We start from the raw sequence: 72,089 nt of genomic DNA, 5'->3' as shown, positions 1-72,089 counted from the left end.
CCCCAGGTACCTTCAGCCTGGGTCCTGGGTGCCGGAGGGAAGCCGGTGCTGGCAGCTGGGGGAAGGAAGGCCTACTCTTGCACGAATTTTCGTGCATCGGGCCTAGAGTTGGTTAATAAAATTATATAGGTTTCAGGGGCACAATTCTACAATACATCATCTGTATATTTTATTGTGTGCTCACCACCCCAAGTCAATTCATTCTCGCCTCATCTGTATTTTGCTTGGATAGAGAGGCTTCTGAGACCTACTGATTTTTCTCAGACTCCATCCAGAAAGCAATGCATTGTCAGGGCCCCTACTGGTCTACAAGAAACATTGTGTGAATTATAAATATTTAATCCCTCCTTTTTAGAAAGCTTGTTGTATACTATTAAGAATATCAGATTGGGACAGGTGTATGTCATAAAAATCAATTAAACTGAAAAAAAATTACTAACTCTCTCTTTTTCTAAATAAAGCCCTTGAAATCAAACATTTCAGCTGAAGTTGTAATATTTTAGTCGTGAGTTGACTCCTGGTTTTTTATTCAACTTTATGATCTTACATAGAATAGTACCTAGTCTGGAGGTATTATAAAGATCAAATCAAATCAAATGTCATATATAACAGTGCCTTGTAAATCATAAAACACTACATGAATATATTCTATTATGGCTATTATTACTTTTTCATTTTCTTACTTACCTTTAAGTTAGAAGGCTAGGAATACGAAATACCCTAGTTATAATATATTAAATGAGCATACTATGCCCCTATAGTAACTTTGACTGATTTCCTTAAAAATTGTGACTTGTTTACATGAGACCATATAGATTTCCCCACCCTTACTCCACACTCTAGCACATTTTCATTCCCCCTACTCTTTAGCTGTCATCCACAGAATTAAGACCATTGCTTGTTCATGTAAACTGTATCCGACGAGCCCCAGGAACTTTATGTGGTGTGAATGCAGGAGAGCAACACGAAGGAAAAGGCCCTATCGGTCCCTTTCAATCACTGTCTTGGCTTGTTTCAATGTAAAATCCATAGAATTTTCATTTTTGCCGAGTCAGCTCATTTGCTTTTGCTTTTTCCCTCCAGTCATATTCTGATGGCTGCGTTTGCTGAACAAATTTTGCTTTAGCTTCATAAAAAAAAGAAGTATCAGGTAAATAGAATTTGGCACCATCTGCCTGGAACTCTGTCATGATGCATCGGTGCCTTTTTCTAGATGATAAAACCTGGGAAATGCTAAGTGCACATTGAAAGCCATATCGCAGTGATTTAAAGCACAGGTGTCGAAGGCACCACTGGCAGGATGGACAAGGGAATGGAAAGGCTGCCTGTGAACCGCCTTAGGCTGTAGGAAATTAAAGAACTCCAGCGAGAGAAGAAGTTCCTCCAGGATTCGGGCTTTTCATATGAAATGTATGTGAAACTTCTCAGAGTACATTTAGTTCACATTATTTGTCAAATACTTTTAGGAATTGTAGAATTAATAGAAGAGAACAGATTTTTGTAATATTCGTATAAGCTTAGCAGCTCTCTTTACAAGAGAAAATGGTGCCCAAATTCAAATGCTACAGAAAGATACAGCTAATAACTTGGTATTAAGACAAGAGGAGGTTTGAGATTGTGTTTTCCAGTGTAGACTCTAGAATATAGCAGAATTCCCTTCAGATATTAACTCTATCATTTCCTTAATATGTGGTCCTCAATTAATTTAACTCTCAAGCCTCAGTTTTTGTATCAATAAAATGGGTCCATTTGTAGTAGCTATTTAGTTATTGATTGCTGTGAAACAAATCACCCCGTACTTAGTGGTTAAAAACAATTTATTACATGATACTGTGGATAGCTAGGTGGTTCTTTTGCTTCATGTGGTATCAACTTGGGTACAAGAAAGGTTAGGGTCATCTGGTGGCTAGACTGGTACCTCAGTGTTGTGCTGACTGGGGACCTTGGTTCTCCTTCACATGGCATTTAAGTTCCAAGGAGAAACATTCTACAAGTGAGTATTCCAGGAAGGAGAAAGTTTGAGTATTCCACTTAAGGCCTAGGTCCAGCATCATCAGCACAGCACTATTTCCATTTATTCTATTAACTGATTGTGAAGAGCAAATGAAATAAAATTTCTACATCTTACACAGACGTTAACTCATACTAAGCCTTTATTCAGTTGATACTAATGTTGAGATTTTTCCAATGAACAAAACTCTGGGTCCTTGGCTTTCTAAATCAAAAAACTCTGAGGCCCATACTACTTTGGGAATTTCTCTTTATGTTAGCTAAAGTTTTTAGCATTTAAAGCAGTGTGAGGTAGAGTTTCTATTACTTGCTACTGAAAGCACCCTAAATAATCTCTCTAATATATTTGGTCCTTAAACCTACCTGGAAGAAAAGTAATTGAAATTTTCAACCACATAGCTCATTGTTTCCAAGAGGTAAAACCAAATCCGTATTATAAGACACTTCTCTCTCTTTCTCTTCTTAATTTATTCAGAGAATTGATTTAAACACAGAGAAAAATCATTTGGAAAAAAATTGCAGGAAGCTTTGTTTTCTCAACCAAATATATATTGATTTCTTTGTTACAGAGGAGAAGAAACACGCCTCTATTTCCTGCAACTTGCTGGTAGATTAGTCCTTTGCTGTTTTGAGATGATCCATTATCTTCATTATTCCTCTCCTCCTTTCTTTCTTATAATGGGCAGCAACTGCTTTTGGGGCAGCTAGACTGAGGGTCAACCACACCTTTTTAGGGTACATACTGAATGGATTAAGTAAAAAGGACCTTTTTGGTTGTCGTAGGAAGGAAAAGCTCCTTCATCAATGATCAGAAGAAAGGAAGCACTGATAACCCTTTATGAGCGATTTCACAGGTTAGGTTTGTCTTTGAATCACCAGCCACAGGTAGACACAATCTGTACAGCAGAAACCAGAGAGAGGTGAGGAGAGAAACTTCGCTAAAAGTAAAGGACTTTTGCAAGGTCAGGTCTTTTTTTTTTTTTTTTCTGCATAATTCAAGATGCAACTTACTTGAAAGCTCTGATGATAAAGCCAACTCATTGTTTCAGAACTTAGGCAGAAATAGGAGATGCGTCCTTTGATGTATTCCTTTTGGACAAGCCTTCATCTCGTAGGTCACAGTGGACGAGGTTTTAGTTCTCCGGGTCTTGATTCTCTCCCTTGAAAAGGATAGAAAATTGGGCTGTAAACTTCTTCCGGGAACATGTAGATGAGAGAAAAATCTACATTCCTTTGAAGACTCTTTGGATATTCATCGTGCATGCCTGAAATGTAGTCACACTGTTTTAACAGCACTTAGACAATTGAAATTGCCTGGCAGTTCAAGGAAGAGGTGGAGGGACAGGAAGAAATGGTCTTGAATGGCAGGAGTGGAGGCTTCAGGGGATACGGGAGGGTCTGCAAGGTCCTCTGACAGTCTTACCTACCATTGCTCACCCTTCGTCCTCTCACTCAGAGAGCTTCCTACTGAGCCCACGCTGCAGGTAAGCAGTGGTCTTTCTCCCTGTCTCTTGCAGACACTACACGTATCAGGAACAAAACACACAGTATTCCAATATTGTGATATAGTAGCCCTCTTAGCTTTTCTGAGCAAGCTTCTATATTTATCTGAGTAGGCATTAGAAGATCTATATTTTGTTTTTTTTTTTTTGTAAAAAGTTATTTATTACCTCCTTCCATTCTCCAGAGGATTAATAGTTTATTTTTTCTGGTAAAAAAAAAAAAATCCAGTGGGAAAACATGCTCAAAGTCACTAATCATCCCAGAGATGCAAATCAAAATGACAATGAGGTACCATCTCAAACCTGTCAGAATGGCTATCATCAACAAATCAACAAACGACAAGTGCTGGCGAGGATGCAGAGAAAAAGGAGCCCTCGTGCACTGCTGGTGGGAATGCAGACTGGTGCAGCCACTGTGGAGAATAGTAGGGAGTTTCCTCAAAAAACTAAAAGTGGAACTCCTATTTAACCCAGTGATCCCACTTTTAGGAATATATGAAAAAAAAAAAAAAACTAGAAACACCAATCAGAAAGGATATATGCACTCCTATGTTCATAGTAGCACAATTTACAATAGCTAAGATTTGGAAATAGCCCATCAGCAGATGAGTGGATTAAAAAACTGTGGTATATCTACACAATGGAATACTATGCTGCTGTAAAAAGGAACTCCTACCATTTGCAAAGCATGGATGGTCCTGGAGAGCATTATGCTAAGAGAAATGTCAGTCAGAGAAAGATAAATATCACATGATCTCACGCATTTGTGGAATATAATGAACAACATAAACTGATGAACAAAAACAGATCCAGAGACAGAGAAGCATCAATCAGATGCTCAAACCTCAGAGGGAAGATAGGGGAGGGTGGGGGTAAGGGGGAGAGATCAACCAAAGGACTTGTATGCAAGCATATAAGCATAACCAATGGACACAGACACCATGGGGTGAGGGCATGAGTGGGGGGCGGGGCAATGGGGGGATAAGGACACATATGTAATACCTTAATCAAAGAAAGAAAGAAAGAAAAAACAGTGACCATTTGTCTTTTTCTCTTTTTTTCCTTCATTCCTTCTCTCTCTCCCTCTCCCTCTCCCTCCCTCTTTCTCTCCCTCTCTCTCCCTCTCCCTTTCCCTCTTTCTCCTTCTTTTATACTGCCTGTGTCTTGTTCTCCTTCCTATGATTGGAAGATTCCAGAGCCCACTTCTCACTATCCTACCTAATAAAAGAGTAATATGCAAATTCACCATCACTCTGCTACACTCACAAGCTATGCCCACCAGCCATGCCCACCAGCTAATCAGAGCGAGTATGCAAATAAACCCAACCAAGATGGCTACAGTCACAGAGAGCAGGAGGGAGGCTTGGGTTTCCCAGGCAATGGAGGAAGCCAAGCTTTCTGCGCCTGCCTTTGCCGGCCTAAGCCTCCACTCAAGGCGACAAAGTTTCAATTATAGAAGGTAAACAAATCCAAACAGAAATGGCGGCAGCCACAGAGCTGGAAAGAGTGAGAGGCTAGGGTTGCCCATGGCAATGGAAGAAGCAAAGCTTTCCGCACACCCTGGCCGGCCCAGGCCTCCGCTTTAGGCTACAAAGCTTCAATTATAGAAGATACATAAACCCCTAAAGAAATGGCTGCCAGCCACGGAGCGAGCAGGAGGCTTGGCTCTGCTCCAGGCTACAAAGTTTCAATTGTAGAAGATAAATAAATTCCAGATACCAGGGCCTCTGCTTGGGTTGCTGGGGGGCATGGCTGACCTGCAAACCACCACAGGCCCCTCGCCCAGGCTGCCCCATGCCCCAAGGGAACCCCCACCCTGATCCGGGACATCCTTCAGGACAAACCAGCTGCTCCCCACCCATGCACCAGGCCTCTATCCTATCTAATAAAAGAGTAATATGCAGATTGACCATCACTCCAACACACAAGATGTCTGTCCCCATGTGGTCAAAGATCCTGCTCCAATGTGGACACAAGATGGCCACTACAAGATGGCCAGCAGGGGAGGGCAGTTGGGAGGGACCAGGCCTGCAAGGGAGGGCAGTTGAGAGGCGACCAGGCCTGCAAGGGAGGGCAGTTGGGGGCGATCAACCCTGCAGGGGAGGGCAATTAGGGGTGACCAGGTCAGCAGAGGAGGGGAGTTGGTGGCAAACAGGCTGGCAGGGGAGTGGTTAGGGGGTGATCAGGCTGGCAGGCAGAAGCAGTTAGGGGCAATCAGGAAGGCAGACAGGCAAGCAGTTGGGAGCCAGCAGTCCTGGATTATGAGAGGGATGTCCAACTGCCAGTTTAGGCCCGATCCCACTGGGAACGGGTCTAAACGGGCAGTCGGACATCCCTCGAGGGGTCCCAGATTGGAGAGGGTGCAGGCTGGGCTGAGGGACCCCCCCCTCGTGCACGAATTTCATGCACCGGGCCTCTAGTAGAAACATAAAATTGGAGATCCTAGTCACAATCTTTTAGGAAGGGATCAGATATGCAACATAAGCCTAATAATCAGATGAATTTGCACCAGAAATAGTTACAAAAGAAGGTGGTAGAGGAGAATATTTTCTGTTGTTCCATCAGTATCATTTTCCTGGTGTAGTACTGTCAGCAGCAGGGGAGGGTGTTGTGTCAGCTGGGATATCCATATTTGTCTATAGTCACTGCCATGCTCACAGGACTGGTTCTTTTCAAAGCCAGCTCACTGTCGCCCCAGAAATAATACAATCATTTTAACAATAGCCTCCTATTGTTGTATCCAAAGCATTGCTTCTAATGGAGATGGTTTTAGGCCAGAGAAGAAGGGTTGGCGGTACCATGGTCAATTTGTATCATGCGTGACTATTGGAAGCTCTTAGTTTGGCTCCAAATGAGCTATCAATAACTATAGTCGAGTTTACCTAATTCTTTCTACTACTTCCTTCACTCTTTAGGTCCAATCTGCAACTCAAGTTCTGATTTTCCTTTTAAATATATAACTCCCAAATCAATCACCATATCCATCCATCTATCCTTAAAATCCTTCCATGTAGTTTTATAGTTTTGGGGAGCAATGTGGAGAATAAAGTTAAATTTCTTAGCAGGCTGTTCTAAACGGATCCTAATTATCTATCCAAACTCATTTATAACAAATCCACATCTCAGAATTTCCTCTTTAGAAACATTGTGCTTTTTATATTATGCCTCCAATATATGCAAAACACACACACACACACACACACACACACACACACACACACACACACATATGCAGACCATCCTGATACACAGTCAGTGCTTTGCTCATGCTTTTTCTTCTCCCTTGAACACCTTTCCCTCACTTCTGTGCTCAGCTCTTCCTTGTTCATGCCTATCATATATGCTTATTAAAGTCCATTGCCCACTGTGGACTTAACTAAGCACTTTTCAGTGTTTAGAATTGTGTAGAAACTCAGTATCTATTATTAAATGAATGAAGAAAGAAAGGAAAGCTGCATTTGTCCCAATTATCATTCTAAGTAGAAGCTTTCTTGGTGACAGAGATTGTGGCTTATCTTTGTAACCATGGAGCCTAATGGGTGTCCAGTAAACACTTGCTGAATTAATTCTGTTAAAATTAAAAGGAGGGATTTGTGACTTAATTACGGAATTTAGATGAGCTGAGTTCATTTCGGCTGGTCCTTCTATTTTCTCTCTGACTTGGTTTATTTCTAGTCTCTGTTGCATAATCTGGCATGAGAATCAACAGGAAGACAAGAGGGATTAACGTAATAAATGGTGAATTATTGTTCCCAATAAGACCCAAAACAACCCTTCCTAATCCCTTCTCAGCCCCCACAAGTTCACATGACAGGTGGGAGAAGTACAATAACATTGTGTTCCTGCTTCCTCACCTGTCGTGAATTTGTTTGTGCCAGTGACAGTGAGGATCAAGGACAGACCAGAGTGGAAAGTAACTCACACACGATAATAGGCAGCCTCGGAGGATGCCTGGAGGGAGGGATTGGATTTAATTGGAAGTGGTGGTGCTACAGTGGGCTGATTATGTAAACACATCAGTCTTGGGCCCTTTTAGACACCAGTTAGTTTAGCTGCTCTCTTTCCCTGAAAACCCTGCTTTCTCACTCACAGTGCTGGGTAGGAAGGAAGGGAGAAGTCTGACATTGAAGGGAGTTACTGCTTCTTTCCATATCTGGAAATATTCCTCTGGTTGCTTTACCCAGAAAGTGATTCGGCCTCCACCATCAATGATAAAGAGCTGGATAATGCTCTCCTGTCAAAATGTCACCCAAAAGTAACCAACTATGTCCAACAGCGTGAGGAGCAGTCATTGCAAAATGAGCTGCCCGAATTCCCCAATTAGAATTTAACTTGCAATAGGTGGTTAATTCCCACCTAACTCTCACGCCCTTGGCCAGGCACCTTAGTGCACAGTGACCTGAACAACACAAAGATGACTTGTAATTCCAATTCTGCTAGGCTCTAGGATCACTGCCAAGGTCTCTTATTAACTGTGTGACTTTGAAAAAGTCACTAAACCTCTCTGGCTCTTAATTGTAAATATAATGCCATACCTGCTTGAAGATACTGGGCTGGGCTTGGTTTTTGACATCTCCTGTGATGCTCAGATTATCTTATCATGAAACTGCTCCAGACAGTCTCAGTCTAGAGTAGTTGTAGGCATTTAAATGGGGACATACTGATGGTAGTCTCATGGATGATCCCACTTTCCTTTCAAATTCCCGTCCCCCCCCACCAAACCTTTGTTATATATCCATGTAAACAAACATCATGTCAGAACCACTTGCAGGCTTGATAAAAATATGGAAGGTCTTCTGAACAAGTCATTTACCAGTGTCCTCTCAGGTGGATAACAGAGAACCTTAAAGGTGCTCCAGTGACAAGTACAGGAACATTTGTAGCAACGTGATCTCAAAAGCCCACAACTGGAAACAACCCCAATGTCTATCAACATAGGAATGGACAGAGAATTAGAGGTATCTTAATACAAAATAGTAATAAAAAGGAGCACACTAATGATACAAGAAATGATGTGATCAATCTCATAGACATTAGGCTGTGTGAGAGAAATCAGACACAAGAGAGTACATACAGGCAAAACTAATGGATAGTTATCGAACAGTGGTTACTTGGGTGGGGAGTGGGAGTTGTGGATATTAACTTGTATGTTGACTTAGGCATGAGGTTCTGAAAACCTTCTGTATCTTGGTGTGGTGGTGGATACTCGAGTGTTTATGTGTGCGAAAAACATCATTAAGCTGTATACTTAAGATTAGTGCACAAAATGTATGTCATATCTTTAAAAATATGTGTATATATATTTATACATATTCATACAATTATTCAGTGATTTGGAATATATATATTTCTTTTCCCATGAAGGAAAATATAGAGGGGAGTACAGAGGTCTCTTCGGTGAACAAATCACATAGTAGTGTTACCACCAATAAGAAATGGCATTTGGATATAGATGCCTAGAGGCTAGAATATATTTATGGATATTAGGAAATTATTTCTGAGAAAGGCCAATCTCCACTAAATCACTAATCAGCTCTGACTAGTGATTCTGAAGGTGGAATATGAGTTAAATGAAATTTATTTTGACTGGATCAAGTTGTATTGACACTGCAGTAATGGTCTCCGTGCCTCATTAGTTAGCACAGGAAAGATTACAGTAAATGATCAATCATTGAAGCTCACTCAGGACCATCTTTTAAAACGTGGAATCCTGGGTGAAAAACACATTGAAGTTCACTAATTAGGAGGCAGTGGATGTCTTTCTCTCTTTGTTTTTTTCTTAATCATATAATTTGATATTTGTACTCATAAATTAAGGCCAAAGGTAAAGAAAATTACCATCAGCAATAATTTTTTTAAACTTTCTAAATGAATGTAGATCACGAACTTCCCATCCTCCTCCACTTCTGAAGAAGCACAGAGAGAAAGTGAGCGAGGCTGCTTTTTCTCAGGAGCAATGCTTTGTAGAAACACGAAGAAAAACAACAATGTCGTTTTCCCAATTAAGAGCCTTTTTCCCATTCCTCAGGTCAGTGTTAAACCCAACGCATGTCCACAAAGAAAGAAACCACAATTGCATTGAGATTATGGTGCAAGGAAATAAAACTGTTTTTAAGATAATTCTTCACTATTCTTTGATTTGGGCATAAAAACTCTTCGTCCTGCTACAGTGGTTCTCAAAGTCGTCTTTGTTTTGCTAGTGGGTTTGACATCTATTTAATACAGAGACAGGAGGATGGCCTGAGAACTGTGCAGAAAATGGGGGAGAAATGTTCCTCCAAGATCTGGCATTTGGTGACAGTGTAATTTTGCATAGTGTTTGCTTTTTAAAGCATCATTTCTAACGTTTGTCAAATGGGATAATAATGGTGACCTCAGAGGATCATTGTGAGAAGCAAGTATTTAATATTCAATAGTTGTGAGGTTTTTCTCCCCATTGGCTTAACCGTCAGTAGCCAAGAACTATGCCTTCCTTTCCTTGTGTACTTTTAGGAAACCAAAATCCCGTGGGCTTTTTCTGGAGCATATCCTTGTTACTGAAGTTATAAATATTACATACAAAAAAAGCTAACCAATTGTCCATGCAGCAAAGGGCAAAACGGTCAGTCTTCTTTGCCCAATCCCTAGGTTTTTCTAATATGGAATTTCCTAAAATACAAGCAAAATTAAGTGACTGCTTTGAAGTCAAATTCTAAGATACAATATATGTTTAGTAATTACTGTAATAGGCAGCAGAATTCAAAAGGCTTAAGTAATCTGTAAGGAAATGCTTGAAGGCTATTGGTCAGCAGGGTGCCTATTTGACATGTAGCCTTCTCCATTTTTTCGTGACAATCAGATGGCATAATTAGTATCTCTATGACATGTTTGTCTTGCTTGAATGTTTTATCATCTTGCATTGCTCTTTTATTGTGAAACTAGAACTTGTCCTACCATAAAAATGTATCTGTCTATTCATTAGTCTGTCAAAATGTCTGTAAACATTCTTTTGCTTTGGAGAAGCAAATGCCTAATTTGTGGAAAGAAAATATATTTTAAATTTTTCCCCATAATTTCTTTCTGTAAAAAAATTAATAAATGTTATTGTGTTCATAGGGTATATTAACGCTAAGTACGTTTAGTGACTTAATTTGTCTAGTGATAAAAATATTTTGTGAAAAATCACTCTATTGACTGAAAGTCATGAGATTCCTATAACTACATTTCCTCAAAATATAAATACACATCTTAATATTTTGCAAACATCATTTATTCTCACTGTTTTTAGCATCTGCTACCCTGAATTATGTAGTTAAATATAGTTCTTATTCTACCTGGGAGTTTCCAGAGATTCTTTCCTTTTTCTTCAGCTCACAAAATATTGGGTAGGAGGTTGTCCAGAGAGTTGTTGAACTGAGAGTAGATAATATTTACAACTACATGGACACTTCCCCTCATAATTCATGTTATATTGAAAGTTAAGTCTATTAAGAAAGGCCAGGAAAGAGGAAGATTTGAATCTGTTTTCAGTGTTGGCACTTTCTGCCCACCATGTTCACGTGCACTCTACTTCTCCACTCATTTATTTGCTACCTTTCGTGGGCCCCACAGGCCCCTTCTACCAGAATGTTCATCTTAGTGTCTATGATTATGAATAACAAAGGGGCTCTGCCTTCCACATTGATTTACTTTAGTTAAACTTTCATTGAGGTACAACATACATTTAGAATTTTGCGCAATTCCTAAGTGCATAGCTTAATAAATTTTCACAAAGTGAACACAAGCAAGCAACCATCACACATATCACAGATCAGAAAATAGAAAACCGGTGACACTCCAAAAGCCATCTTTATGTGCCTTCAGGTTCCTAACTTCCAAAAGGTAACCACTCTCCCGATTTCTAACTCCATACATCAGTTTTGCTTCTAAAGTTTTTATAAATAAAATCTTATGATATATCCCCTTGTCTGGTTAATTTTGTTCAAAATTTTATCTGTGAGATTTATTCATTACCCAATAACACTAATTGACTGGTCCACATTGCCATATGGCATTATGTGTCTGACTAAAGTACAATTTAATTATCGAGTCTGTTTTTGATAGGCATTTGGATTGTTTCCAGTATTATTATTATTATTATTATTATTATTATTATTATTATTGCCTTGAGGCTGTTGTAAGTAGTGCTGCTGGCAACATTTTGGTGCATGTTTTTAGTGAACATGCGCATGACTTTTTGTTGGTTGTATGTGTAAGAGTGAAAATGTTATGTCACAGTTGTAAATATGTTCAACTTTAGTAGATTCTACTTGACAGTTTTCTAAAGTGGTGGTACCAATTTACACTCATCTCAGCACTAAAAGGAAATTCCACTTGATCCACACATTTGCTACCACTTGGCATTCTCTGTCTTTTCATGTCAAGCAATCTGATGAGTGTATTTCTTGATTACCCATGATGTTGAGCACCTCTTCATATACTTAGAGGCTGTTTGTACATCCTCTTTGGAGAGGGACAGTTTAAGTCTTTTACCCATTTTTCTATTTAATGATTTGATATTTTCTTACAAATTAGGAAGAACTCTTAAAATATTCTGGCTCTAAATCTTTTGTTATATATTTGCATTGTTTGTATTTTCTTCTACTCTGAGTGGTGGTTTTTCATTCATAACATTTTTATTCTTACCTGGTTGCTTTTTCAAAAGTAAAAAGAAGATAAAAATAACTCTTTAAAAATTGCTATATTCACAGACAATTGTTATTATTTTTATGTATTTCCTTCTATTTTTTTTCTAAAAGTATATATTTAGTTATGTATATATATTATTTGGTAAATTGGATAGCTTGATTGATTTCACAAACAGTATTAGTTTGATTTTGCACATCATTTTTTATCCTGATTTTTCCAATTAATATTATTCATAAATATTTGTCTTAACTGTACTCGATTTTCTGATATAAAATCTTAATGGTTATACATTTATATCACATGGTTATACTATATTTTATTTAATCATTTCCCCATGATTAGAGATTTGGTTCAATTATTCATAAACAACTTTAAACATAAATCTTTATGATCATCCTTGAATTATTCCTTAGTAAAAATATCTAAATGTTTAATGAATTGGTCAAAGGGTATGGACAGTTTAAGGCTCTGGAGACGTATTACAAAATTATCCTCCAGAAAGGTTACAATGATAAACAATTTTATTATCATTTTATGAGAACACCCTGTCACTTGTCTTAGCTAACAATGAAAATTTATAAAAATAATTTTGCCTATCTGACAGATGAGAATTTGTATTCTTACTCACTTGAATGAAAAATTAGGCATGTATTGTCCCATAATACTCTATAACTGATACATTTTAATGTTAAGTATATCTCTTGCTCTCTATGTATATATAAGAAAATGTTTCTTCTTTCTGTGCAGAGCTGAGCAAATGCCAGCCACAGAACTTGAGGAATATTTTCAGCTTTATTTAAAGGGTCCTAGAGAGAGATTCTTCTTTATAATGGACCATGTCTCAGTGTTCCTTCTTTTCTCTATAATCTTGGAGAGAAAAATACCCTTTTATTTTCAACTATATTCTGCATGGATAAAGAAATCATTTCATAGTTACTGTGACTTCCTGTGAAAATATGGTGGATCTTACTGGCTATGTATACATTGACAAATGTAGTCATTGCCAGAGAGGCAGGGAATAGGATTGGTTCATATGAAACCCACAACAAATATGCCATAAGACTCTAGCTTTATAGATTATAGGCTCAGGGGTGGGAGGTTAATGAAATTACACAGAAACTGTAGAGTCTCTGGCACATTTTGTATTGTTCAGCATGAACCCAATTTTGAATATACTTACCAGTATTCCTGAAAAAATATGCAAGCACAATAAAAATTGCTCTTGCACTATCATAGTGACTCTTGAGTAAGGAACAGAGAGTTCTCAGGGGGTGAGAGTAACAGGGACAGGGACAGATGCCTGGATTGACCCACAAGTTCAGATCAAGCAGGCATGCAAACTGAACATATTCCAAGCAAGGAAAAACCCCTTAAGCACATGCATATAAGAAAGGAGAGCTCAAAGGCAGATGAATATACTTATGAGAGTATTAGCAATTCCAGTATAAATTTTTGGCATTGCAGATTGAAAACAAGGAGAAAATTAGAACAAAGGCAGCAATTGTCCTTACCAATGTATCACTCCCCAGATTTCAAATATGTTTGTTGAATGAAGGACTTAACTTATTACATATAATTTTTAATTAAAAAAATTTTTTCATTATAGTAGTATCCACATATTCACACATGTATATACTTGTACCTAAGTGCAGATGTGTAATTATATACTTACTAGAGGCCTGGTGCATGAAATTTGTACACGGGGGTGGGGGGGACGTAGGGTGGTGTGTCCCTCAGCCCAGCCTGCACCCTCTCCAATCTGGGACTGCTGGCTCCCAACTGCTCGCCTGCCTGCCAGCCTGATCACCCCTAACCACGACCCTGCCAGCCTGATCAACGCCTAACTGCCCTCCCCTGTCGGCCTTGTCACCCTTTGGATGATGTGCCCTTACTCCCCACTGTTCTTGAACACCAAGGTCAAAAGTCAAATGTGACGTGCCAGCATGGCCAAGGGTGAACCTGAGTCGGGGCGGTGAAGGATTGAGAAAAGACAGACAAGAGAATGAAAGCTGGGTCTCGGTAGGACGCTGTCCTCTCTGATGGAGAGCTAGCGACAGCGCCACAGACTATAAGCCATGTCTTTATTTTATAGCCAGATTCCACGAGGCAAAGTAAGGGCATGGTCAAGATGTTTACAACATTCTCGTGGGTTTCGATCCTACTCAATTACATGCACCTGAACTCTATCAAGCCCACGTCACTCAGGCACGTGGGGCCACGTGTTCGAACCATAGGTTCAATCTTACAACTATAGCTGTTGGCTATAATTGTGCTGGGAGGGCTCTGCCCTCCAAGCTGGGACTTGCACGTGGCCGTGAGAGGACTGTGCCCTCTCATTAGTCCGAAGCTTGAACCTGTCCAAACACTATAGCCACTATCCACAATCCAATGCTATTTATCATCACACCTTTACTGTTGTTGTTTTTTCTATTGCCAAGTCCACTTTGCTCATTTCCATTATCTGGTTTTTCTCTATAGAGTCATGGGTTTATTTATGATCCCTGCCATACCATTAGAGTTGATTCTGGAAACCAAAAGAGAAAAGACAAAAAGGATATCGTATCTATGTGGATCATGTAATAATAAAGTAAGTTCAGAACAAGCAGATTATCTTGATGAGATTAGATTAGATACAGTTGAGGATTCAAACTGAGCAGAGAAAATGAAAATATAGAAAGATTTTTTTTAAGCAAATTGCCCCAGTTTTGGATCTTTTTCTATCTTCTCTTTATTCCTTCATTGGTTTGGATAGAAAGTTTGGGTATATTACTTATGTTCTTATTATTTTGTTTCTTCCCTCCCAGTTTCCTTAGAATTATTGGAGTGGAGGAAGTCAGGAAAGGAAGAAATGATGAGGGCAGAGGTTGAAGAGATGAAGAACACAGGGGTATCTTCCATCAGAGCATCTTCAGTGTCTAAAATTATGTCTTTACCAAAAAGAAGATAAAATTGCCCTTTTTCTGTGCTAGTGATAAGTTTCAGTTACCAAGGACTTGCCAGCATTGTTTTCCTGCTAATGAAATACTTGCTTTATTTCCATTCTCACCTTTTGTAATGAGATTGTGCATGGAGCCCTTTGGTTCTGATACATTTGTCAACCTCTGTGAAAGTTAGAGTGAGAAAATATAATTATAATTAGGGACAACAAACCATAGTCTGAATTTGTCCACTGTAAAACAAGCAATTTCCCTCATTTCAGTTCTTTTCTTTGCATGTGTGGGTTTCCTCTTCTAAATGCAATCATATCAAATTTTCATTTAAAATGTCTCTAGTGTTCCAAGGAATTCTAAAGTAGGATTGCTGAAGAGAACTAGTCTACTAGGGCAAAAAAGCAAAACTAAAAACTAAAATAAGAAACCAAAACAAAACAAATTATAAAGAATGTCTGCAATAACTTACACGTTATAATTCCACATTATAGTATAATTGATAATAATAACCTTATTCCATTCTTCTTGAAAAAACCCACAAGAACTGAAAGTAATATTTCAAGAATAAATATTTATTAGTAACTTAGCATTCAAAGTGTTAGCCATCTATATAAAATCTTAAACCTGACTTCTTTCCAGGTTTCCTAGAGGGATGTGTGGAAGAACAAATATTTTCATGCATTTGTATACAATATCATCTGTGTCTGTTCAGTATCAGAGAAGAGCAGATTAGAGCAGAAGTCTGACTCTAAACTTTTTTTTAGCTGTAAAACTTTGAGCAGTTAATCTGTCTGTGCTTCATTTTTTTTATCTGTAACATAGCTATTTTCCAGCTACACTGTTTTCTCCTCCCTGCAGTATTCCCATTATATTCTAACATATCTACACTAATAAAAGAGTGACATGATAATTGACTGTACCTTTGCAATGCCCACCAGCCAATCAAGAGTGAGTATGCACATTAACCCAACAAAGATGGCAGGTTAATTTGCATACACAGTAGACAAGCGGCCAGGGGCAGGCGTTCTGCACACCCTAGCAGCTCCGGGCCTCTGGGAAGCATGGGAAGGCGGAAAGGCTGCTCGGGCCAGAGCAAAGGTGGTGCCGGCAGCCAGGGGAAAGAAGGCCCATTCTTGCATGGGCCTTGAGTGTTAGCATAAAAACAATAGTTGTTATTATATAATTATAACTATATATTGCTTAGCTGAGTAACATACTATGATTTGATTCTGTTTTTATACTTTTTCATTTGTTATTTTTTCTCAGCATTACAAATTTGATAAGTTTCAAATCTCAGTGTCTTTTTAAAAATATGTTCTGTTATTTTCAGAGTATGGAGAAATTTGAAACATGGACTATTTTAAAAGTATAAAGAAAAGAAAAACACTCAGGTGCCTACTCCTATAGCTAACAAATAATGTAAAATTTTGGGAATATGATAAGACAAAAGAGAGAAAATATTGAGAATCTATTTCTTAGACTTTCCACTGGTACATTAAATAAGCATGTATGTGAACCATTACCCCCATATTACTCAGATCTTTGATTATGTCCCCATATTACCCACTAATCTCTGCAAATCCCCAAGGAGGGGGAGCATAATTGGCTTACATTTGGCCATTCCTAACAAAATAGCCCTTACTCCAAGGGTTGGGGATCAAATGTGGATTCTGTCCTTTCCTGGGAATATGGAAATAATCTTAGCATGTGTCCATGGTCACCCTGGATCCACTGTTAGTTGGGATTGGGCCAAGTTCCTGCAAAGAAGGAAGGGGAAGTGTAATGTATCCAGGGAGGGGAGGAGAACTCCAACTATCAGGGAGGTAATATCTTCTACACCTCCCCCACTTCTGCTAAGAGTTTCAGCAGAAATTAGCCAATGAAAGGTAAGTTCCTTTCTGCTATTACAGTCTTGACATGGAGGAACCAATGGAGGAGTGGGGCGAAAGCATGAGTAGGTACGGGCTCAGCTGACAGACAAAGCTTTTCAGTCAGTGTTACAGCCATTGTAACACTCTGCATATGTGTTCAATTCTGAGAATCCATACCTTACCGGGAGGTTCTTAAGTATTCAAAACCATAGGGGCTTGAGAGCTGTGTTAGCAATAAGGATATCTTTAGTTGAAAGGTGGTTAATTAATTAAATTGTTGGGTCATTCTGAGACTCCAGCCCTACTTGTCTGACACCCTTGGGCATGATAGGACAGGCGCTATGGCAGCCATGACCAGCTTACCAGGAGGCAGAGTATTGGAAAGAGGGCTGGCTATCCCTATTTCTATCTTATCCCCTTTGCCCACACACTTCACAAGTAAGCTTCTTTTATAATGTACATGTTTGGTATTAAAGAAAGCTGAATTCAGTTGAAGCTCAAAATTGGCAGGGAAATGCCAAAGTAATGTAAATTGTTAAAATTAGCTCACAAAAAGTCAGTCTTGGACTTAGTCCTATTTGCATTACAAAGGAATACTAAAAGGCACAAATCCTTTATCCATCAATTACAATTGTAAAGCATTAAGGCATTTTTTTCACTACTCCCAATATTGATGGGGGTACAAAGATGACCTTGACAGAACCAATTCCCTTAATAAGACCATAGTGTAGGGTGATGGAAGGAATTCTCAAGACACACAATTACTGCAAACAAGAGATAGTCCAAGGTTTTGAGGTGAAGAGGAAGAGTGAATTATTAACTCTGTTGTGTGGGTGTAGAGGAGGGATCAGGGAAGACTCCACAACAAGATTTAGAGAACTAATAAATGAATTAATTCTTTTCCTTCCACCTTCTAAATTCTTCTGGTTGGGCTAGTAATTAAATTAACAGAAGAAAATTAAAGGTTTAATACGTGTGCTTGAGGAATTCACACAGGCATGAAAAGTCCAAAGACAGACAACATTGGGTGTATAAGACATTTTTGGACAAAGGAGAAGATGGGGTAGGGTATTAGATTTTAGAAGTTAGAATGGGTGATTTACAGATAGTTGAGAAAGAGCAGAAACATATGAGACAGGCAAATCCTTGCTAGGCTAATCAGAAACAATGGGCCTGAAGCCCATTTATTAAGCATACTTAATTCAAATTAAGCTAAGGTGAGCATCCTAAGATCTCCTTCTTGAAACAAGTTTCTCTATCTGAATGTTTTGGCCAGGAAAGGGGGTAGGGTCAAAGGTTCTTTCTGAGTCTTATTTCTTAATAAACAGCTTAAAATCAGTATCCCAAAAAGCAGGTACAGGATGGCAACATTTTGGTCCCTTCAATTTTAGTATAGGTGCTGCTGAAGGGAGCACTTGGTCCCTTCAAGGAAAGATTGACCTTAATATTGAATGGTCAGTAGGATTTGTTGCATGGAAGCCTGAGCATTATGCTGGGCTACCTCTGGAAATACTTCTTTCACGTCTCACATCCAGCAACTGATTTTTAAAAATATGTTTTTATTGATTTTAGAGAGAGGAGAGGAGAGGGAGAGGGAGATAGAAACATCAATGATGATATAGAATCATTGATTGGCTGTCTCCTGCACACCCCCTGCAACTGGGGCATGTGCCCTGACCAAGAATCAAACCATGACCTCCTGGTTCATGGGTCGATGATGCTCAACCACTGAGCCATACCAGCTCGATGATGCCCAACCACTGAGCCATACCAGCTAAGCACAACTAATCTGTTTTTATCTATTGTTTGTTGGGGCCCACTAGATTTGGGCCCCAACAAACAATATCTTTACCTCTGATTTAATCTTTCCTTTTGGCTTACCATTTCTTCTTTTCTCTTTTGCCATTTCTTTTTTTTAATCCTGTATACTTTATAAGTCATTTCCAGTCCTTTTTTGAACAAATTACAGAAGAAAGAAGAATAGGTTATTCTGTGGAATTTTGCATGGTTTGGTGTGTTTGGAAGGCAGGATGAAAAGGGGAGAGGCATGATATTTCATCATTAGAATAATATGGGGAATGGATTGAGGCAAAGCCTAGGGAGCAAATGAGGAGTTTTTCTATGTTATTTGTAGAAATAATACAAGCCCATATACCAGGGCAGTGGTTCTGGCAATGTAAAGAGAGAAAACTAGATTTAAGAAATAGTTTGAAGGTGTACAGTGCAAAATGTGAGGACCCCTTGAAGATCAAGAATGACTTTCAGATTTCTAATTTGAGTAACAGGGTAGATTGTGGGGCCACTCACTGAAATAGAAAAACAGAAGAAGGAGAAAAATAACAAATCTGAAAGGAATTTCATTTGGCTCTACTGAGTTTGAGATTCCTATGGGAAATCTAATTTGTGAATTTGAATTTGTAGCACAGTTGAGGCAGTAGGCCACAGGGAAAAAGAGCTGGGATGTTATTCAGAACATAGTTGAGATGATAATTTATCATCAAGTTCAGGTAGAGAAGGGGAAGAATAAAAATAAAAAAGGACTGAGAGACCAAGAGAAAAAGTAATGTATTACTTTTCTGTGACCCAAAGATGGAATTCAGGAGATTAATATTTTGTCTGGTGGAAATCAATAATAGTTGAAAAAAAAGGAGGAAAAGTTGTGGACAAGATTGCAGGATTGAACCATTGCAGGGGGTAACCAGGCCCAGGATATGGTCCTAGGAAGGAGCTACTCATGGAGATTGTTGGTGATGGTCAATGTGGTAAAGGCTATAAACTTGCCATGAAGAGGAAGTTTCTGTGTGCATTGAGTATGTGAGAATGATCTGTAGGTTGTAGGTAGGTAAGGGTATAGACAGGTAGAGAGCAGCTTGGCCAGGTGTTGAGATTCAAATGAGGAGATTTCATAGGCATATAACAACAAATGACATGGACACAGATGTAGGAGCTAGAAGTTGGGAAAAACTCTTCTTCAACTTAGAGCTCAAGAAATAAGTGGCATTCCAGCATGCCAAATAAAGCAGAGGTGATAAGAAGAATCCGCCCTGCCTAAATGCTTCACCAGGCTGATGTGTGAACAAAGATTAGCTATATGAAAGTACATGGCTGGAGCACCAACTTAGGAGGTATTGATGATATTGAACCAAAATTCAATCCCCCGCGTTGATTACCCTTCTCATTCCAGGAGTTTGCTCCTCATGGCCTGAAGTTGTTTTCACAAGTCCAATCAGGATCCAAATGCAAACTTTATTGCCATGTAACCCCAGGAATCATAGCACTGGTACATGATCCTTTGATTCACAATGCATCGATACAAAGACAGAGCACTAGTTGAATATGAGAGTATTGGGTAAAAATAATATTAAAATTCACATGGATATATGAGAGAGTAGAAAGAAAAATTCACTTACATGCTTAAAGGAAAGTAAGCTGTTATAGAAACTTCAAGATTTGTGTGTGTACTTTTGCTCTATCCTACCATATTTTGGGGGACTGTGCTCTTTTCCCTAACTACGAGCAAGTCTACCAGTGGAAAAGTGGGCGTGTTCATAGTCACATCCTTCAGATGCTGGAGGCAGTTCTGAGAGACAATGCCAAAAGTTGCTCTTTGAGAAGGTTGCTGGTATAAATGGACAGCTTCCTGAAGCCCTGACATCAAACATCCAAGAAGTTTATAGAAAGCATCAGAAACACTTCCACACATGCCCATTAGTAGTAACCCAAAGGTCTGATAGCAGCAGGCTAGCTAAACAAATTATAGCTCATCTTTATAATGGAACATTATTAAAAATGATGTAAACACCTATTCAGTGGTATGAAAACATGATACATTGCTTTTTAAAAAATATATTTTTTTATTGATTTCTGAGAGGAAGGGAGAAGGAGAGAAAGAGAGAAACATTAATGATGAGAGAGAATCATTGATTGGCTGCCTCCTGCACACCCCCACTGGGGATCGAGCCCACAACCCAGGCATGTGCCCTTGACTGGAATTGAACCTGGGACCCTTCAGTCCATAGACCGACGCTCTATCCACTGAGCAAAACCAGCCAGGGTGATACATTGCTTTTTAAAAGGATATTATAAAGGTGTATCATATTAAACTGAGTGATTAGTCATACATCATAAGAAAAAATCGGAAATATAAATATGAAGATACTAACATTGGTTGGGAGTAGTAGAATTTGTGTATGTGTGTTTGTGGTTTAAACTATGTTTCTTTTTGTTCATCACTATTTTCTAATTTATCTACAACAAACACATCTTGTTTATGTGATAAGCATAATAATAAAGGGAGAATAAATAGCATACCTATGGGGATCTCACCAAAACACTGAGTCCCAGACAGCCATTTCAGGAAGAACAGAAGCTCATTTGCAGTGGACAGGTTAGTTCAGCCATTTCTCTGTTCCCACCTTCTCAGAACCCTATCCTGTGACACCACCAAGCCAGCTTCGTGGTGGCTGTTGGCTGTGTGGGTAGCGTATTCCCTGTTGACATGCTCTCCTCGTGCTCTGCAAACTACACGAGACTACCATACCTGCCAACCTTTGAAGGTCGCCGATAGCTTCCTATTATCTAGTGCAAACTGGCTTTGTGCTCACATGTTATTTTTTGGCTCTGCTTCTGCTTTCAGTCTTAAGGGAAAGTCTTCCAGCCAGCTTAGAAGGAGAAGCTGCTGTCATTTGTGAATGCAGTTAATTAGAATAACATTTGCTTTTAAGTATTCAATATTTGGCACGATTATCAGACCTAAAGGTTATGTTGTTCTATCAGATAAGTTGGGCTCCAAGGGATGTCTGTTGTCTCCCCAGACTGGTGCTGACTAAATAGAGGACTGCGAGGTGGGTAGGAATAATTGCCTTAGATATTAAATGTGCACACTGTATCCATGAAGGTTATTTAAGTCTCATGGCATTATTGGCAGATGGTTTCTTCTGTCAGGACGACTGGCTCACTTCTCACAAAATTTCTTGGAAAGTGCAAGAGGAGAAGGTTGATTCCCTGGAGCATCCTGGGAGCTATACAGGGTCAAGGTTGCTGCTTCAGAGGGGAAATCAGCCAACTTGGTTTGGGCAAAGGCTGTGTGATGATTGACAGGGCCTGGCATGCATTTCTAAGTGGCTGGCAATTAATCTGCCCAACTAAGAGAAACCTCCTCTAAAGAGAGCATGAAACCCCACCCCCATCCTGATTTCAACAATCAGCAGCATCCGTCTAACTGAACTGGTCCAAGCATAATACATGCCTATGCCGGGAAATAACTTCTTTCTTCCCTTGAAGGATTTGCTGGTGAAAACACCTAATGTAACAGTGACTGACCAAGGGTCTGTCTCACTCCAAGCCATGCATGAGGTAGAAATGGAGTGGGAAGCTATCATTTTACTCTTTAATATAATCATCTGCTTTGGAAGGAAAAAAAAAACAAGGAATGTGCATAGTGTTTGGTGAGAGGCGTGGGAAAGAGAAGCAAGGAAGCTAGCGTGGGAATAGTGCCTTCTGATTCAGGCTGCACTTCTAAGTTATACCCCTCCGCCCCCTGGAAGTAACATGCAGTTTCACTCAGCAACTATAGATCATTGTAAGAGATGAAAGATGCATGAATAATATTAGCGATAATGCTCAGTGGGGCCCAGGCTCATGAATACTGTTAAAAGGAAACCCTGGTTGCTTTGAAGGCTTCATTCATCAAGTTCTGGAGGAAGAATCCTGGTGTCCTGGGTACATTTCTGCTTCTCATCTTTGATTTAAATAAATCATTTCCATGTTTCTTGAGGATTTAGTTTCCACTTTTTTCTCTTTCCGAGTTCCTAGCCTCCTTAGGGCTGAGAGAAAGCTTTAAAAGCTAACTTTTTGCTGCTTGAGAGTTTGCATTCAGTCCCGTTGACTGATGTCTGATTTTCTGGAGCCAAAGTTATCAGATTTGGGTGCCCTTGAACTGGGCCAGTCACACACCGGTTAAATTTGGCTTCTGTCGCCCCCCTCTGTGAAGTCAGAAGTTTGGAAGTTCGATATCCATGTCTGTTCAGCAATTTTTTTTTCTTGATTGTAGAAAATCTTCCAAGCCTTGGTCTCCACCTTCCAGGAAGTTACAGATTGATCAGCCTGAGTCCGTTTTAACCTCACGTACATACATGAAAATGCAAGTTATAATTAAAGAGAAAAATAGCAGGATGGCCAGATAAGAGAATATTCCAGATGGTATATAGTTAGTAGTAAATAAGAAATGCCATTCATTCGTGCCAGGAGTTCCCAGGAAAGAGAAAACAGTTTCCCGAAGGATTTGAGAATGGAAATGGGAATGTTAAGAATTTACCTTCCCTCTTAATTTTCACTTTTCTTCTGTTGAATGACACATGCCCAGGGCATTTCAGAGCTTATCCTTTGCAAATTTGGATACCAGAAAAGGATTGAAATAGTGGGTTAGATACGCTGTTGCCGAATGCAGGAAATAGAGTACTCAGGAAATCTCAGGACAGGTTTCCTACAGGTCAAAAGTGGTGGAGAACTGAAGCATGGCTGACGATTAGGGAGCACGCTCAGAGCTCCCTGGCATCTGGTATTCCACCCTTTCCATGAGTTAGCCTCCCATTCAGTTTGTTTTATCAATATACTCTGCTACTACTGGAAGTCCTTTCTCTTCTCTCCTCTTTACTTACTGTTTCAGCTGAACCGTGGCTTCCGTTGACTTGTGGATTTTGCTGACTGCCTTCTCTCCTCCACAAGAAAAGATCCGATCGGTTGCTGTTCGGTTATCTCTTACTTAAAACCCACAACTCTTTTATTTGTGGGCCAGGACTTTACACAGGGTCAACAGATAGGGATCTTGTGTGTCCCCTGATGTTCACTGGGACAGGAGCATGTCAGGTGGCTTCTTTACTCACACGTGGTCCCTGATGAGGAGGGGGCTCACTGGGACAGCCTGCATGGAGTCATATGTATAGGGACTTATTTCCCCTGTTGTCTGTGTTTCTCTCTAAGCAGTCTCAGGATCTCACCCTTCCTGTGGCTTCTCTCCTTGTCTCTGCAGCTGAGTATCTGGACTTCTTATGTCGTGGCTCAGTGCCACCAGATCAAAAGCAGAAGCTGTTCTCAGATAAGCAAAGCCGGACATTATTAATGTGATAAGAATAGATTTACTCAGTAGTAACTATTGCAATATTGAAGAAAGGCCCACATGAACTGAACTCACCTTCACTGAATCCGAAGGCAGGAGACACTACATAAAAGAAGGGGTGTGCAGGGGGAGAGGCACTGATGGGTAAAAAGGGGTTAGTCCATGTGACTCAGCTAGGCCTCTGGGTTTGCTAATTGGCACTTATCTGGAGGAGAGACACACTGGCATCTCTATGACAGGAGGGAGGCAGTGGTGCAAGTTAAAGCAAGGCCTCTGCCAAATGAGGCCCTTATCTTTCCCCAGGAACTGGGAGCAGAGGTACCAGTTATCTCCCCGGAATGTTTGCATTCCAAAGAGACAGCTCTTATCCCTGAAGAAACATTCTGGGGAGTAAATTTACATCTCAAAAGGCAGAGAAAGGATTTATCATTCATTGCTAGCTTTCCAAAGTCACTTATCCAAGAGGGGGTTCAGAGACCTGTCTATACCAGGTTTGGCTGGAACATACACTAAATTCTCCTGGCATGTTGAGTGTTCTCAGGCTGGCATTTGAAGGAGTGGGGGTAGGGGTCATTCTAGGAACATGGCTGCTGGAAGCCAGACTAGAGTTTGGTCAAGTCTCACAGGGCAGGGGTTTAGATGGAGCTGTAATGTGCTGTAATGTGCTGAGTGTTTTGTAGAACTCACTGCCAGATATTCTAGGCCCTAGACCCCAAATCCCAGAGCTTCTCTGCTGCCTTCTGTTTATTAAAGCCAGTCAGCAGGCCCAGCCCAGATTCAGCGGGTGGACATTGCACATATATTAAGGGGCTTTGTTTATTGACTTCATAATTGTAACTGACAACACGGCTATATTTGTCAGTATCAAGTGTACACCATTTCCTGGGAAAGAATACTCATGCTAGGCCACCAGCCAACTCATAAGCAATTGTCTCTCTCTTAGGTAGCAACTTGGCTCTGGCTCCCTTCAACTGTGGCAAAGGTGGTTGAAATTATGATCATGAAATCCACAGTAAGCATGAAATTTACACATAAGGCATTCCCCTGGCAGCCTTTTTTTCAGGTTGATGTACTTGCCATAGCAGATATTCAGCATTCGTAAGACTCCTTAGTAATGACAGTGAGCTTGGAAGTCAGCTCTGATTTGGATCTCAGAGCACGAAGGTGTTGTGTCTCAAGGATTCAGAAGTAACTGTTGCAAATTATTACTTTTTATTTCTATTTCATTCATTTATTTTTCTTTATTAAATTTATTAGGGTGACATTGGTTAATAGGATCATATGGATTTCAAGTGTACATTTCTATGATACATGATCTGTACATTGCATTGTGTATTATTTTTTCAATATGGCCAGCATTATTGTGGTGGTTGTGCTTATTGCTGCTGGTTTTTGCTTCTTCAGGGAGACAGCGAGAAAGAAATACTAGCAGGACCTCAGACTCTTACTCCTATGACTTTTTTTTTACTTGAGTCAATTTTATTGGCATGTATGACAGATATTGATAAGCCAATTAGTGTTAACCCAGTTTAATTTGGTGGAAACTTGAGGTCAGATTTGTACATACTCTAGAGCAGCGTTCTCAACACTTTTCCTTGGAGGCTCACCTGAAAGATGATGGCTGAGCTCTCTGCTGTTCCCAGTATGCTGCTTGTAACTGAACCATTTTCCCCAACAAAAATACATGTTGAAAAGAAAGTGTAAGTGATTATGATTATCAGAGAAATAATCCTAAATCTGCTCTAACTTATAGATTATATAACAAATTATTTGCTACTGTGGGAATCACACCAAGGTGCCCGGATAGTCAAGGCCAAAGGGAGAATAGAGGCCTTGTTGTCAATACACCAGAATGGCCAAGGCCACTCTGAGCATGAGCCTAATTGGGGTGCCCAAGGCCCAAGATACCAGGAGCAGGTGCAAGGACACACAGTACACTGTGCCCTTCTGTAACTCAAATGATTGATGTCACCTTGGCAACTCACCTTCTTTGTCTCTGGAGTAATATACAGGTTACTGACCAGAGAGAGGAGGGAGAGCACTGAGAGAGCGAGCAGGTGGGCAGAGCAGAGGCTAGAGAGCTCAGGAGAAGCAGAGGTGGTAGACACAGAGAATGTAGTTACTATGTGAGGCTACAGAGACCAGCCAGTGTGCTGGGCAGGGAAGACAGGAGAAGCTGATGAACTAGAAAGCTTAGGTACCAATACGATGTGAGGCGGTGAGTTTAGGGGGAAGCGTGGGTTCAAGACTAATGCTGCTTTTGTAGGAAAGATGTACATGTTCATCAGCCGGTGTATGGCTGCCTGCCTATATGGACTTTGCTGTGAAGAATTGTCTTGTCTGACAGCTATATGGCCACTGGCTTCTGCAATAAAGACTCATTCTTATACACCCATAACCTCTCATGGCTTCTCCATCTAAGACCCGGCATCCAAGAAGTTCCAGTCCTTAGGCAGAGGGGCTTGACCCAACATGTAACTAGTGAGCAGAGAATAAAGGAGGAACTTGGACTAAGTTCCCAACAGTTAGTACAGTGGGAAGGGTTCAAAAAGGAGCCAGCCCTGGCGTAGTCTGGAAGAATTGAGAATACATGGACTCAAAGCCACTCAGAGCAGCAGAGCTGTGCAGTGATCCTGCTGTCTCTAACAGCTACTCTCTGCACTCCACCTCTTGCTAGAGGCAAAACAGTATAGCAACGTTGAGGGCAGTCTCCAAAGTTAACTCTGTATTTGATTGTCTGTTTCAATAATCGATACCAGTGTTTTTCAAATTCCAAAGGTCTCTGATTTGATTCCTGGTCAGGGCACATGCCCAGTTGTGGGTTTGGCCTGGTCAGGGTGCATATGGAAGGCAACTGATCAGTGTTTCTCTCGCATCGATGTTTCTCTTTTTCTCTCACACTCTCCCTCCCTGTCTCTCTAAAATCAATAAAAAAACATGTTTAAAAATAAATAAAGCCCAAACAAAAAACCAATATGTTAGAAGGTCTTAAGTGTTCTGGGAAAAAGAAAAAGTAAGCTGCCAGGACCAGTTTTTCTTTCACATCAGTCTGACCCCACATGATATTTTGTTCTTCATTCATTTGATAGATCAATATTGAAGACCCCCCACATGCCAAGGACTGTCTTAGTTACTGGGATGACTGAGTTGATGACTGAAGGAATATGGAGCCGGCCCTTAGAGAGCTTACATCTTTTTTGTCTTGTATCAATCTGATCACAGGTCCTTCCATATATAATGTCTTTTCCTGTGTGGTAGCCAGCTTCTCCGATGGTCCCCAATGACCCCCACCTCCTGGAATTCATATCTTTGTATAAACCCACCTTTTTTTTTTCAGTTGAACTAGTTGTCAAGATTATAAAATCTGATTATTATGCATAAAACATCTTATTTCTAGTTTCCTAAAAATATTGGAAAGTCTAGCAATACTGGGCTTGCGTTTTCCCCATGGCAACAAGAAGCCAGAGCTGAATAATGGCTGCGTCCTGTGGATGGGGCCTGTGCTCTTCCCGGTTCATCACAGTCCTTGCCTGGCCCACTGCCCTCCTTCATGCTGCCTGCCTCGCAGGGCCTCTGAGTGCAACCTGCACAGCTCTACGGGTACACAGCTGCTCCTCTTCTGTAATCATTAGGGATTCCTGTTATGTATATCATGGGAGTAATGGCTCTAGCATATACATCGGGGCAGACAAGGACTTGTCTTGAATGAGACTCTGTATATTTCATTGGTCATCTACCGAGTGCTCAGAGCATGGTTCTCAGAACTACCCTGCACCAGTATCACCTGCTGGGCTTGTTCAAACAGGCACCTGGGCCCCATTGGCAGAGCTTCTGCAGGGAGCAGTGGGCCCAGGAGTCTGCAGGGCCAATACAGTCTTCTTCCACCTTTGTTCCTTCCTATATCACTTGCTTTCTGATTTGCCTTAATTATATGTTTTGTTTTCCACCAAAATAAAAACACTTCTTTTAAAAATAAACACTTTCCTGGAATTTCTCCATGGTCAGCGTTGACAGTCATCCACCTGCAATGGTTTAGAGACAGGATGGAGGGTGGCCTTGGTCACACATACACCTCCTCTCCTGTCTTGCTTTTGCAACGCTTTTCTTCTTTTACGTTATCTTTCCCACGTTCTGCATCCTGGTGGCTGCCAGCTTGTGGCTGCTGTCCAGATGCCTCCTGCACTGCCACCAATCCCGACCAGGTTTGAAAACTAAGGACTTTCCCACTTCCAACGGGTCATAGTTCAAGTCCATATCTTCTGCTAATCTATTTATACTGACTATACAGATGGCTGGAATTATCCAGAAGAGTCACACTTTGAAATTGGGAGAAAGTTAACATACTGTAAAAAAAAAAAAAAAAAGTTTGGCAACATTTTTTATCTTCTGGTCATTTTCCACCATGTATATTTTACTTCCTATATACTGCTTCTTATATTCTTTTTTGAAAAAAACATATGTTTCTTGATTTCAGAGAGGAAGGGAGAGGGAGAGATAGACACATCAACGAGGAGAGAGAGTCATCGATTGGCTGCCTCTTGCATGCCCCACATTGGGGATCAAGCCCGCAACTCAGGCATGTGCCCTGACAGGGAATCGAACCGTGAACCCCGGGTTGATAGGTCAATGCTCAACCACTGAGCCATGCCAGCCAGGCTGCTTCTCATATTCTTAATGATCAGTTTTAAACTACTTTTCCCCAATATGTGGCTCATTCCTAAAACCTCTCTTTAAAAAAGCTGTGACATATGCCCGGCCTTCAGATCTTGCTGAATTCAGCTCAAATAAAGGTGAGTGTCAAGGGAGCAAGACTGGGAGGCATCAAGGAAAGGTGAGACTGGTGTGGAGAGTATTCCAGCTCAGGCAGTGAGTTGTGGACAGAAGTCAGGGCAGCCGGAATCACGAGTGTTCATGTTTTCCTGCCTCGCACAATGGCAAATACTTCCCTTTCCAGTTTGACCATCTAAGCTCTCATTATATTTAATGGATTTTTTTTTTTTAATAAAAGAGAGAGTGAAGAAGAAGAAGAAAAGGAGAACCCTGGAGGCATATTTGTATTTGTGAAGGGGTTCATTTAACAGGAATACTTTATGAGATGAAGATGTGCAATAACCAATGTGGGGAAGGTGTGCCAACCCTAGGATTTCTGAAGTAGGAGACAATATTCCTTCAGTTGCAGCTGTGTGCAAGGCACAGCAGGGGCACCTGGCTGAGAAAAGGTGGCAAACAAAATGCAAATAGATATTAGTAAACAGAAACAAAGAATGAAGGTGATGTTATTAAGCACCAAGTTTGTACCAGGTTCCATAAAAATTATAGAGTTAATGTCCATCAAAGTAACTCCAATTTCTATCATATATAATAAAAGTGTAATATGCAAATTGACTGAACGGAGGAATGACCAGTTGGCAGGGTGCATGGCCAGGGAGCAGGCGGTGCCAGGCCAGACAAGGCACATGCCAGCAGGCAGAGGGAGGGGATGGCAATTGGAGGGCGGTGGCAACCAGCAGCAGCTGCAGAGGGGCGATAGGGGTAGGGTGGGGCCAGCCGCTCACTCGCTGGCTGGCACCGTCCCCTGATCAGCCTGCCCAGTCACCTCCCACAGAGGGGAGGCCAGACTGTGGCTTAGGGGGAGCAGGCCAAAGCCGTCAGTCAGACATCACCTGAGGGCTCCTGGACTGTGAGAGGACGCAGGCTGGGCTGAGTCCCTCCACCCCCAGTGCATAAATTTTCGTGCACCGGGCCTCTAGTTTAATTATAAAGTCATACATTCTTATTTTCTTTTTGTGTGTGTGTGTGTGTGTGTGTGTGTGTGTGTGTGTGTGTGTGTGTGTGTTTTAAATAACCCGTTATGGAACCATTCTGCTTTATGAAGCAGAGGATTTGGGTTTTGACTGCATATTTTGTAAAACGATTCTGAGCACAAAAATATTCCTATAAATAGAGAGTTTTGCCTACTGCATTTAAATTTTTATTTATAGATCATTAGCTCTTTGATTAAGAGGTGGCACAGGACAGTGACTCAAAGCTAAAATCATTAGGATTTCAAAATGAAGATAAAGAATGTTTGAAATCATAGAGTAAGTTTCCGATGACTTATGATTTGGGTTACAAAAGTTGATTAATGTACAGTTTCTTTCAGATATACCTTACCACTGGGTAAGGCAAGTATTATTAATTTTGAAAGTAAGAAGCCATTGCATATGGTGTTATTTTCCATTGGTCTATGGAGGACTATAGCTTTTCTCCAAGTTTTCTCCCTATAGTGCTGTTTCATCACTTGTTAAACATAGTATCTACTTTTAGTAATGTGTACTTACATTTCAGGACATTATTAGCTTCACTTACATTAGAAAAGGGATCAGAATGTCTCCTTTTCCTTTCTTACTGTCTTCGTTTGAAAAAAAGAACAAGATACATCAAGGAGTTGGTGTCAAGATAGGAAAAGTTTTCTAATATAATTGAATAGCCTTGGTAATGATTTCCTCTTAACAAGGTTTCCATAATGAGAATTTACGAATAGGAGGAGGGTGAAGGGACAAATGATTTCTACTTAAAAGTCTTCTTTCTTCCTTGTCATACAGTGAAGAGATTACTGAAGAAAATGCTAGAATGATTCTAAGGATCTTTCAGATCCTCAGTTTTCTTTAAATCATCGCCTAGTGATAATAGTTCTCCTGAATGGAAACATGGGCATATGAGAATGAAAGAGAACAAAATGAACAGGTGACCCATCACCTCTGGTTTTGAGTTTGAAAAGCTACTTCAAAGTCACTTCTCACTTAAAGATGTTTCTTCCTCTCCCTCTCCCACCTCTTCCTCCCCCTTCCCCATCCTCTCCACCTTCCTCTTCCTCCTACTCCTACTTCTTCCTCTCCCTCTCTCTCTCTCTCTCACACACACACACACACACACACACACACACACACACACACACACACCCCTCTGTGAGAAAATGCAGTGCTTCCTTGGGAACCCACCCTTTTCTCTCAATTTTGGTCATTAATATAGTTTGGTGCTAGGATGAGCCAAAAGGCACAAAGTCCACAAGCTGAGACAAATGAATCTTCCTCCAAGATATTAGAAAGCTGTGTGTGTGTGTGTGTGTGTGTGTGTGTGTGTGTGTGTGTGTGTGTGTGAAGCAGTTTGTTAAAGGGTATCCCAGTGGTCTTCATTTCCCTGACATGGGGTGCTTTATTTACGTTAGGAATGTTTTATTGGGAGATACTAACTGCTGTAGATCAAGCGTCTTGGCTTCTTATGCCTTTTCTTCTATAGCCTCAGGACAACTATCAGAACAGGGAGGAGTCTGCATGAATTGAACTTGACCTCTGTTTGCTCTGAGGTGAATCGGCATTTTATTTTATTTTATTTTATTTATTTTTAATTTCTTTATTGATTAAGCTATCACATATTTATCCTCATCCATTTTAAAGAGAGAATGAAGGAGTAGGAAGGGGGCCCAGCCAGAGCTCAGTAGAGTCAGGGAAGTGAAAAATGGCAAAGGGTTAATCAATATATACTAAGAGGTCAGTTGTGTCTGCAGGCCAGCCATAACCCAACTTAGGATTCTATCCTCTCACAGAGACCAGGAGACAGCAGTCTGAAACAAACTAATTTTTTGGGGGGTGAGTGGGTAATCTTGAGTTTTCTCAGGCAGGCACTTTAAGGGAGATGAGAATCATCTTAGGCATGTGGCCTTGAGCTGTTAGAAATGAGGATGGTAATTTGTTCAAGTCTCTGTAGGCCAAGGTTGAGGCCTAGTCAAGAAGAGGCCTCACCACGTGCCCCTGGGTCTGGGAGAGGCCAAGCGTCCCTGGGTCCGGGTGAGACCATGTGTCCCAGGATCCGGGTGAGGCCTCGTGCACCTAGGCCCGGGTGAGCCCAAGTGGCCCTGGGTCTGGGAGAGGCCAAGCGTCCCTCGGTCCGGGTGAGACCATGTGTCCCTGGATCCGGGTGAGGCCTCGTGCACCTAGGCCCGGGTGAGCCCAAGTGGCCCTGGGTCTGGGAGAGGCCAAGCGTCCCTGGGTCCGGGTGAGACCATGTGTCCCAGGATCCGGGTGAGGCCTCGTGCACCTAGGCCCGGGTGAGCCCAAGTGGCCCTGGGTCTGGGAAAGGCCAAGCGTCCCTCGGTCCGGGTGAGACCATGTGTCCCTGGATCCGGGTGAGGCCTCGTGCACCTAGGCCCGGGTGAGCCCAAGTGCCCCTGGGTCTGGGAGAGGCCAAGCATCCCTGGGTCCGGGTGAGACCATGTGTCCCTGGATCCGGGTGAGGCCTCGTGCACCTAGGCCCGGGTGAGGCCACGTGCCCCTGGGTCTGGGAGAGGCCAAGCGTCCCTGGGTCCGGGTGAGACCATGCGTCCCTGGATCCGGATGAGGCCTCGTGCACCTAGGCCCGGGTGAGCCCAAGTGGCCCTGGGTCTGGGAGAGGCCAAGCGTCCCTGGGTCCGGGTGAGACCATGTGTCCCTGGATCCGGGTGAGGCCTCGTACACCTAGGCCCGGGTGAGCCCAAGTGGCCCTGGGTCTGGGAGAGGCCAAGCGTCCCTGGGTCCGGGTGCGACCATGTGTCCCTGGATCCAGATGAGGCCTCGTGCACCTAGGCCCGGGTGAGGCCACGTGCCCCTGGGTCTGGGAGAGGCTAAGCGTCCCTGGGTCTGGGTGAGACCATGCGTCCCTGGATCCGGATGAGGCCTCGTGCACCTAGGCCCGGGTGAGCCCAAGTGGCCCTGGGTCTGGGAGAGACCAAGCGTCCCTGGGTCCGGGAGAGACCATGTGTCCCTGGAACCAGGTGAGGCCTTGTGCAACTAAGCCCGGGTGAGGCCACGTGCCCCGGCGTCTGGGAGAGGCCAAGCGTCCCTGGGTACGGGTGAAGCCAGATCCTGGGTCCGGGTGAGGCCGTGCGCCCCTGGATCCATCCGGGTGAGGCTGGGTCCCAGGCCCGGGTGAGACCACGCGCCCCTTGGGTATGGGTGAGGCCACGTGCCCCTTAGTCCGGGTGACGCCGTGCCCCTGGGTTCGGCCGAGACCAAACCAGAGGGAGTCGGACCTCCATTACCACCATTTGTCCACCATCCAGAGCTGAGGGGTCAGTGCTGACATGTACACATAAGGAACTACTGGACATTGAAATTGGGTCTCAAAAGAACTGTTGGTCCAGGGGGAAGCTCGCTACAGATTGATTCATTTGCCTGTCAGCATAACTATTATTGCTCGTCTCACATTCAGTTCTTATTAGTATATATCTAGTGACATATGATCTCGCTCATCTAGGGGAAATGATGAACAACATAGACTGAGGAACAAGAACAGAACCAGAAGCAAGGAGGCATCGATCGGACTATCGGGCCTCAGAGGGAGGATAGGGGAGGGTAGGGAGAGGGTGGGGGGAGGGGGAGAGTTCAACCAAAGGACCTGTATGCATGCATATAAGCCTATCCAACGGTTAAGTTCAACAGGGGATTGGGGCATGCGTGGGGAGAGGGGTGGGATGGGAATGGGGGGATGAGGACAAATATGTGACACCTTAATCAATAAAGAAATTTAAAAAAAAAAAAAAAAAAAAGAAGAGGCCTCAGAAGAGCTTGAATAGACTTTGGTTGAGGAGGGAATCTTTGTCACCCCTCAGTAAATTTTCCAGTCCTGAGATTCTGCCTGTGCGTTAGCCAGAGTCTGGTAATAACTCTCCAAGAGGCATCTAAAAAGCTCTTAGGTTTCTTTCATCTTTGTTAAGTGGGGAGACCCAGCTTTGCAGTGGCAGTGCTTCCCTTTAGTGTGCAAGTTGAAGGGTATGTCTTTGTGCACAGGATGGCTCGAATTCCATCCAAGTGCTCTGAATTTAGTAAGTGAAACCCATCTTGTGTATAAGTATCATCATCCAATGCAATGTGTCTACTCCACTCTTATTATTTTTCTACTACAAGCAATATTGCCCGTGTCCTATTGAAGTGTACTGTGGTCTCTTTGGGAAGAATCAGAACATCAACCTCTAATAAATGTCACACTCTCCTAGTATCAGACTGTCACATTCAGCATCTGAAATCGCATCAAGAAACATACACTGAAGGAACAGGCTTGTGTGCTATTGTATTTGTCAATCTCCAAGTTATTTAAGCCTTAGATATTCCAGTTCCTGTAATAACCTCTATCTACATCTATCTTTGTGAAGTCTTTAATCCTTTTTGAGTGTATTTAAATATTCACTCATCATTAACTATTGAGTATAGTGACTGTGTAAGTTCATCATCCACTAAATGGAACACAACTTCTTTTTATTGCCCAAAATGCAACTTGACCAAGTTCAAAGTCATGACCTTTGAGTGCACAAATAGTTTCCTTTTTCCAAAAGATGGTCTATCTTTAGATCTATTTCAAATTGTTTCCTTTGCCTATAGTAAATCCCCATCCTCATTCTTCTGAGTCTAATGAGGCAGCATTCTTATAGAGTTTAAATCACTCTCTGAGATGTACCTTCATTATTTCTATTTGATCCACTTTGTTTTCATTCTTGGAAAATGCTTTGAAAAGTTTAAAATTCTTTCAGCTCTATAATTTTGGCTCAGTGTGTCAGAGTACTGAATAAAGATATATGAAGGTAAATTGCACTTTTTGCGTTTCTTTTCTCTTTAAAAACATCTACTCTGCCTCTGCTTTCATTATACCATTTTCATGTACTTGATAATAGACTACAACAAAGGCTAGCGAGTACATAAAATATATTTTTATTTGTTCTAGTCTACCCACACATTTTGTTATTCTCTTCTTTTTCAGTTTTACATCCATACCACTCTTTTGCCTTTGTTTTTCTTCTTGATTCCAGTAAAATGTAAATGTCATCACCTGGTACCTGTATTTTTCTCAGTGTTGCCATGACTTCAGGACAGCTGGCAGGTTTCCAATCCATGAATGGTCTGTTAGGAGAACATCTAAGGAGAGGAATAGAGGTTTAGACAATAATACTTATAAATAGCCCCTTTTTGTTTAGAGTTCTGTAAAATCTGGTTAAAACTTTATCAATTATTTTTGTACCAAACAGCAACTCTTGTTTTCAACTCAGATGTAATGTTATTGTTTTTTTTTTAATCCTCACCTGAAGACATTTCCATTTATTTATTTATTTATTTATTTATTTATTGAGAGAGAGAGAGAGAGAGAGAGAGAGAGAGAGAGAGAGAGAGAGAGAGACATCAATGTGAGAGAGAAACATTGATGTGAGAGAGAAGCATCCATCGATCGCCTCCTGCACACTCCCAGACTGGGGCCGGGGATTTAACCCCCAACTGAGGTATGTGCCCTGACAGGCAAAGGAACCCATAACCTTTCAGTGCACAGCGACGACGCTGGCCAAGGCTGTTATTATTATTAATTTTATTTATAAGACTAAATAATTTGATGACTCTGATGTATTTGTAGTAGGGATATGAACTCTATGTACTATAGCAGCAGAGTGCCCATTAAAAGTACTAAGGGCATTTGGCTTTGCCTTTCTAAGGAAAAGCTGACATCAACCATTTAAGATCTGAACTTGATAGACATTAATACTATAAATTTGGTTTAGCAGTAATAAAAACTGCCTAACAAAGTTCTGTGGTAGGAAAATAAAAATGAAATGAGAGACATTGGAAAGGGTCTTTCTGGGGAATCCCATGGGGAGACACTAATGAGGATAAGAGAAATCATTCTATTAAAAAGGACAACACTCAATCCTTGTAACTATTGTGAAATGCCCGGCCTAGAATAGTACCTTATGACTACTTGTGAGCCAACACTGATAAGGGAAATGGGTAAGTTTACACCTTCTGTGTAAATTATAATTGCAAAAGTTTAGCTTCCAAAGATATGGAGTTGAAATTTAGTGAACTGGTCAGGTGGGGAAAAAATCTCTCCTGGTGAAAGAACAGTTAGAAGAAAATGACACTGGCAATTGTCATAATATATATCTCGTTCATGCTCTAGACCATGTAGGGCAAACATGTCAAACTCACGGCCCACGGGCTGCACGCCTCGTTTATTTGGCCCATGTTAGCCTTTGAGTTTGACATGCTTGATGTAGGGGAATTGTCATAAGACACAAACTACAGAGGAATATTCCCAAGGCCTTGTAAGCAATTAGCATAAAATGTCATTAGGAACCTGTCCTCCTTAAAGTACTATTATCTACTGAGTTGTTATTGGTACCCACTATGCTAAGACATTGTGTTACATATCAATGCTAACTTGGGCTTACTTAATACTTTATACTTTGCATTGTATCTTTATCTCATTGGAACCTTAGACTAGCCCCGGAAACAGGGAAAGCATTTGTCATGCAATGCATAGAAAAACTGAAGCACATAGAGGTTATGTGACTTCTCATGGTCACATAAAATCTTAGGCTCTGATTCCTCATTTGCCTGGCTTTCCTCAGGCATCCTTTTCTTAATATAGTAGTGACTATGAACCGATTTAAATTCAAGGACTAAAACATAGGTACTAAGTTCCTAAATAAAAGCCATATTTCTTTAAATCAGATGTTGGCAAACTGTGACCCACACACCAAATTTAGCCCACTGTTTATTTTGGTAAATAAAGTTTTATTGAAACACAGCTACACTCATTTGTCTATGAATTGCATATGGTTCTTTGAGCTACAGCAGAGGTGAGTATTTGCAATAGAGACCATATTGCCTGCAAAGCCTAAAATATCTCCTGTCTGACCCATTACAGGAAATATTTCTCAACCCCTGCTCTAAATGACTGCCTAAATTGTGTATCATCTCCGTAAGCATATTATAGAGTTAAAATTTACATTTAAAGAAGAGTTCTTCAATTTTTATACTATAATTTCCTGGGGAAATGTTTTCTAACTTAATTTGCTGAACCTTTGAAGCTCCAATTAGAAAAAAAATGTTGCAAATATGCATGGTTTGTGGTCATTATGATATCAAGTAAATTCTAGCGAACAGCTTTCAAAATTCAAACTGATAAAATGATAAACATCACATGAGTAGACTTAATAGAATTGAAATCAAATATGAGGAACACACCATATACTGAAGGACTGTAAATACTCGCGTTTCCATCCTGGGTACTTTCAGGAAACAGAGCCAGCCACCATGGGCCTGCCATCCCTTGGAACTACTTCCCAGTAGATGGCCATTGTGGGATTCTGTCTTCCTGCCATGTCTGAATTGGATAGTGTTATGGAAATTAGAAACTATGGGATATTTTTATGATCACATTCTGATTATTCCTAACCCCCAAATTTGACCAATTTTAAAGTTCTCACCCATCAGTGTATTGACTACTTTAATGTGCATATTGTAACTCTAACTCCTCGAGGACAATGATTATTTTATGTTTTTACAGTGGCATTTGCTTAGAGACCAATTGTCTAGACAGTTTACTGTGAACAGGCTTAGGAAGCCACATTAACTTAGGATGTTCTAATGAAAACATTCTGTTCTTTGCTTGGTCTGTCAATCTCCATTGGCAGCCAAGAGTTTCCCACTTTCGAGCAGCAGTTCTTTTCTTAACTGAAAAACAGCAACAGCAACAACAGATAATGCACTTTGGTCCTGTGCTTGGTTTGGAACTATTAAAACACTAGTTTATTCAAATTAGTCTATGCATTTTTATGTTAGAAGATAGACCTTCTGCTCTAAAGGTAATCTGCACAACAGTAACAGATAGAATCCTGATTTGGAAGTTGGAGCCAGGAAGCAACTTGCTGAGCAGGCAAAGGTGGCCTCCTGTGTTCTATATCTAATCCTGTGTTTCTGTATCTGTTTCTTCTCTTTTAATAATAGCTTTTATTGACAATGCTACTTCCAACTGCCCAAAGCATGTATAATACCTATATCCCATTTTCCCAGTGAAAAACCGATCAGAATAAATATTTTTTAATTTAATAAATCTTAAAGATTTATTAGATATTACAATTGTTCCTCTTTTTTTCCCTCATAGCTCCCCTCCACCTGGTTCCCACCCCACCCTCTGCCCTTACTTCCTCCACTGCCCTCATCCATAGGTGTACGATTTTTGTCCAGTCTCTTCCCGCATCCCCCAACACCCCTTTCCCCCAAGATTTGTCAGTCCACTTCCTTTCTATGCCCCTGATTCTATTATATTCACCAGTTTATTCTGTTCATTAGATTTTTTTTATTCATTTGATTTTTAGATTCACTTATTGATAGATATGTATTTGTTGTTCATAATTTTTATCTTTACCTTTTTCTTCTTCTTCCTCTTCTTAAAGAATACCTTTCAGCATTTCATATATTACTGGTTTGGTGTTCATGAACTCCTTTAGCTTTTTCTTATCTGTGAAGCTCTTTATCTGCCCTTCATTTCTGAATGATAGCTTTGCTGGGTAGAGTAATCTTGGTTGTAGGTTCTTGCTATTCATCACTTTGAATATTTCTTGCCACTCCCGTCAGGCCTGCATAGTTTCTGTTGAGAAATCAGCTGACAGTCATATGGGTGCTCCCTTGTAGATAACTGTTTTTCTCTTGCTGCTTTTAATACTCTCTCTCTGTCTTTTGCTCTTGGCATTTTAATTATGATGTGTCTTGGTGTGGTCCTCTTTGGATTCCTTTTGTTTGGGGTTCTCTGTGCTTCCTGGACTTGTAAGTCTATTTCTTTCACCAGGTGGGGGAAGTTTTCTGTCATTATTTCTTCAAATAGGTTTTCAGTATCTTGCTCTCTCTCTCTTCTTCTGGCACCCCCATAATTCAGATGTTGGTACGCTTGAAGTTGTCCCAGAGGCTTTTTGCACTATCTTCATATTTTTGGATTCTTTGTTCTTTTTGCTTTTCTGGTTGAGTGTTTTTTGCTTCTTTGTATTTCAGATCTTTGACTTGATTCTTGCGATCATCTAGTCTGCTGTTAGATCTCTGTATAATATTTTTTATTTCAGTCAGTGTATGCTTAATTTCTAGTTGGTCCTTTTTCATATGCTCGAGGGTCTTGCTAAATTTATCAGCCTTTTCTAGAAAATTATTGAAAAACCTTATAATCGTGGTTTTGGACTCTATATCCAGTCGTTTGCTTTTCTCCATTCCTTTCATTTGTGATCTGTTTCTTTGTCTCCACATTTTGGCTGCTTCCCTGAGTTGATAGAGTGGCTTTGTGTGCTAGGTGTCCTACAGGGCCCAGTGGCTCAGCCTCCCCAGTTACCTGAGGTGGACACTCTTGTTGCACCCCTTTGTGGGCTGTGTGCTCAGCCTTGTTGTAGTTAAGTCTTGATTGTTGTTGGTACCACTGGGAGGAATTGACCTCCAGGCCAACTGGCTGTGAGAATCAGCTGTGTCTATGCCAGGAGAACTTCTTTTCTGAAGACACCCTTATGAGACAAGACTTGCAAAAGCCTCTGTGCTCAGCTTGGATGGGGCAGAATTTCAGGGCAGAGCAGACAGCATTGGCTTCCCATCAGCCCTTCCCTATGAGGTCCCTGTGTCTCAGTGTCCTGTGGTAACTGCTGCAGGCACCTCTGAGAGAAAGCCGCCATCGAGTTTCGCCCACTGCCAGACAGTCCAGTTTCTCCCCGAATGAGTCTGGGTCCTCAGAGTCTCACCTGGAACTGGAGTTCAGTGCAGTTGGGAGCTTTTGTCTCCCTCCCGCTTGAGAAAGCCAGCCGCATACTCAGTTGCCCACCCTCTCCGCGCGTGCGTGCTTCAGTACTTGTGCCTTCCGCAGTTCCTCTGAGTCTCAGTGTGCTTTTCTCTTTCCTGACAGTCCAGTTTCTCCCCATATGAGTCTGGGTCCTCAGAGTCTCACCCGGAACTGGAGTTCAGTGCAGTCGGGAGCTTTTGTCTCCCTCCTGCTTGAGAAAGCCAGCCACGCACTCAGTTGCCAGTCCTCTCTGCGTGCGCGCATCTCAATAGCTCTGCCTCCTGCAGCTCCTCTGAGTCTCAGTGTGCTTTTCTCTTTTCTTCTAGTTGTAGAATTTCCACTCAGCCAGCCTTCTTGTGGTTCTGGATGATGTCCGTTTTGTCTTTTAGTTGTAGTTTTGAAATTGTTGTGCGAGGCAGCAGTTTAGGTGTTTACCTATGTCGCCATCTTGGTTTCTCCTCCAGAATAAATATTAATAAAAACAGTGTTGGGTAAATAATAAGTTCATTTCTAAGAAATGTTTGAACAAAATGATAAAATGTAATACAATAAAACAAATGAGCATAACAAAAAAAACTTAATACAAAGTTGTGAATTATTTTGGATGAATTTTAGTGACTGTTAATTAGACAATGGTAGAAATATTTGGGGAATGAACATTTCTGGGTCTCTGTAAATCACATAACCAAAGTTACTTCCTGTGTATGAATAAGAAACCAAATATAGTAGACTGGCATTGACCAGAGTCTGGAATCTAAGTTATAACAATGGGTATGATTGGTAATTAAATTTCCTCACAGCAAAATTAGATTTATATGTACCTTAAAACTGGAGGACAATGCTGAGTCTCAGTGCCAGGGCACCCCATGGAAGGGACAGTTTCCAATTGTACTGCATCACCCATAGGTACCAGGTAGGTTGTAATTCCTAAGTAGGTTGGACATGTCTTAGCATCATAAAGTTCCATTCAGATCCCAGGAGATGCGCATACAGTGAGTCACAAAATCAGAGGTCTACAAGTCTGGGCTAGAGTAATGTCTGGGTCACTCAGATGGCTCTGCCATAAAGATGTGACATGGTCATGACCCCATAACCTAGAATAATGCTCTAATTTAATTCATTCAGCTTAGGGTAGATTGATGAGGTTTGGCAGGTGGTAGTTTGTAGCCAGAAAAACAACATTAGATGAGAGTGGGTGCAGGGGGAGCAAGAGACAATATTTATGGGCATATTATTTTAAATGAGTTAAAGAGCTTTTTAAAACATGTTATTGATTTGAGAGAGAGAGGAAGGGAGAGGGATAGAGAGGTAGAAACATTGACTGGCTGCCTCCTGCATGCTCCCTATTGGGGATTGAACCCACAACTCTGGCATGTGCCCTGACCAGAATCCATCCCCTGACCTCTTAGTTCATGGGTCGATGCCCAACACTGAGCAAAGAAATGGTTCTTTAAGAAAGTATAACAGTAATACATGCACATTGGTAGATTTAAAAAAATACAACTGGATATAAAAGCACTAACACACAATTTTACTATCTAGGGCAGTGATGGGCAACCTTTTGAGCTTGGTATGTCAAACTTCACCAAAAAACTGAGCATAACTCGGGTAGTGTGTCACTTTGAGGAAAATACTAACTCCAAGACTCTAGTTGCAAATGTTTCATCCTCAGGAGCAGCAAATGTTTCATCCTCAGCATGCAGCCATGTGTCATCAGAAATGGCTACACGTGTCAGTGCTGACATGCGTGTCATAGGTTCGCCATCACTGATCTAGGGGAAATGGCTATTTTTATTATAATGTACTAGAGGCCTGGTGTACAAAATTCGTACACGGGGGTGGGGCGGTCCACTCAGCCCAGCCTGTACCCTCTCCAATCAGGGACCCCTCGGGGGATGTCCGACTGCCAGTTTAGGCCCGATCCCATAGGGATCCCTCTCACAATCCGGGACCATTGGCTCCTAACTGCTTACCTGCCTGCCTGCCTGCCTGATCACCCCTAACTGCCTCCCCTGATGGCCTGGTCACCCCCAACTGCTCCCCTGCCAGCCTGGTTGCCCCCAACTGCTCCCCCCCGCCCCCGCTGGCCTGGTTGCCCCCAACTGCCTCCAACCAGCCTGGTATCCCCTCACTGCCTCCCCTGCCGGCCTAGTTACCCATAACTGCCCTCCCCCCCGCCCCGCCCGCCAGCCTGGTTGTCCCACGCAGCCTGCTGCTCAGTTGTTTGGTCATCCCTTACTAACCCCTCTGCTGGCCTGGTCACCCCACACAGTCTGTTTGATTGTCCGTTCGATTGTTTCAGTTGCGACGGTCACTTAGGCTTTTGTGTATATATAGATAACGTATTACTTTCTACCTGTCCATGTACTTAAGCAAATCTGAGTTTGTGTCTGTGTGTGCATTTTTTCTTCTTTTTTTTTTTTTCTGATTTCCTAGAAAGGACATTATGATCTCCCAGCAATTAATACCACTGTGTTTTTCTGACTTAACTGAATGCAGTCCTGCTGGATGGACAGTCTGGTATAGGGTCCTTTTGATACTGTCTCAACTGCCTTTGGACTTGATCATCGGCCACAATTGTTCCTTAGAAAGTGGGGACTTCCTGATGCAGGAGGGCCTCATCACAGTGTAAAGGGGAGATAAGGAGAGGGAAGTCGACCCAGTTCCTTTTGCCACACAAGAAATCATCCAGAAACATAGTAGCATCAAAGAATCCTCTATTAAGCTCATGGATTCTGCTCCTGATATCTGTGGCTTCCACTGGGGAAACATGAACAGTTGGGGTGACTTCACAGCTGGGCCTTAGAATCTTCTGCCATCATCTTGACTCACCTGTCTGGCACCTGTGCTGATAATGCCCTGGGAAGGCTTGACTCAGCAGAGGCCACTCCCAGAGCAGGTGCATATGGCTTTTGCATGTGACCCTAGCTTTCTCTCAGTGTGGCAACTTCGTGGGAGTTGGAGTTTGACACAGAGGCTCAGGGTTCCAAAAGGTGATGTCTCTGCAAACAAGGCACAAGCTTCATTGCTTTGCACGATCTCACCTTAGAAGTCACATACATCAATTTTGTTAAACTCTACTGGTGGCAAGAGTCACAGGGCAGTCAGATTTAAGGGGGAAGGAACATAGACCCCAGCCTTTAATGGAAGGAGTGTCTAAGATTTTACGATCTGGTCTGCATTCTTTAACTCCTCAAATCTTAGTCTAAATAGTAGGAAAGCAAATCAAGGCTCCTAGATTAACTATAATTTCAGGAAAATCCCCCAAGCTGTTTTTGTCCATTTTTTGGACTTTTTTATTTCTAGGCAAAAATTGTCTTACGAAGTTCAAACATTAAAGAAGACAGAACATTTTCCCTGATGCTGTGGCCAAGAAGAATCTAAAATTTTAGAGAGTAGCTTTTGACCTAGAATGGGTAAGAACAATAACCTTTTTGCTGACTCGCTTTATACCTAGAAGCATGCTGCTTACAAAAAGGCTGAGGTGTGCCAGGAGGGAGGCAGGGCTATAGGCTGGTGGGTTGTCAAGGTTAGGGAGCCGCAAGAATATGTAATAACCTGCTGGGAGCGATACTTGCATTTGCACATGTCAGTGGGGCAGCTAACTCAGCCCTACCTGCAATAAGCCAAAACAAAGCTGTGACTTGCTTACTTTTCAGTTATTATTTAAAAGGGAAATTGACATTACTTGGACTCAACTCTTATAGTTTCTGGTAGTCAAGGTAACATTTTTTGGTTTGTTTTGTAGAATAGCATACCTCTCTGAAGCATAAATCTACAATTCTCCAAAACAACCCATGATAATGTTCTTTTTGGCATTACCAACTTCTTTTTTTTTTTTTTCCAGGTGCCAAATATATAGAGCTCTTAAAATGTCCCAGGCAATTAAAATGCCACTTTGGAATATTTCCTTTCCCATTGGGTTTTAGTTTTTTCTATCATCTTTCCTAAAATGGAAAAAGGGAGATGAAGAAAGGTAAATAAAAAAACAATTATGACAGCTGGAGAATATAACAGAAACCCACTTAATTTTTTAAATATCTTATAGTTGTGCTCAAGTTAGTCAGAGGTTTTTGTACATAATGAGTACATGATAATTTTTCGAAGGTCAAGTGTCAGGTTTTGTCATCATGCAACATTGTGCTTCCAATTGTACTATAATTGGATATAATCTCTAAATGTGGCTTGAGTTTATGAGAGTTGCTTTAGTATCTTGTACTATAGAAATTTCTCCTCTATTTTTTCTGTCCTTTTAATATATTTAGAGTAATAGAATATAAATATCATAACTGTAGGTTTAACTAAAAGTTCTAACCCTTTTCCAAATTAACCTGACATGACTATATTACTTTTATAATTTAAAAATAATAACAGTGATTTTAAATTGAAGGAAAATATTTCTTGCTTTAATCACTAATCATGACTTGAGGTTAGCTATGAGATAAATCATTGCTCCAGTTCATTTAAATTTAGATAAAACTTAATGATTATACCTTGAAATGTAAAATATAAACAGAATTAAATTCCAAACGTTTACTGAACCTTGTGAAAAGGTTTCAAAGCTTATTGGAAATGTTACTTAAATTATTTTTTAATAAGGGATAAAATGGAATTATATTAATGTCTGTATAAAAGGGTAAGAAGGATAATAAGTTAAGATTTTTCTTATTAAAACAGAATAAAATAGTAATGGAAAGTTGTGACAAGAAAAACTGAAATATTGTCAACTAATGGATCATTGTTTGGGAAATTATTTTAAATACTTGATTAGAAATATAATAAAGAACTGTCATAAAACATTCTCTTTTGGTGACTATAGAATTTTTATTCCAATACAAATTATGTCTTGCAAAACTTGAATAGATGTTTTTTACTTCATGCGGTTCTTAACATAGTTGCTATTTTTATTTTATTACTACACTTTTGTGATCCAGTCTAGACAGAGAATGATACAAAAAAGCTTCTTTTGATCTCAAATTTAGGGCAATTTTGGAAGCCAAATTAGTTAAAAATATATCCATGACTTTATCTTCAAAAGGCAATTTATGTACACACAATACCCCAAAACAGTCGCCTGTCAAGTAATGCCATTCATCTGTATTTCTTTCCCCTAAAAATGAGAGTTCTCCAGGGAGGGAACATGGGACCTAATAGAGACAGTATTAGCAGGAAGAGCATAAAAAAACACGTTTTGTGGCTATCAGGAGGAAAAGCAATTTTCTATCTTTCCTGGGAGAGCAAAGCGTATGAATGTCAGAAAATGAGCATCTCTACTTTTCATTTGCTGCTTCCTGGACATTTACTGCTGTGAGATTGTAAAGGGTTGGACAGGCAGTGTGTGCTCTATCGTTCCTGGGCTATTTTTTAAGGAAACAAATAATTTAACTTTTCAGGCAGAAATATGCCAGGATGTAAGAAAAGAAGAAACGCAGGTTGATTTTGAAGGAAATGAGTTTGACACATTCTTTGCACTTCAACAGATTCTGTGAAATGAAAGTACATCTGTTTCCGAACAATTCCTCAAACCACAAAACAATTGAAGGTCAGCAGAATGAAAATAGCAACCAAATAGGTGTTAGACACATCTAGAAATTGGATTTGCAGAGGACTCTAAATAAGAGAATGGCTACATAAGTAATACGCTTATACTGTTTACATAAGTTACTCTAAACACTAGTCTCAGGAGAGCACAGTTTGTCAACTGAAAATGATGGCATATCATATAAGGGACATCTTAGATGGATGACATTTTCATGAACATAATATGATATGGTCAACACAAACAATGAAATCAATATAAGTTTATCTCTTAAAATTCTGAAACTGCTTTAGAACCTTGCATTGCCTCTAAATTACAGTGATTACTATTATTACATTGACTAGAGGCCCCGGTCCACGAATTCGTGCATGGGTGGAGTCCCTCGGCCTGGCCAGCAATTGGGGCTGTCTGGCCCAGTCCCCAATTGAGGCCGGTGGGAAGGAGGGACTGGGGGAGGTTGGCCAGTCAGCTGGAGGGGAGGGACCATGGGAAGTTGGCCGGCTGCAGGAGGTTGGCTGTGGGAACGCACTGACCACCAGGGGCAGCTCTTGCGTTGAGCATCTGCCCCCCTGGTGGTCAGTGCATGTCATAGCTAGTCGTCCGGCCAGTTGTCCGGTCATAACGGTCACTTAGGCTTTTATATCCTATCTAATAAAGAGGGAATATGCAAATTGACCATCACTCTATTAATCACAAAGATGGTGGCACCCATAGCCACAAAATGGTGGTGCCCATTTCCCTTAGCCCCACCAAAGTCTCCCAGCCATTTCAGCCTCGCTGAGGGCAGGGGGTGGCAGGCACACGATGCAGCCGGACCCGCCCTCAGCTCCCCAGCCGCCCAGGGCCGGCCCGAGGTGCAGGCAAGCCTCAGATGTCGGCTGCCCAGGTGGGCCCGAGGTACAGACAAGTCTCTGATGGCAGCTGCCCAGCCGCTCAGGGCCGCCTGAGGCTCAGGTAACCAGGGCCGGCCGAGGCTTGTGCTGCCGGCAGTGGCAGCAGCAGAGATGTGATGGGGTCATCGCCTTCCCCTGATCGCCAGGTTGCCTTCCACCCCTAAGGGCTCTCGGACTGTGAGAGGGGGCAGGCTGGGCTGAGGGACCCCCCTTCCAGTGCATGAATTTTCATGCACCGGGCCTCTAGTATATAGATAAGGATATATCAAGATTCCTATTTTCCAGGATGTTAATTAAATGAAACATTTAGTGAGTAAGCATATAGAATTGTTTGTGGCCTCCAGCCTTAAAAGTTCAGAAGATATACTTTTTTTAACTTTCTAGTTGCAAACCATCTGGGTTGCTACATATTGATCCCTAATGCTATATGTTTAAGCTGCACCTCATTAAAGTAGTAATGTTTTGGCATACCTGCCAAGGTCCAGGGACCGAAGGATCACTAGCCTTTTTAATTACCTAGTTATTTATTTATCTAGCTCAGAATCATAATCACAATGGAATGGTAAGAGAAACCTACATATACTAAACATGTGCTAATGACATTCCCTGTGTGCTTTCACTTATATGACTTTTTAAAATACTGAAATGGCTTTGTGGAGGGGTATTTCCAGACCTTTTCAGAAGCAAACACATTGTATTTCAGAGAGGTTAAGTAACTTGTCCAAGGTCACACAACTAGTAAGTACTGAGTTCAGGGCTTGAACATATACCTGTTTGACTCTAACACCTTATATTTCCTGTTACTGCAGAACCTTTTACTCCCATGGGGAAGACGAGCCTAGAATCAGTATTTCATATTCCTAGACAGATTTCACACTTTTAGGATGTGTAGAACATAGCATATGAGGGGTTCCTCGACTGCCTAGGAAGGTTGGGGTCTATTTAGAGTTGAGGCTGTTCATGGGCAAGAGATGATTCATTCTGATACACCTGGGGCTTCAGGGAACTGCAAAGGGGAGCAAGTGCAGGCGAGACTCCTCAAATACTCAGGAGTCCTGGGATGGGAGGAGAAAGGGTGTGGGGCGGTAAATAATTCTTTCTGTCTTGAACCTAATGGCATCTAAGAAAGTTGCTTCTTCTCAGACTCATCCCACAGATTTAGGGCATTCCCAGAGAGCCCCAGGACTGAAGGTGAGCTCCTTTATCACAAACTACACCTTAATGAGGTTCTCTCTCTCTCTCTCTCTCTCTCTCTCTCTCTCTCTCTCTCTCTCTCTCTCTCTGTTCTATATGTGTCTATTTATTGTCACTCTCAAAACTCATATGCTGAAATTATCATCCCTAGTACCTCAAAATGTGACCTCACTTTAAAATAGGGTCATTGTAAATGTAATTAGTTACATTAAGATGAGGTCATTAGGGTGGACCCTAATCTAATATAACTGGTGTCCTTATAAAGAGGGGAAATTTGAACACAGAGACAAGCACCTAAAGGTAGAGATGTTCTTATAAGCCAGGACCACCAAAGATCGCCAGCAAATGTGTGTGTGTGTGTGTGTGTGTGCGCGCGCGCGCGTGCGCGCGCACTTTTTTTTCTTGATCCGTTTTTGCTTCCATTGTAAAATACTATATTGTCAGGGAAACCACCTCATCCTACAACCTGCTTACAATGATTTTATTTTAATCACAAAATGATCAGCAAATACAATATTAATTTGAAGTCATCCCTTATTGTTTGGGATATAATCAGGATGTATACTATAGTCAAGTGCTAAGAGTTAGAGAAAGAATGAAAGAGAGAATGCGAGGGCGTGGGGTTGTGTGTGATTCAGAGAGAGCGCACATCAGTTTTCTCACTGATCAAGTCAATGCTTCATGAAGAATGATGTGCTCTGTTCAAGGAGGCACTTATCACTTGCATCAGGAGGAAGTCTGGCTTCCCTCTGGGTGATGGAAATGATAAATAATCTTGGACAGGGTAGGCTGTTTATTACACACAGGTGCATCCACAAAGCCTGTGGTCAGCTCTCCTGGAACAACATAATTGGGCCAGCTGTCTATTCTGGTCTTCAGAAGCTTTTTGACACAGGAGGGCATTCTGTAGGCAAAGTCATGAGTGATCAGTTCATATCACAGTTTAGCATTCAGAACCAGACTGGGGGTCTCCTGGTGAATGTGGTCCTTTCTTACTGCTTCTTAGGCCCTTGGGTAAGTATTAGAAATCATGTCATTGTAAAATAAAAAAGTCTAAGCTCTGCAGGGGCGCCTAGGTGAACATCAGATGGTAGTCTTTGCAAAATACTTTCTCTGTGTGTCTGTGTGAGTATTCACATTGAGACCCACAACTTTCAGTGGACTCTCCAAAGGTTTTATGGCCCCTTTGCCCCTACAAAACATAATTTACAAAAACATAGGCATGTAAACCATTTACATTTTCAGAATATGTGCACTATTTTTGCTGATGGTCATCACAGGGGTGGAGGGAGGGGGATACCAAGGATATATTTTGGTGAACACATGAACCTTAAAAGCACCAGAGATCCCAGGTGCTGTGAGAGTAATTTATTGTCCTAGGAAAGAAAATGATTCTATGTCATGAAATACTGTGGCACGTATGAGTGTCCACTCTCCTGGCCAAATGACATTACTCAGTAAAGTCATCAAGAATCCCAAGGCTGGCCCAGCTGGTGTGGGTCAGTGTTTGAACATTGATCTATGAACCAGGGGGCCACGGTTCAATTCCTGGTCAGGGTACATGCCCAGGTTACAGGCTCAATCCCCAGTAGGGGGCGTGCAGGAGGCAGCCGATCAATATTCTCTCTCATTGATGTTTCTTCTCTCTCCCTCTCTTTTCTTCTCTGAAATCAATAAAAATGTTTGTTGTTGTTGTTGTTGTTCTTAAAGAAAAAAGGATCCCAAGTCTGGTGGAAGTTACCATGCATAAATTAAACTTTGTGTATGTACAAACTTGTCTTTGACAGAAAGCAGGCATGATTCTAAGTCATTGTCATTAGTCAGGTGCCTGCAAATCAATGTATTGTTGGAATTCATCTCAGTAGCCACAGGTTAGCTACAGTCATCAAAACTGTCAGTATTCTTTGAAGAAATATAAGGCAAAAAAGAATATGGGGAAATTGTCTTATCTTATTGATTATGTGTTATTTAATGTCTATATTACTAAGATTCTTGCAATTTTACTAATTTATTCCACTCTGAAATACAGGGCCAAACATTGTATATTATTGGTGTTATTTTATTTTTTCTTTGAAGTTATGAAAGAAAGGACCAGATATAACTCTCTCAGGGTGCCGTAGATTTGCCTAGCTTAGGAGAGAAGAATCGAGTTAGACTTGGTACTATCCAGCCTAATATTTACATGAATAATTTTATTTTGACAACGTTTTTGAGTTAGCTTGTGTTTAAGAACTTTATAAAGTGGTGTTTAAAAGCATGAATAAAATTCAACATGACTGAAAATTAGGAAAAGTAGTGCTAGCTTGCATATGGTAGAAAAGTATTAATATCTTGAATATGTAATTATCTCTTAAAAAGAAATATAGAAATGTTTACCACACTTTTAAAAATATCAATAAAGTAGGCAGTTCACAAAAAGTAAAGACAATTAAGTGATAAATATAAAAAAATTTCAATTCATTATAAAGAAATTTAAAACAGTTATTATTTTTATTCTATGATATTTTAAAGGTAAAAGTGATTTAAAAGGTACTAAGTGTTCCAGAAAGTTGGGAAAAATTGTGCTCTTAGAAATATTGAAAGAAAAAATGGTGCCATTAATCTAGTAATAAGTCACAAAACCTTTAATATGTGCATACCTTTTGAGATGAAATTACATTTATAAAAATGTAGAAAGTGATTAGGAATTTAATGAAAAGGACATTGTCTATAATAATATTTATAATAACAAATATTTTAAAATCTCTTTAGTCTCCAAAAATAAAAGACTATTTAGTTGTGATACTAACAAATAATGAAATATTAAGCAGACTATAAAGATATCAATGTGAAATTACATTTATAACAGATTTTTTACTATGTTGCAAAGAAATAGAAAATAGGTTATGATACTATAAAATCACATTTTTTGCATAAATACATCTATTATTTAACTAAAAAATGGGGGGGGATCTAAAAAGCTACATACCAAATGTTAAGTGGTTATTTCAAGAGAGTGAAAATATGAATTATTTTTATATTCATTTTGCTTCTGTATGTTCAACTTTTTCTACAATGATTGTCTATTATTTGTATAAAAGGACTAAAAATAAATAGTTAATATATTATATATATTTGTCTTCATTCTTTTAGCATTTACAGACTACTTGAAGAAGCCCTGGATACTACCATTTTAGTGTATTATTTTTGAAGAGAAAAAATATTGAAGCACTTTCTATTTTGCAATTTATTGACAAAGAGTTTTGAGAATTTATGATCAAGTAGAATAAATAAGTAAAATGGCTAGAATCTTAGTGAATAATATAAATATTAAATAAAACAATGGGTAGATTGGAAAGGTCAAAGGGTCCAATGATAAAGTCAGAATTGTCCAAGTACCTGTGGAAGGTGATTTAATCCAGGCCATAGCTGGCTAGTTTCATAAAATAAAAAAATGTGTTATGACAGAATGCTTCTGCTTCTTAGATTAGATTCTCCCCTGCTCGTCATCTTATGCCGTTACATGGCCAGTGGAAACTTAAATGAAGTAACTAAACACAGAATCATCACTGCAGCCAAAAAGTAGAAAGAACACGAGTTTTTCTTAGCCATAGCAGCAAGATAGAAATTTCTTCTAATTTCCATAGATTTAAAACCTGCTGTAAACTTGGTGGCATTAGCTGACCCTTAAATAGTCCCATGAAGATCTTAGCTGAGGTCTCAGAAATGTTTTCTTAGCAGCCACATAGCTTTGAAGGGGAGGAAAGTCTTTGATCAATCAGAAACTTGGCAAATATGAATTTTTTTTAATTGTTTGAAGTTTTACATATGTCTCCTTTCCCCCCGATTTTAAAGGATCCTGACTACAATTGTTCAAAGCAAGGTTATTTAGACTAACAACTCCAATTCACAGTGCCACAATTTCACAGTATTCTTCAGGGGGCGTGGGGGCTTGCTCCTAGTTTGGTATCTCTAAGCAAGTTTCTATATGTGGATTGCCAAAGAGTTCTCATGTTCCCACATCTTAGTCTTGGGAACAAATAATGGATTAAGCTTTTGTGGAAAACGAAAATAGGAAAAGCCTGGTAATATCTTACTCAGCTTTTATTCAGTGAATCTGGGATTTTTTCCCCCCAAAGGACAGATAAAATCCTCACTTAGAAATTTCTATGAAAACTTATTGGACATTTGTGTTCTTTTTTCGCCTATTTATTCTTCGTACCATTAAATATTCAGCAAAAGTAATTGCACAAAAACCATGATTTTATTCAAATTAATAAATATTTTAATAGTCAACATTTACTATAGTCTTATAACATCTTTGTTTTAGCAAATAGAAAGGCAAAGAAGATTACCCATTATCTTCCTGTTCAGAGATAATCACTTTTCATATTTTATGTATTCTAATCTGTCTTTATACATATATTACTTTTGCAAATTGGAATCAAATTTCACATACTGCTTTATAACTAGATTTTTATTTTACATACTGCTTTGTAACTAGACTTTTTGACTTTTAAATCAAGAAGCTATGAGTATTTAAAACATATCCTGGCCTGGCAAGTGTGGCTTAGTTGGTTAAGCATCATCCTATGCCATCAGGAGGTTGCTGGTTAGATTCCCAGTCAGGGCACATGCTCGGGTTGTAGGCTTGATCCCCAGTAGGGGGATTGCAGGAGACAGCCAATAGATATTTCTCTCTCCCTCTTCCTCCCTCCCTTCCTTTCTCTAAAATCAATGAAAACGTACTTTTAAAAAATATCCTGAAATATTCTTTGAGAGAAAAATATAACTACAGAGTCTTTTTTAATTTACTCAGATCCCTTATTCTGAAAATTACGTGAAGGGAGAATCTGTGATCACTATGAAAATACAATGATTAGTAGGATACAGTCTCTGATCTCAGTCAACTTCTATCTAGTAGTGAGAAGGCTAGAGAGTAGTAAACAGAAATAAAGATGCCTGGTAAGATCAGAGAGATCCAGGTCGTGTTCATGAAATGCCAAGAGATAAGAGAGCCCCTTTGATATGGAGGATCAGAGGGAAGTGTGATAATGGTCAGCATAATGAAAGAATGTTTCTCATCCAATGTCCTTGAGTCAAATTCAAATGATTTAATACCTATTAACTGCCTAGAATAGTGCCCATCATATTCTGGGTGCTCAATAGGCTTCACTATTATTATTGTTGTTGTTCTGTTATTGTTAATACTATAATTACATGGAAATTTGAAGAAAACATTGACTGTAATGCTTTCTGTTTGAACCCTCTTCCCACTTCAACCCCCAAATTTGATAAGCTTCTGTAGCAAATGGTCGTCCAGACTCAGCCACTGTGTCCACTGATATCAAGTAGTCAAGCTGTCTCTCAAGCCCCAATGAACATTCCCCCTCCAGTTTTCAGCCGCCTAAAATGATCCAAGGAGCCATAAACATGATGAGAGTATTTAATTACTTCAATGAAACAGGCCCCGGGTCCTCCACGCAGGTTTAATAACTGCATTTTCATGCATTTAGAATCACTTACAATATGCATTTTAAACCAGTGACACTTATTTCCTTTTATTGTTGTTCACACTCTGTTAATATGTGTTTATCTTATTTCAGTCTCTGTAGCTTTGAAACAAGTACTGATTAATCAGAAGCCATTTAAATGCTGATATGCCATGTTCTTCATTACGGAAACTAAGAGAACATCAAGCAGCCAAGTAAACATAGGTTCTTTTTCTCTTAATTAAAAGCTGCTTTGTTCATATAATTCCTTTCCTGGCATGTTATGTGGAAGCATTAAAATTAGATTCAACTAGGGGAGGGTTATTATAGGTATAACTAAAGCTTCATGTGAGTCTTGTTTTAGGGACTTTGCTCAGTGAGAGATGACAAGTTAATATATTGTGATTGATTGTTCACTACTGGACTTCTGCCAATTTGTAGAAATAAACCTCCATGTGTAGAAACGATGGTTTCTCTTCCTGAATTAGAGTGCGAAGGAATCCAAACACACTCACAACCTTGGAAAACATCTCCAGGTCTGTGTCTTGATTGGCTTTCAATCTTCCTGTAAGCCTGGATCTGTCTCTTGGAGAAATACTGGTTTAGGAGCCAATACAAATTCTAAAATGCAGTATGTGATGAAGTTAGTGGTTAGAGGAAAGGGACTTCCTGAGGGGCCAAAAACACACACCATATAAGCACAAAACTGTAGGAAACAGTGGAAAGATCTTGTACATAGTAATGTAATTTTACCTCACCTCTAGACAACACATTGAGGATAAAAATCCAGAAGACAAGGAGGGAAGACATCTACTCATTCTTTATCATAAGATGCACGGAGCCAAATACTTATATTCTTGTAGCTAATCTCTTTCATGGAGGAGCCCAAAAGATGTAGGGATTCTTTGAGGACAAATATGTTGGGAGTTTAGTGAGCATCCCAACAGTAGACCCTGTAAAAGTTTTAGAAATAAGTCTTAGAAGTAGCTCTTGTAACCTACCCTTACACACACACACACACACACACACACACACACACACACACACACACACACAGAGTTCTGGGCATCTTGCTAGATTCTAGATTCTCTGCTGGGCTGAAACAAATTGGGGCGGTGCTGTGCAGCTTAGAGGGGGTATAAGCACCCAAGGACTCCTACAGCATTTTAACATGAACCTTCATATTGTTAAAACAATATGAGAAGGAAGCATAGACCTCTTTCTATTTTATAAAAGGAATCCAGGGTAGAATGTTTATCGGCTCCCAGGATATGCAATATTAGAACCTGGAAGATTAACTCAGTTTTTCTCATCTCTGGTTTTGTATATTTCCATTGCATCAGGGTGATTTAAAAAACAAAGATTATTCAATGTAGACTACCTTGAAATAGCTTTTTTTCACTTCTGAATAACTTTCCATTAAAGACCCTTCCTCATGAGAAAGGAAGTATAAAATCATGCAAGAAAAAAAAATGGATGAGGTGAAATGGGAGTAGCAGGATTCACTTTCTGAAAGCCAGATGCCCATTCTTTTGGTGAGTTTTACAGAAGAGATGAGCCTCACTGAACAGAGATGGTGTTCTGAATCAGACCTCCAATTTGAGCCAATGAATAATGCACAGTGATGCTGCCTTTGCCTTTTTTTAAATGTGAAAGTTTCCTTTGTGGTCATACTAATAGAAATTACGTGTTGTGAAGCCAAACGCAAAAGTAAACAAATGCTTAGCAACGTTTTCTCTATTTGAAAGGGGTTAGTGTTTGTACTTCATCCCTGGCTGATGCCCATGGCAAATGCCCCAACCATTCATTACACCTTTGATATGATTTAAACATTGATTGTCTTTAAAGGTAGTTCAAGAAATTCAGTGGAATTTAATGCCAAGACATCAAATAAATCAGTTTCTAGTGAGCTCCACAAACAGGAAATAAACTCAATGTAATTAACACAAAAAAACCTAGGCTACTTGCTTCTATGGAACTGGATTTGCTGTCTGACCTTTATACCTGTTTAAATACCATATTTATTCTCCAAAGTTAGAGAGTTATAGTATGGTGGTAGACCAGTTGAGGAGGCAAACTACCTAAAAAGTTCACCAGCATAAATTTGGGATTATGAACATTAAAATAGCAGGAAGTGGCTTTCTATAAAGTTCAGAATCATAGCAACAAATTTTCCTCTCACATCTTATCAAATCCCAGGCACCTGCTCATGAAATTGGCAGCAGCAAGATTTTCGCTGCTGCCAATTACAGTTTTCTCCTTGTCTTGCCAACTTGCTTTGTCTCCACAACCTGGCAAAATATAGCTATTGGCAGGAAAGTGCATATTTGAAAATGATTGCAGTATATAGGGATTTGGGGTTCCATAATGTTTAATTAAGTAATTTCAATACTACCTTAGCACTAGGGATAGGTTTGCTTTCTACTTTATAATATGCAGTGTGCTCTGTAACTTGAGTCCTTTGGCCACCAGTCCCTCAAAGAAAGAACTAGAATGGGATCCTCAGTGAACATTATCTCTAACAAGAGTAACTCAGCTAAATATCAATGACCTGCTACAGGGTTCAACTTTCAGTGAAAGAATGTTTATACTGAAAGGAAAGTATTGAATTGGAAGAATCTGGAACATCATTAATTGGCAGGTCTGAGATATTCCTGTTCCTGGGGGAATAGACCACTTAAGGAAACGTAGGGAATGGTAGACAGTAAATAAACTGCCTGAAAGCAAGATGCATCCATTTGCTACTACGCTACATACTTGTGCAATGTCATGGTACAGTGCTTACCTTTTTTTGCTACCCAGAATGCTACCTTGAAATCAACATATTTCAGCAGAGAAATAATGGAATTAAATAATTTCAAAGGGATCTTAAAATTGTGAAAAATGTGCATGATGTTTTTACGGGTTTGCCCTTGAGAAATTCTCCTCCACTCTTCGGTTCTTAGAGATAAACCATTAAACAGATTTTCCAATAGAGGCCGGACTCAGAGCCCTGGAATGGAGGGAGTTTGGCAACATTAAAATGGTGGGTAAATTGGGAAGTCAGGCAGGAATTTCAAAATTTGAAGATTCATTTAAGCTGAACGAATATGCTAGGCCTAAAATAAAGGAATATAAAATAAAACAAAAGGCAAAAAAGCAACGGGTTTCTTTGTAACTAGGATTAGACAAATCAGCACGGGATTTTTCAATTATTTCATTGTCAAGAGCGTGATCTTGGAAAATGACACCAATGTACCTTAACTGAAAAGTATTAAAAGCTCTTTGGAAATGTCTCCAGGCAGTGTGTTTAAATATTTATGAACAATTTCTATAAATGACTGCTGGCCAGTTGTAATAATTAGGTATATTCAGATGATATAATAATCTTCCCATTGCCTAAAAATGTACTGACTGTGTAACACTCACCCTTTAAGAGCCTTTGCTCTGTGTGTTAACCTGATATTTTTGTTCTTTCTGAAAAGATTGGCTTTTACTTTTAGTTAATTTTTTAAAACTTTAGCTTTTATATAAGTTAAATTTACACATCTATATATAGCTCACTAAATGTTTATATATATATGTATGTATATATGTATATACATATATGTGTGTGTGTATGTGTGTGTGTGTGTGTGTGTGTATACACATGTATAACCATATGACCTCCACCCAGATCAAGTTATTTCTGGCTCTAAAGAAATAACTCCATTACTAAGACACTGTTATTCTGACTTCTATTACTGTTGATTACTTTTTACTCTTTTTTTTCCTGATGTAAATAGAATAAAAAACATATTAATATGTCTTGAGATGATCATGAATCTTTAAGCAAATGGTAAGCAGATTTGTATAAATATATCTCCAAATACTGAACCACTCTTGCATTCAAAGTATATTTACATTGTTATGGAGTATTTTTCTTTTCATGGACCCTGACATTGATTTGCCAATGTTTGATTGACATTTTTAGATTTTATATTTAGAAGTAAGATTGCAGGTCCACAATTTTCTTGCTTGGTAATCCTCTGAGGTTTTTCTATTAGTTATGTCAGCTTAGTAGAATAAATATTTCAGTGTCCATTCTTTTTAAAAAACTTTTGTGAATTTTAAATAGCAAATGCCATTTCTATTTTCTTCCAATAATAAATACCTGTATTAATGACATCATGTGCCAGGTACTGTGCTGGGTATTGGAGACACACACATGAGTAATAAGACATGGCGCCTCTTTGAGAGGAACTTACAGTGGAATCTGTCCCTTGAAAGTTTGAAAGAATTAGCCTGGCCCATTTTCAGGGAGTGGAGCCTGAGTGTGTGTAGTTTCTGAGAACCTTTGACATTTCTTCCATTTAAATATTAGTATATTCCAGTTTTCTACTCATCATTCATATTTTCTTGGAAAAATTGTTTTTGTCAAGGAGAATTTGGTGTTGTGTTTTAATAACCTCCTCCATCTATGGTTATATCCCAGCTCCTAATTTGTGTGTTTCAACTTTCACTCTTTCCCCCTTTTGATGTGATTGTTACAGTATTTTTAAAAATATGAAGCAAGGAACAATTATTCTCCTAACATCACATAGTCTTTATTACATTATTGATAATGTCATAAGATTTTCCAACTCTGAGGGGAATCATGAGTACATTGAAGATAATATGTTTTTTAGAGATCACTGTGCTGTGTGGCCTCAGTTCTTTCCTGGGGCTCAGTTCTCAAATCTTTTACTTGAGAAGAATGTGAATTTCTGAAGACCAGGAGCCATGTTTTTTGAATCTGCCTCAGGATGTAGGACATTGACTCTATGGGGGTGGGCTTTTAATTCAATTTCTTGAATTGAGTTCTCTGCTAGAGGGCAGAGAACTTGGTTAGATAATTTCTTGAGGTGCATTCCAGGTCTAAGAGTTACACTATTATAGTAGAATAATTTTAGTGATGAAAACAAAGTATTGTCAAAGAGTTAAAGACATCACAGAAATATATAGACCAGCTAGGGTTTTCCTTTTTATGAACCATCCAGCAATATCATCACTCACTCTTAATCTAATCATTTACTAGCCACATTGTTGAGGAAATATTGAATCCTTTTATTTTAAATCCAATAAAGTCAATTCTTTTAGCTCTTATTTTATAAGGGGAAAATGAAATAGTTTAATCTTATGACCACAAATGAATAATGAGTTGTTTCACACTCATGCTTAAATCACTAAATTTTCTGGTGTCAGTATTTTTTGTTGGTTGTTATTTTTCTAAAGCCCAGCCTACAATGTGTGTTCAAGTGGGTAATTCACATGTTTTTGAAAAGAAAAAGGTGTCACATTTCAATACTTTTACACTTTTAAGTCTTAACTTGAGCCTGAACTTGACAAGTTATGAAAGTAAAGCATAATTCTGTGTTAATCTCTCTTACTAGCACATCAATCATCTATGGCTATCTTTGTGCTTTTGTTTGTTTTTCTTCATGGAACATTTTCTTCTACATGAATATTGTGTTTCTAAGAGCAATGCCTAGTGACTTTATTTTAGTTTTGAATGGTAAATGTTTTCTCTCACAATTATCCACAGTCAATAGGTGTTTAACATCAACACTAGATTTGGGGCAAGATGTGCCATATCTGACTCTCCCCCAAGCAATTGCTAAAAATTCCATGGAAATATGGTCATGCTGAAAACTAAGTACTGGGTAATCTTGTTAAGAGTACTGGTTGTATTAGATAATGTAGATTTGTTACATATGCAAGTTTGAAAAACAAGGTCATCCAGTTTAACTCACTGGAAGGAAGAGGTATGTAATACCTATTGTTCTTCTAGTTCATATATTTGGTGATCCATGAATTTGTTTTTGTGAGCTCTCATAGCTGATGTTTTTACTTGGAGCAATTGTTGAGAAAAAGAAAGATAAACTATAATGTCGATGACAAGGACATTTGAGGAAAAGAGCAATAACTTGGTGCAGTAGATATGTATCATCATTCGTAAGGTTTTGGGCTCTTGGCTTTGGTTCAGAATTGATGGTGAGAAATATATATGCATGGCCATAAACTGAAGAGGCATAAATCAGTAGACTCTGAGTTCAGATTTTTATTATATGGAGAAGCTTGAAAGGTGCTTTACAATGGAGTTTTTCTACTTACCTTCCATGAATGACAGTGCTTATTGATAGACTTCAGTGATTATACTGACTACAAGGCAGAAATTTCATGTGAAAAACTATTTGCAGGAAGTTCCTTCTGAAGCCCTACTCCCCTAATTTCCTCCAGATAAGCCACATTATGATGGCACTTGAGCATTAAGTGAGTTTTCCTTTTGATTGCTTGCTAAATGGATACTATTAAGAAATGGCATACATGCCACACAATTGTGTGTATAAACCTGTAATATTTGACAGCAATTTTAAGGGTTTTACTTTTGCATTTACATGATATCAAAGTTCACTGTGTACTTTAGATTTAAAAATAATTTTATCAGAAATTAATCTTGCATACTTAAAGAATGGATTATAAGCATCACCCTCGGACCTTTTAGGACATAATGATAGTATGCATGATGAGGTAGTCTGTAATTTGATGCTGCTTTAAAAAAAGTAGTTCTGAAAACCATCAACTCAAAAAAAGATGCTGAAAGAGTACATGAGTTTCCATCTTGTGCTATCACATTGTTTTCTTACAGTTTTAGTATTTTCACTTGTCAAGTTTAACCTTCCCTAATCCATTAGTAAGAGAAAAATTCCTAGTTATTCTTGAGAAAAATTATATTAGGTGAAAGGTTAGTGATAGAAGCCCATAAATGACAGCTAATTTTCAGTATTGGTTGCAAATCAGTAAATTTATGCTCATGTGTGCACATTTAGTATGACTTCGTTGTATTCTGTTATTCTTTTATCCAATTTAAAGAGAGAGAAAAATTGAAAAACTTGGTGAAGTTAACAGGAAACAAGCACAGATATACAATAATTTATGAATTTGTGCGAGTTTCATGTCAAACTAAAGAATCTTTTTTTGTTGGTGGTGTCCCAGACATAGAATAAGGTAACTTTTTGCTGTGTGAATTCTCAGAACGCTATTGAATTGGCAGGAAACAGGAAAGCCACTGACTGTGATGGAGAGCGTTAGGAAGATCTAGACTCCTCTGACAAATTTCTCATATGATGCCGAAGGGCCCTGTGGTGAAATGGAAAGTGCATGGGCCCTGAAGTGAAACACATCTGTATCCGTTTCTCACTCTTCAATGTAGGGGCTGCATTATCTTCACCAATCGACTTTGGTCCTCCTGTGCTTTTGTTCCTTCCTACATAAAATTAGAATGGCTATGCATACTAGGTGGATTTGTTATGACTAAAATTGATTAACATGTTTGTGTTCTGCTAGACTTAATGAGTACTCAATAAATATTATCCCTTTCCCATATGTTCCAATTACTAATTCTAGCTATTTTACCAATAGAACGTTTTAAGCATTGCTAGGTATCTGGAGTCTTCCAATATCAAAAGCTACTGGAAGGGACAAGGTTTTAACCATTAGTAAAATTAGTCTTCTCTTTTTGCATCATGAGAGCTCATTTCTTAAATGGGTGGTTTCATGGCAGGAGTGAAACAGAGATAGCTCTAGCAGTATAAATCGGAGAATTATTGACAACGTTTCATTATAAAAAAGATATATGGTATTAATTTTAGGAAAAGATACCAAAGTATAAAGCACTTCGTTTTTAAATTAACTTCAGTTCCAACCCAGCCGGCATGGCTCAGTGGTTGAGTATCTACCTATGAACCAGGGGGTCACAGTTCAATTCCCGGTTAGGGTATGTGCCCAGGTTGCGGGCTCAATCCCCATTGTGGGGTGTGCAGGAGGCAGCTGATCAATGATTATCTCTCATCATTGATGTTTCTATCTCTCTCTCCCTCTCCCTTCTTCTCTGAAATCAATAAAAATATATTTAAAATAAAATAAATTAACTTAAGTTCCAGGGTCTAGAGACCCATTTGAGCACTCTTCCTTTAACATACCGTTGCTTTGTTTTCTCTTTATTTACATTTTCACTTCCTGGGAAGTGAACTTCCAATAAAAAGAAAATTATCTCTGTCTTAGCATATAAGACTGGCTAGAATATAAATTCTGTGTGAATAATAGATTGTTAAATTATTGTTCTCCTGAGTTTGAGTCATTCAAATACTTTGGTTTGCATTCTTATAAGATTCAAAGCTATTGAAAAGTTAGACTTTATCATTCACTTAAATGCTGTTCCTACCGATCATCCGTCATGTATTATCAATAATCAGACTCCAGTAGTGAAGAAAGCCAGCATTAAGGGAATCTTTACAAAGTATCCTCCAAATACAATTTTTAGAGCATTTACGAGGTGATTATAGTGATCCATCAAATCTCAAGCTAAATTTTGGAAAGAAGGTTCAAAATGATTAATGCCATCAAGAATTGATTAATTTTTAATATAAAACAAAAAGGGTGTTTTTTTTAAGCCTAACTAGCATTAAAAAAACAACAATAACCCATAATTAAATGAGTCTTTGAAAAGTGATTTGGGTAAAATTATGGATTCCAAATGTAACTTACTTCCTGATCCCTCCCTATGGAACTAAAATAAAAGATGAAACAATATTTATCATATCTTGACTGGGTTTTTTATTCCTTTTAAAGAATAGCTGCATCAGGGTAATTTTGAAAAATATTCCATTCTTATGATGGACATAGCATTTCTTGTTTTTCTCCACACTTTTATTAATAGTATTTGTGTTTTACATGAAAATAGGATTTTTATAGCTTAGTGACTGCTTAGAAATTGCTTAGAAAGTCTTTTATAAGATAGCATTGGAATATTTTGATCATTTTTTTAGGTTTCTTATTGATGTGTTGGAGCTTTTTATAAATTCTGAAAACAAGTCTTCTTTTTCATATATGTATCTCAAGTCTCTAATCTCATTCTGTGCCTTGTTCTTTACATTCTTTTGATGAATAGAAGCTTATATTTTTAAAAAGTCCAATTTATTAATTTTCCTTTATAGTTAATATTTTGTGTCTTAAGAAATCTTTGTTTACCCCAATCATAAAAATGTGCATTTGTGTTTTATTTCAAAAGTTTGTTGTTTTACTTCACATTTAGATCTTCAATATATCTGGACTTTTTAAAGGATGTAAAGTAGGAGGTCCACATTTACCTTTCCCCCATGATGTCTAATTAACCCAGTGCCACTTACTGCACTATTCTATCGCCTTTGTCATGGTCACTCTGGCTACAGATATAAAAAGGGGTGAAGGGGTGCAAGAATGAAAATTGGGAGACCAGGAAGGAGGCTTCTATAAGAGTGTGGTTGTGGCTTGATTTAGAAGGATAGTAGCAATGGAGTTGCCAAGGAAAGAGTTAATTTGACAAATGCTTTCAAAGTTGATATAGAAGTATTAAATGCAGAGTGAGACAGAGGGAGAGGTGAGAAAGAGGAGGGTGATAAAAAGTACTTTTACGTTTCTGGCTGAAATGTCGAGGTGATGGTAATGTCATTCATTGAGAGGCAAGAAAATTTGGTTTTGAAGAATTTAAGTTGATATTTCAAGAATTTAACATCTTTCAGATTAGAAGGTTTTTACACCTCCCCAATAATTTATGGTATTATGTCCCTTTGAGAGTGCCCAACATAAACTCAAGGGAGGGTTAAAATGGCAGGTTTATAGACTATAAAATTATCATTTGTTTTCAAGGATGAAGAAAATAGAAAAAAAAATAACAAAAATTATTATTTGCAAGTAGAAGCCACCTTATGGACTAGATAAGGACAAAATTAGCCTAATCCTTAGCAAGACCTAATTTTCATATGAAATGCAAACATCAACTTGAGTATTGCCCTGGCTCACAAATCCTTTACCTGTGAGCTCTGACAGCTCAGCTCAGAATCTCTTGGAGGAATGTCATTACAAATTGAAGCATGCCCATGTCTTTCTATTTCAATTGAACTGTGGAGAACTACCCTCCCAGAGTACCCTGCTACATGCATTGAGGTCTATAGAGGCTTTTCCACTTATGCTTAAACCAAGAACTATTACAGCCATTCATTTCCCATTGGTGTGCTGTGAGGTGAAAGTATATTTAGAAATGGTGGGCTGAAAGTAAAATAATATTAATAATTGATGCATCTGCAGTTCATTTAATCTTTGAATCCCACAGCTAAGTTGTCATATCATATTGCCTACATTTCAAACAGAAAACCTTCTCACAGATTTGCACATCAAGGTAAAGATGGAGCTTGGGAAAACCTGAGGGTTTTTTTTTTTTTATTTTATTTATTTTTTTTATTTTGCATGTTCCACAGCAGAGCTTCAGAGGCAGGCTGAGATTGGGTTTCAGGTATGTGAAGAAGGATTCTTTCCATCAGCCTTGGGGCAGCCACATGTGGCTTTCAGGTTGATCAGCTTAGATTCTGAGCAGCCTCTGAGGGGTGTCTAATGGCAGACCCTGCAGTTCTGTAGCCAATGGGCATGATGAGTGATTTCTGGATCATGCTACTTTGCTGTTATGTGCTGAATGCCATCAAGGAGATGATCTGCCAACAGCAAAGTATGCTGCTGCCCATGGACAAGGGATCCTTGGTGTGGTCGAATGAGTTCCTTTTTCAGGTGTCCAAGCATATCAGTGGGCATTCCAGAGCCAGGGAAGGGGGAGGGAGTGGTGGTGATAAGCAGAAGAGCCGAGATGAAGGCTTCTGATAGACCCAGCTCCAGGCAGCAGCCCTGAATCCTTGTCTTTGATTCTTCTGTCAATTTGGTGTGGTGGATGCATTTAGCAGAGTCCAAGCTAGCTACCAAGTGACTACTTTATCAATGTCTGTACTTAAAGCCTCATTATTTTGAGAAAATTGATATAAAAAGTTTTCATCAGTGCCCCAAAGCTTTTGCATTATCATTATCAAATGCTCATTATGTCAATATATTGTCAACCATTGTTAACATTGAGTGGTTAAAAGGGACTTTGTTTTTCTATCACTTATTTGTGCAAATACATTTTCTCTTCAACATAAAATATAAAATTTAATGTATATAAAATTTAATATAAAACTCAATAATTTAAAGAAATTAGCAATAGAAAGTCTTGATAAAGAATTGCATGTTCCCCATTTTTTACCATAAAATTCAATGTGAAAAATTCTATTTATACATACTTTTGTGAGCTGAACTGTGTGTCTCAAGTATCCATGTTGAAGAGTGGAGCCAAGGACCTGAGGCATTCCCTGTGACCATCACTTAGCACAGTTCATAAGGACTCTCCTTCCCCTCACAGAGTAAGCTGCTGCCACTAGAGTGCTACCCAGGTACACCTCCAGCTGGGAGCACTTGGTGAGTCATCTCAGTGTCATTCCTTGTCATGATTAAAATGTGAGCGAAGACAAAATTTGGCTGTCTGCTCCAAGGATCTTCTTGAGAATTGACAAGTATCCATTTGTCTAGTCTTCAATGATGATAAATGTCAACTTAAAAATCCCCCAAGGAAAAACAGCCAGGCATTGAGCTCTGAATCTACATAATAAGGGAGGTAGTTCAGCTTGGGGAAAGCACTCCTTTTCTTTGCCTGCTTTTGATTGGACATGATGGGTAAATAGTCAGTGTAGTGGGAACCAGAGGTATATGGGAAAATTCTTTTTTTAATTTGTCCCTTCACTTTCCCTCACCCATGAAATTCAAGGACTTATTCACTCATTAATTGAGTAATTGTCTATCAAAAGATTTTTTTATGTTATTCTTTATTTCCAAGGTTACCTCTACTCTCTGATCTCAAAGATGAGTCTCCTTTTTGGTTACTTAGACTTATATCAATTACTATCAGATTTTCTTGTCACTGTTCCCAACCCAGGAGGGCCAGAGAACAAACACAAATAGGCTACTTATAACTGCATAGCAACCTCATCCAAATGGTCCTAGCCACTGCTGACATCAAACTCAATTTTGGGTGCTGGTGGTGGGGAGGAGCAGGTGATGATCATGGCTAGTACTTACTGGTTCTCACTCAATATAGCTTTGGGGGGAAAAACCTTGTATCTACCTTTCGATATTGCTTTGACTTGGTCAATTATTACATCAAACATAGAATGCTAATTTCTCTGCATATGTGGCCTAAACATTTCCTACGCAGTCCTGTAGGGGAGGAGAGACATAAATTTGATGCTCTCATATTCTGAGCAGAAATTGATCAAACATATTTATGGAACTTCAACATTTTGTTAAGAGCAAGATAAACATTAATTGTCTGTTAATGAAGTTACCTAAATTCTAGAGTTATATTACCATAATGGAGAGGTTTTCTCTCAAATTTTAATTAACCTCAGTTGATATTGTCTGACTGATGTACTAGCTCCAACCAAGGCTCCAGGAAAAGTCCAATGATGAATTACTGTGTGTCGTGGGTACAGATGACAACGTGGAAACACAACTGCCAAGAAGGGTCCTCACAGTGGTTCTCAGAGAGTGGCCTCTGGGACAGCAACGGCAGCTGCAGCACCTGGGAGCTTCTTAGAAATACAGACTCTCAGGCCCCACCCAGACCAACTGATCCAGAACCACTGGGGGAGGGGCCCACCAATCTGTTTTCATAAGCCCACAGCTGTCTCTGATGCATGCTGAAGTTAGGACCCTCTGGGTTAAAGGAATGCCAATCACCCACCTACCTACATTTATGGAATCTTCTCAAACAGCAATTTCTTAGCAGAGACTTCTCATTATATTTTCCATCTTCAAAACTCCATTTTATTGCCTTTCAGTTTTCCCATGCCCTATTTTCTTAGTCCTTAAATTCAAATTGAAGGCAACTTTAGAATGGGGTGTATTATGCTAGAATTTGACAGTGGTGCCTTCGGGGAAAGTGCAACATTTGAGGATAATAGACATTTTACATATTCAAAACAAAGGACAATGTTGCAAAAATTGTTATTGGAAACTACAGAAAATACCTGGAGTCAGGGAATCCTAAAAACAAGTGAAGTTCCTGAGATTAAGAGAATGGAATCAGTAGGAAAGGGTTTCGGAGCATACCCCAGAAAGGGGTCTGGCAATCATTACATCCCTTGGTAATCTATCATACCAAGCTGCCCACTAACTTCTGTGCATTGAGCAACAACTATTTTGCATGCTCTGAATGAGGCAGACATTGGGACAGAACACTGCCGGAATCGCTTATCCTTATTCTACTTGATGTATGCTGGGGTTAGATATCCCATATCCTTCCCTCATTCATATAACTGGGCCTCTAGCCAGAATCGCCTGAAAAGCTGGGTCCCCAGCAAGCATGGAAAGGGTGGAAAGGGCCACCAAGTGCAGGAGGCAAAACTGCCACTTAAAGGTTAGTCCCCAAACTGATACAATATCGCTCTCCCCATATTCTATTTCAACGTAAGGGGTTGGAGAAATAACGCCCTACACTCTGATAGGGGAAGTGAGAAAGAATTTATTGCCCTCTGTAATCCAGTATACCAAAGGTTAAATTCTGTCTGTTGAAGGACCTTACTAGGTATTTTGAAAGAAAAAAAGTAGAATTTATTTTACAGAAATTGCTTTATTGCCACATTGAATGGAAAGTACACAATGAACATTTCAGGGTCAATAACTGGGTCTTTCTCATCTCCATTACCTAGTGCTGTGTCCGGCATACTGTAAGCATTCAATGCATGGGTGTTGAGAGAATCCATACCTTTGGCAAATCAGGGGGTATCCGTGCAGGTTAGATGATGCTGTTGTAACAGATAATCTCCACATTTTACAATCTGTCTCGGGTGAAGGTGAAAGCTCTGTTGTAAGTTGTCATCATCCGGGAGCCCAGCCTGAAGCCCCAGGCACTCTGAGATATTGCTGGCTTGTGGAAGAGGGAAAAGAGAACATGGCAGAAGCCCAAGTGGCTCTTAAGGCTTCAACTGGAAATGGCACACCTCTCTTCTGCTCGCATTTCATTGGCCAAAGCAATTTAGCGACCAAGCTGATATCAATAGGCAAGGACATGTAATCTTCCCACAGGGAGAAGCAATGAATATTTTGAGTAATAACATACTCTAGCATGAAAAATTGCCTATGTGGCTAATACTACATTATTATTGGTTTTACTTTTTCTCAACGACTATAAGATTGAAAAAAAATTATCTTTCATAAGGATTGTCAGCATTGGTTTTTACCTGATACTATTCCAGATGCTTTTCGAAAATAATTCACAGGATCTAGTTACTTCTTGAAAGAGGATGTTAATACATAACCGTAGCAAAACAAGCCTATTAAACTAGATAGATAGAAACAATTGCTAAATGCCCTTAAATGTAATCGTTTTGTAGAAAATTTAAAAAAAACCATGATATGTTAAGCCCAATACTACAATTTGTGTCCTAAAACTGAATTGTCTTGAAGGGACAGATCTGCAACCAGGGTAGGGCAGAGAGTGTGAACAAATAGTTTTGATTTTTCAGTTGCCTTTGTGCAATTCTGACTTGTGTGAATTCTATCCCAGTTGTGAACGAAGCACATAGAAGCTCCAAAGAAATATTCCACATGTCGGTTGGTGGCTTCAGAAAGGGTCGGTACTTCTGAAGCATGTCACAAGCAATTGAGCTGAACTTTGCTGAGGCATATCATGCTCTGTTCTTAAAGACATAGAGCAGGTCATTATCTTGGAATTTATCGACATAAGATAGGTATCTCCCTCAGGTTTGAAAACGAATCTGATTGGCTTTAGAAAATACTTTAAAAAATCAGATAGAAATGCTGCATCTAATCTGGAAACACGGGAGATCATTAGTAAATTTCATTCTTTGCGAGCACAATTTATATTCTTTTTTTTTTTTACTTTCTGCCTTTGGCACAAATGGCCACAATGCCTGGAAAGGAAATAGTTTCTCTGATTGCAGATGCCTGCACCTGTCCCATCACTTTCCTGCCTATGTGGCTTTCAAAAATGGGAAAAGCGGTTCTGCCAGCCAGAGAAATGATTACTGCTCTGAAGTTGGTTGGCAGGTTAGTTTACAGATTAACATTTTGTCAATGCATATTTATGGTCTAGAATCCCAAGTACTCACTTCATAATAGAACATGTGAGAGAGAGATGATAAAGTGGTACACTCAGCACATCATCCCCATGGCAACTGCATCACAATGAAAAGTGACTGCTGGTGTAAAGGCAAGATGATTTTCTCCTTGATGCAAAATATTGCCTGAGAAGTCTGCAAACTGGGAAGGGACTCAGCGGAGCTATTTTTCTCCCCACCTCTTTTTTTTTCTTTCTCAGCAGCTTTCTTTTCTGACTTCTCACCTTCTCACTAACCTTTCTCTCCTCTCTTTTAGGTGGCCATAAATAGCCAAGAAAATGGCATCTTTTCCCCAAGCTTTCTTTTTATCCCTGTGTTTAATAGCCATGAACAGAGTTTTTAATAATGCAATTATCAGAGAGAGGAGGACACCTAAGAATTATGTGGATACCTTAAATGTTTGGGGGGTTTATTTCCTAATAAAAAACAAAAGTGTTTGTCTAATGATTGCTCTGCATGTCTATCATCGGCCCAGGAGAATTGTTCTGAGACTGAAAGGGGAGAGCTCCCATTCATATTGATGAAAACGTATAATGTGGTCAGTTACATTTATCTAGAGCAGTGGTTGGCAAAACCGTGGCTCGCGAGCCACATGCGGCTCTTTGGCCCTTTGAGTGTGGCTCAGCGTTAGAACCACTTCTTCACAATAGACTCGCCCAGGCCGAAAACCGACTTCTGCGCATGGGCCACGAAGTTTCAATCGCACTGTACGTGCGCACCCGCACGTGGTATTTTGTGGAAGAGCCACACTCAAGGGGCCAAAGAGCCGCATGTGGCTCATGAGCCGCGGTTTGCCGACCACTGATCTAGAGTACAGGGCAGGGGTGGGGAACGTCTGGCCCGTGGGCCATGAAAGGCCTGGCAAAATCATGTGATCTGGCCCTGGCAAGGCATTAGGGGTGAGTTCATTAAATGTTTGACGAAATATATCAGGCTCATTTTCTACGCTGATCATTTTGTATGGCCCACGAATGCAATATCCAAATGGCCCTTGGCAGAATAAATGTGTAGGGGAAGGAACCTGATATCATGAATCAAATGTTATTTCCCCATAGGGGAAAATACAAAAGACAGGTTTGTTTAGTCCCTTGGACAATGTTACAAATTAGTCCTGTGTGGAGAGATTGTTAGATTCCCTGAATCAAAGGTTAGATGTTTCCCTTAAACTTGACCTAACTCTTCCATTAAGTACTGGATGGCTGTTTCTCTTCTATGTATTTGGTTATTTCCTTCCTTTTAATATGTTGTGCATTCAAAGTGCCCCCTAATTTCAGACGATGTTTTAAATCTGTTGCCTCTGTCTATATTAAAGGAGGGGGAGGGGAAAGTTCTTCGTTGTTACAACTCTGTAAATACAATTATATATGTGAATACATATACATTATATATTAGGCACTTACGCGAGTATTTATTGATAATAACCACCAAAGTCCTGCTCTTTTCTCTTTGTTAAATGCATACTGACAATTAGACAGTAACATATCAATTAGCAGCATTGCCAAGCACTAAATATTAGGTCAGAAATGACAAATCAGTGGTATACTGTTTCCTCATCTCCAAATTCGTCATGGACATTTCGAACCAGTTTCTGGCCCTCTCTCACCAAGCACAGACACAGCCTTGGAATTCTTATTCCATAAGCTCCCTAAGCAGCCACTGATTAGAACTGACCTGTATCATAAAACCTATTTTACTATTCCTAAATAAGGCAATGCTTTAATGCAAAAAGGCAATGCAGCACTAAATCAAATCCCTATAAAAAATGAAACCCAGTTAACATGAGTTCATCTGCATAAAGAAAGTCTAAGGCTTTGTTACTGGGTTCAAATTCAGTAGAGTCCCGGAATACAACAGTGAATAGGTGATCCCCACTCACCGTAGATGGCAAGCTCCTCAAGGGTAGGGTACATGAATCATTTATCTTCACATTCCCAGTCTTCCACCCCAATCACTTGAAATAGTTGGCCTTAATTAGTGCTTGTTCAAGTGAACTAAGATTCCAGAGTGGCAATACAATGAGAACACACTATGTGGAACATGTAGTCATTTAGGAAAGCAGGTGAGCACCAAGAGAGATACAAATCAAATGACTACTCTGCTTAAAGCCATTTCCCCAGTTGCAACATCTGGGCTATTCCTTCTTTTCCTTCTACCAGTTCCAACTCCTTCTGCCATAAGGGTGAACAAATGACACATTCATGCTATCCTTAGAGTTTTATCCCATGGGATGGAGAACCATCCAAGGGAGAGATATAGAACCTAAGCAAGACCAACCAAAACCCTTTACCGGCATTTTTCAAATTGGAGTATATTAAGAGAATCTCTCTTTCCCATCTGATGGCTTAGCCATAAGGATAGTAAGTCTGAATCTTTCAGCAGACACACCCCCTACTAAAGAGAGAAAATTAGCATGAGATGATGAAGCTAATAGAAATAGTTGAGTGGCAAAGGGAACCATGAGGGCATTTGAGAATCTTGTTCTCATTTTTTTCTGAGCCCAGAATACCCGCTACTCTTTGCATGATTTGACTCTGCTGGCTGACCCCTCCTTTTTTCATTAGCTAGTTTGGGTTGGATCTATATTTCTTGCATTTAGAAGACTCCGAATTCACGTAGCCAACATTGTCATGGTTTATCAGGGGGTGCCTCACAAGTGTGTGAAGCACTTAATTAAGCATGTCTAGAAGTTAGCAGTATCTGGAGAGCTTTTCAGCCAGGCTGGTTGCCAGACCACACAGAAAGCAGGACCCAAGCTATGGGCATGAGACTCAGAGAAAGAACATAAGTACCTGAAAGAAGTAGAGAGAAAGGCAGCACGTTGAAGGGAGAGGCCTACCAGGCAGATTATCAAGAGAGGCATTTATAATTGTCAGGGAGCTGGATTAGAGGCCGAGGCACAGCTCAGAACAAAGAATCCTCTCCTAAGAGCTGGGCAATGACTTTCAATCTGGCTGAGGCTAGTATTGACTTCTCAGTTTTCCAGATACACAAACCAACACTGAACAGCTGATATGACACCTTTCCTTGGAGTGATTAGGTAGCTACCCTGCAGCACATTGACTAACTGGGACAGCTGCCATCATGAAAGGGATAGTACTTTCTTCTCATTAAATAGGCATTCTGGGTATGGATTTCTAATCCTTCTGCCCAGACTGTTACCAGTGGATTTATCGAATGCCCCATCCACTATCCTGGTATTCCACCCAGCATTTACTCTGATCAAAGAATTCACTTCACAGTAAATAAAGTGCACCGATCAGCCCATGTTCATGGAATTCATTGTTGTTGTTTTTTTTTTTACCAGGTTTTCTATCACCTTGAAGTAGTCGGCTTTGATAGAACAGCGGTGTGATCTCGGTTATGTTACCAGTTAGGTTGCAATATGGTGCAGGGCCAGGGCACAATTCTCTGGGAGGCTTTATGTGCTCTGAATTAGAGTTAAACATGTGGGGCTATTTCTTTCCTAGGTAAGAATCACAGGTTCAGGAATCCAGGGTAGAAATGGGAGTGGTTCCAGTAATCTTACCCCTAGGACTCGCAGAATTATGGTAGTTGTATCCTGGTTAACTTAGTAGTTTAAAAAAAAAACAAACCACCCCTGTATACACAAGGCCCAGACAGGTAACATAAATTAAGGAAGTGGATCAGGTGAGCTTCTGAAAAAATAGAGAGAACGCATGCTCTACCTGAAGGAGCCAACTTCACACAGGCTGGCTTGCCGATGCCAAGAAGGACTTGACCTATGGTTGCCAGATCTTTTGATTTTGTTTTTAAGAGAAGACAAGAAAAACAACAACTAGATTTTGATGAGACATCTTCTAATTTTTAAATGTACATCAATTATTTTTTCAGCACTGTATAGTTCAGAGAAAATGCTTCTGTGAGTAACTTTTTACAACTCACCTCTCATCCTAGTGAAATTGGATATAAAGTAGGATTAGCTTAATCTCATTCCCTTTTCTTTCTTTTTTCTCTTTCCTGGCACTTGTGCCCTCCAAGTCTGTCTGCCATATAATCCTTCCATATAGTACTTCGGTTTCTCATCTAAGAGCATTGCCTGAACATCTCAAAACGTATAACAAAGTAATTGAAAGGGGAAAATAGTCCTTTTCATTGTAACAACTATGAAGACTGAGATAAGAAACCACATAGCCAAACACTGAGAACCAACACTTAAGATTTAAAAAGATCTAGTGGTAAATTCAACTGGAGCTTGAAGTTTTAAGCTCCATTTGAATTTATTTTTTTAAAAAGTATTTCTTTTTTTTCTTTTTT

Source organism: Eptesicus fuscus, chromosome 18 (assembly GCF_027574615.1).
Source record: "Eptesicus fuscus isolate TK198812 chromosome 18, DD_ASM_mEF_20220401, whole genome shotgun sequence".
Lineage (NCBI taxonomy): Eukaryota > Metazoa > Chordata > Mammalia > Chiroptera > Vespertilionidae > Eptesicus > Eptesicus fuscus.
Note: the sequence above shows the minus strand (reverse complement) of the source record.